Below are 72,089 nucleotides of genomic sequence, written 5' to 3'. Positions count from 1 at the left end.
GGGAGATTTTGGTGAGAAGTAAATTTGCATGGTCGTAACATGTGTCTCTGCAAACTCCTTAGGATAAATGAGAAGAAATAAAACACACATACACACTGATCATATAGTAATTAGGCAGCGTCTTGACTTGGTGATCAATATTAATATCACCAATGAAGGACAACTGGACATTGTGCCTGAAAATGGAATGCCCTGAAAAGGAAACAACATCAGCTATGTGGTACACTGACCAAGAACGCATTACCTGAGTTTAATCGGGAAGAAACAACCAAAACAAATTGAGAAATATCCAATTGCAAAAAAGATGATATTGTATTGTTTAAAAAGATCGGTGACATAAATGACAAAGAAAGGCTATGAAAATGTTACAGATAAAATTTTGGATGCTAAGCAAATTCATTAAACGCAACAATTGACTGGATCCAGTACTGTGTGTGGGAAATAATGCTATAGCAGACATGGTAAATTGGCGAAATTGGAGTATGAACAGTGGATTAGATAAAAATATCATGTCTGTCTTAAATTTATTGAAATTGATAACTTCACTGTGGTTATGTAAGAAAAAACATACACTGAAGTATTGAGGTGTAAATGTCTATGATACGTGTAACTTACAAACAATTCAGGAAAAAATATGTGTGTGTGTGTTTAGAGAGAGCGAGAAAACAAGTGATAAAACAAAGGATAAAATTTCAACAATAGATACATCTGGATAAATGGTACACAGGTGTTCTTTGTACTATTTTCACTTTTACAAATTTTCTCTATATGGTCATGTGCCGCATAATGACGTTTCAGTCCACCACGTAGAGACAGTGGTCCCGTAGATTATAAAGGAGCTGAAAAGTTTCTTTTGTTTATTGACCTTCTAGCCATTGTAATGTCTTTGCAACGATGCATTACTCACATGTTTGTAATGTTATTACCCCGAAGACCTTCCAGCTGGACAAGATATAGAGATGGAAGACAGTGATATTGATGATCGTGACTCTGTGTAGGCCTAAGTTAATGTGTGTTTGTGTCTTAGTTTTTAACAAAAAAAGTTTAAAAAGTAAAAAAAAAATAAAAAATTTTAAAAACAGAAAAAAGCTTATAGAACAGTGATATAAAGAAAGAAAATATTTTTGTACAGGTGTACACTGTGTATTTTAAGCTGTGTCATTACAAAAGAGTCAGAAAGTTTTAAAAAATTTAAAAGTTTATAAAGTAAAAAAATTACAGTAAGTTGTTTCATTTATTATTGCAGAAAATTTTTTTTTATAAATTTAGTGCAGTCTAAGTTTACAGTGTTTGTACAAAGTCTACAATAGTATACAGTGATGTCCTAGGCCTTCACATTCACTCACCACTCACTCATTGACTCATCCAGAGCAACTTCAAGTCCTTCAGGCTCCATTCATAGTAAGTGCCCTACACATGTGTACCATTTATTATCTTTTGTACTCTATTTTTACTGTACTTTTTTTATGTTTAGATGTGTTTAGATACACAAATACGTACCATTGTGTTACAATTGCCTACAGTATTGAGTACAGTTAGATGCTGTACAGATTTGTAGCCTATGAGCAATGGGCTATACCCTTTACCCTACATGTGTAGTAGGCTATATCATCTAGGTTTGTGTAAATATACTCTATGATGTTTGCACAACAATGAAACCGCCTAATGGCATATTTCTCAGAAGACATTCCCTTCATTAAGTAACACATGACTGTATTTGAAATTATTTTCACATAAGACGTAAAAAAATAAAAACAAAGTTAATAATCACACTTCTTCATACAATTGTTATATGTAAATTATTGCTGTAAAACTCATAAAGACTGTTGACCATTGACACAAACTCTGGGTCACTGAGTCAGAATAAAATCCTAGGTTCAGAACTGTCATCAGAGAGAGCCTGTACAAATCGTCAGCTTGTGTCTCCACTTGAACAGTCCTCCTTGCAATAAAACACCTCCACCTCACACGGGGAAGGCTGAATGGAAAAAAAACACTCACCAAGGGAGACAAATGAATTTGCTTGTTATTTAGATCTTTGCACTTTGCTCTGGGAATATTTTTTTAAATGTATCTTGAACAATGGTGACTATACATTAATATCAGAATAGTCCATGATACTGCAAGCAAAACTAAAATGTTTCAAAATTTTTTAAATAATCTTGATTCCAGGACCATAAACAAGCAGATCTCTAGATGATAATAAGAAGAAAAATATTTAAACTTAAATGTTTAGAAATAAAGGAATAAAATGTAGTCATTATACAACCATCTGGCCTTTGATACAATACTACTTATATGTCAGTTAACGAGAGAGAGAATTCATCAGCATTTTCATTCTCTTTTCTACACTTCTAAAAAATGTGAAGTAATGAAATCCAACATGTAGTAAAAGGAATGAATAAAAACATAGAGAACCTTTAACATTGCAGCAAAACATTGGTAGAAATATGGCATAATTATATCTCTTAATTTTATTTTATATCAGGCCACTGAAATATTTTTAATATTTTTATCGATATTGACTACATAAAATTTTAAATTATTTAATATGATATTAATAATTTTATTGCTATTAAAATGTTCATTGCATGAACCCCACACATCAAAAGCTTACCCAAAGACTGGGGTGTTCGCCAAGATGTCTTTGTCTGTTTGTGGTTGCTGTGGGTGGGAGGTTCAGAGCTGTATCCCCAGGAAGCCTTGTAGATATCAGTTCTATGACTATACCTGTATATATCAACATGATATGAAAATGTGAACCATTTTTCTTCTGATAACCTAACTCCTCTTCTGATTTTATAATTTCTCTTCAATTTTACTTTAGGAAAATTCTCCCAAAAAATGTCTTTTTCATGGGATTTACTGAGCACTTCTTGCTAAGGCAGTCAAAGGGCACAGCCAATGGATGGGGAAATGATGTTGGCTAAGCCAATAATGCCTTCAGTACTTTGGAACTTAACTGACTGAAGTAAAGACCAGGGGTCAGGGAATTCCTTCGTTATAGTGACGGCTGCAATGTGTGGACCAGTTTGTTTACCTGTGTGACCTCTGCTGTAGCTTCTGTTGCCTAATCCTCTGGAGTCCCTGTAGGAACTGCGGCTTCCCCAAGTCCAATCTTCCATCATCCTGATGATTCTAAGAGGCCCCAGTATTTTTCCACAAAATTGTTTTTGTTAAAATTACATAGAAGCATTCTGTTGTTTACAGCCAGTTACTCAAGGAGGTTTTCTGCTCTTTTTGTCTGGGGATTTCACGTAAGTAGATCCATTCTTAAAGCCCCCACAAATGAAACACAGGCTAAAAGATGGCATTATGTCGTATTTCTACTAATGGTTTGCTGCAATATGTTAATGATTCTCTGTTTTTGCCTTTTTTACTACCTGTTCGATTTAATTATTTTACACTTTGAGATTTTTTTTGGGTGATTTTATTTAGCTTCAGCTATCAATATACATATATATTATTTTGTTTTTGTTTTTTGCGAGGAAGATCAGCCCTGAGCTAACATCCACGCCAATCCTCCTTTTTTTGCTGAGGAATATTGGCCCTGGGCTAACATCTGTGGCCATCTTCCTAAACTTTATATGGGACGCCGCCACAGCATGGCTTGACAAGCAGTGCCTTGGTGCGTGCCCGGGATCTGAAACCCGGGCCGCCAGCAGCGTAGTGTGCGCACTTAACTGCAAAGCCACGAGGCCGGCCTCTCAGCTATCAATATTTTAAATGCAAGTTAATTTATTTATGTATTTGTTTTGAATGCTTTATGACTTTAATCTATAATCTCAAATATTCAGTCAGGAAAAAAAGACATAAGAAGAACAGATGCAATAGTACCTTAAGCTTTAAGCAACTTTAATTCTCTTCTACTCTTACATATTTGGGTTTGCAATTTTCCTTATACCTTCCTAAATTAGATTCTCTTATTCATTAGTGAACTCCCTTAAACTTTATATGTTATATTCATTATGTTACTTAAATATTAAATAACATAGTATCATTATAAATATTATATTATGTGTATTATTTGTATATATTAGTAAAAGCCATAGTGTATAATGCATAATTTATATTTTATATATATAATACCAAAAACCATACATTATATTTTATATATATATATAATAGTAAAAGCCATTGTTATGCTTATAAATATAACACAAAGGAGAAATTAGTCACTTTGTCTTAAATAAATTTAGTTAACACGGTAAAGTTGATTCTACCTTTACACATCAATTATGTACTACTGTTTGTGTTTGTTAAACTTAAATTTTATTTCGGTTTTGGGAGTATTATATCCTCATTCTACTTAAAATGGATTAATAGCCCAAAGATGACAGTGATACATTCTATAGTGATACTACAGAGTAACAATATATTAAAATGATATACAGGAGTTTTTGATCTGCACAAGGACAAATAAATCAGCAAGTGTGACTCTTTCACAAAGAGATCTGGGAAAATGTTTGAGTTGGATTTTATTGGCTCAGGAATCCATTTGTCCCTAATTTCCACTGTGGCCTCTATTATTAGATTTTGTCAAATTAATACAATTAGGCCATCAAAGCTCTCATCTCATTTTACATAAACAGAGTGACAAATTTCATAATATATACATAAGTTTTTAGAATATTTCCCCTGAATGTATTAAGATTTTTCAGTAAAAAAACGAAATAAGCTAAGGACAGTAAAATTACATAAAACCAAAGAGGCAGTCTTCAAAGGTGATGCTCTTATAAAGAAAAGATAAGTACATGTAATGTTACTGCCAAGACATTCATAATGTCGAACACAATATTAATGCCAAACTGTGCGCTCTGAAAGAACAATGTATTTTTGCCAACATTTCTTTCTCAAATGATACTGTTAGACATTTTATAGGTAAAATGACACAGTATGAAGAGCAACTGCCATCATTTGGACATAGTGGTAGGTATTTCACTTTAGAGTTTAATAAATCCACTGATGTGCAGAATATGAATCAGCTCTTGACGTGTGTGTATGTCATATATAAGGGAAACTACTATATAAAGCTTTTATTTATCATTGAAACCAATTCTAGAGGAAGAGACATTATTTACCATGTTAGGCATTTTTTTTTGAGCTGTAGGTCAGCTAGAAATGCCTCAGGTCCAGGGCTGACAGAGCATCAGTTGTGTGTGAAGCAAGGTGAGACATTCCTAGACAAATAGAAGTTAGAATGGAATACCAGTTCACACACTGATCATTCCAAGGCAACAACTGGTGATCAACTGCATGCCTCGTCTGGATTCAGAGTTGAAGGCAACACTTAACATATTTGATATGATCAAATCATGGCTACAGGTTATGTACACATAGCACACTGTGTCAGAAAAACAAACAAATAAAACAAAACCCAGGATTAAAGTTTCCGTCTTGAAGCACCATGTCAAGGGAAAAAGTGATCACATCGTTTTTACAATGAGGGAGGAGATTAGATATTATTTGTTAAGACCTGTTAATGCCATTTCTTTGAGTTCAAGTGGCTTCCTCCAAGCATCTGTCTCACTGATCATTATCCAAATAAGCTAAATATCTGTTAGAAAATTCAAACATGCAATTGTGTTCCTTTTGATTCCAATATGTCTGAGTTTTTATAAAAAGAAATATTGAAAGTAGTCTTCTTTGAGAAATCTCTCCATACTCTCCAGGTCCATTTTCTTCTGGAACATTTAAACTGTATGAAAAAAACTCTCAAACACTTGATCTCTTACTTGAAAATGTAAAATTGTAAATTAGGTAAATCTAATATAGTGGTAACAAGAAGTAAGAAAAGTAGAGGATAAGGCTGACTGTAGTTTAAGTTGTAATAAAGTTCATATAATTTGAAAATACTATTAAAATTTCAAGTATTGTGTGATAGAAATCAATTACCATAATAAATTCTAATATACTGTATTTTATAATTTAAACACTACTTAAAATATTTTTTATAAAATTGTTGCTCTCACATATGATGAACATCCGTTAAATGGTTGCTGAAAATTTTAGTAACTAAATGATTACACTAACATAAATTATCTGGCTAGTGTTCTATGGTGTGCAAAACTATTCCTTTCTAGAATAAGCAACCTGAAAATGAAATGACATTAATGAAGAAGCTAAAAATTACAGAACACTGGTGTCAATTCTGACTTGAGAAAGTATCAGTAGCAATGATGCTCATCTGTTCTAACCAACTATAGTGTTTGATTTTCTGATTTACTTGACTTATCCCCTTACCAGACCCTTGTCATCTCTAGAATCTTAAACATCAAATATGCCAGATCACACAATGGTTTATCACAGTGACTAAGTTGGTGACACCTACTCTAATAAGTTGTTTTCCAAATGTAAAGAAACTGACATGCTAGCTTCCTTATTGAGTAAGCAACTTAAAATAATATGAACTTCAGAAAGCGAAGTGTTTTTCTAAGTTTTTAATATATTTTAATATTCTGCATATAAAATGAAGATTAGTACAGCAGAGGAGTGAAGGGTACAGATTTCTTGAGAAAATTGTCTTGTTTTAAATTCTGAATATATCCTTTATTAGCACTGTACTTTATGAATATCGCTTAGCTAATCCATACCTTAATTGCATTTTTATAAAATTGGAATCGTATAGCAACAATGTGATTATATCAAGGAAGTTGAAAAATTTTGCAAAGATAAGAAGGTGGTGTAAACATATCTTAGTGGAGTAGGCACTCAACTGAAATTGAATATAATATTTGAAGAAATACAAGGATATTCTATACTTTTGGATGTAACATTGTCATATTGTAAAGACATTAATTATTCTCAAATTAATCCTCTAATCAATTTTTCAGCTGGATAAAAGAAAACCTCAATATTTTTCTTTCTATAATATGTGTTGAAGAATAATGGTCCTGAGGTCAACTGACAGCAAAAAGGGAAACTATCCTAACAAATATAGTTACACACACTACAAAGCCATAATGTACAAGAAAATCTTACAAAACAACAAGAAGAAAAATAGGAACTTCTACAGAAAAAAATGGGAAACAGTATATAAACAAGCATATGAAAAGATGCTCAAATTGTCTAGTAGTTAGGGAAATGCAAATTAAAGCAATAATAGGTTTAGTTTATTTCCAACGGAATGGCACAGTATCTAAAACTAGCCAATGCCTCATGGTGATGGGAAATATAGGAATATGAGCACTTACGCAGTGAGGGTAGAATTATGGACTACTTCAAGTCAGGTAAATATACTCTATTACCCAAAAATCTTATTTCTATTTATATCTTCCTGGGAAATTATCTTAAACTTAAGGACATATACCAGTATGCTCATCACAATATTAGTCTGTTAGCTGAGGACTGGAGGCAATCTTGGATTTTTATCACTGAAAGAATGGGTAATTAAAGCATTATAAGTGTATGCTATGATTACTATCATCTCAGAAATATGAATACATTGAAAAATTGTCAGAGTAAAAAGCTAAGAGTCAGAGAGAATGCTATGACTTTCCATTTCCATCTAAGCAAATACTACTAAGAAATTGGACATATGTGGCAATGTACATATATGGAGTTTATAATAACTAAAATTTGAATGGCATTTAATATCCAGAAATGAGAGACTGGTAATGAAAAGTATATATGATGTAAGATTATGATGGGAAATATTGAAATGGAAGAAGAGAAAACAAAAACAGCTTACATCTTTTTTTTTAATAAAGCCTGAAGTTTTCTGCATATGCATATGGATTTACATATATACATATACATAAACATACATATACAGGAGAAAATATCTGTAAGAGTACACATAAAATTATAATTTCAAGTATTTTTAATTTAATTCTTTTATTGGGTTTATATACATTTTCTATTTTTCCTTTGAGTTTCATTTATATCCTATATAGTAGTAAAACATAAACATTACTAATTATGATTTTCAAATTAGGAGCAGCTTGGTTTCACAATACTAAAATGTTATTAGGTAGCATGCATCCATGTCCATTGGGATTTCAAACAAATTATCAAGACACAATTTCTTGCTTTTTAAGTACATATATTTAATTTCTTTTTTTATCCCTTAAAACTCCAGAATTCAAAAAAAATTAAACATGCATTCAACAAACTTACTCAGAAACTCACGATACTCTATCGTCTTCCAGTTTTATCACAGAATTTACTTTCCATTGATCTTGAACGAAAAAGAAAAAATACCTTCAGCAATATGAACCAAAAGGGGATTTTCAAAAACAACTAGACTGTTGATTAAGTTAAAACCCTGCCTGTTCTTTGAGAGGCAAGTAGCAAACTAGTGCTTAATTTTCCAATATGAAGTTAAAGTCAAACGGAAAGATTATCTTCTTATCATTCGAATCCAACTAGGTATCTCCCCAGTAGAAAATTGGAGAAAGGACACTGTACTATTATTAAACACTTTGGATTGAAGCCAGCTTGCTAGGTGCTTTCTGGAAAATCTAACATCTTACCAATCTTGGCAATACTGTGCTACCCCCATCCCTGGATGTACTAACCTATACACTCGGCGAAGGGCCTTAGGAAAAAATAGGCAGCTGGACACACATTTGATTTGTGGCTCAAAGATCTTGGAAGTTTTGCGTGTAATATCAGCCCAAATGTGGCAATTAAATATTCCTTCAAGTTTGGCTATTTTCTCCTTATCCCCATCTTCTATGGGAGGTTTCTTCTCTTCTCACAGTGGCACCAAGGTTGAAAGCAGCCATGAGTCTCTTCTTTCTAACGAAGATTGTCATTTCCAGAATTTAATTCATTTAGGTTTCATTGAGTCCTCACATATTCCACGTTTCTTAAAAACAAACGACACATCCCCAAACACACACGAAAACAATAAATAATGACGATAAATAAATGACCAAGATGTAGACAAACTAATAAGCATTAAAATATTAGAATTGTAAGTCAACATTATACTTAAAGAAATTACTGAGCCAAAAAGTCCCTTTTTATATACAATCACACATCCTCACAAAATGCAGAAATAAAAGTCCTGAAATAAATACATAAAATGATAATGGTAGATATGGTTAGTGGAATGTGAATGATTCTGATTTTCTTTTTCATATGTTTCTGCATGTTATATTTAAAATAGTTGAAATAAGTATAAGATGTATGGATTGCTAGTTTGTTTTTGTCTCAAGTAAAATAGCACATTAATTTCTTAATGTCACAATAATTAGAAATTGGCATCTCTTCAAACTAAATATTTTTATTAATTGATATGGCAATGGCACTTTCTACATATTTGTATGGAAAAGTATTTTTTATTTCATTAATTATGAGGTAAGATAATGTAGGAAATATTTACCTTTGTTTCACTATGATATCAATATTATTTTGATTTCTATCCACTTCAATTTAATACACACTATTTCTTAAATTGTCCTAGCTTAAACCTAATTGAAATATTTATGCTCACATTGAGATTATATAAGTAAATATTGAAGTGAAAGCAATGATACCTAACATATTGAGCTTACTAGATTTCAGGTACTTTTCTATGGGTTTTATATATTAATTTATTTTATTTTCACAAGAAACTTTGAAGAAAGATGTGTTAGGCTAACTACTTTAGAGATTAAGGAAACTGAGATGCATATATATATTACGTCATGTAGCTGGAAGGTGGGAAATGATTCAAACTGTGAGTATCTGGCTCCCTTTTCACTGCTCTTCACACTTAGTTCTACTATCAAATGGAAGTGAGGTTTCTATAAACATTTTTTTCTAAATAATTTCTGTGAATTACCAAAATAATTCAGATAACTAAAATTTAACCTTCACATCAAGATATTTATCTTAGACTATCTGCTAGGCGCTATTGACATAGCAATCTCTTCAAGCAGCCCAGAGCCTAGAAAAATGTCTTGATGTACACGTCAAATGTAAGTACTTCTGATACCAAAATCACAAGCAACAGTAACAAAAAAATTGATAAATTAGACACTGTCAATATTAAAAATGTTTGTGTTTCAAAGGATACTGTCACAAAAATGAAAATAAAACAATCCACATAACAGGAATATAATTTTGCAAATCGTATATCTAACACAGAACTTTTATCTAGAATATATAACACAAATTCTACAGCTCAGTAATAAAAAGACAAATACTTCAATTATAAAATGGCAAAGGATCTGAATAAACATTACTCAAAAGAAGATATGCAAATAGCCAAAAACACTTGAAAATATGCTCAACATTACTAGCCATCTGGGGAATGAGAATCAAAACCAAAATGAAATACCACTTGGTACCCATTAGGGTAGCTGTAATCAAAAATACAGGTAGTTGCAAGTGTGAAGATGTGAAGAAATTTGAACCCTCATACACTGCAGGTGGGAATATAAAAGGATACCGCCACTTTGAAAAACAGTCTGGCAGTTCCTCAAAAGGTTAAACATAGAGTTACTGTATGACCCAGCAATTCCACTTCTAGATATATACTGTAGAAAAATGACAGCATATGTCTACACACAAACTTGTACACAAATGTTAATAGAAGCAGATTCATACAAGCCCTAAAGTGGAAAAGACCTGAATGTCCATCAACAGAGGACTGTATTAATAAATGTGGTATATACATATAATAGAATATTATCCAACCATAAGTTAGAAATGAAGTGCTGATACTACTACAACATGGGGAAACCTGGAAAAAATTATGTTAAGTGAAAAAAGCCAGTCACAAAGGACCATATATTGTGAGATTCAGTTTACATGAAACGTCAGAATAGGCAAATGCATAGAGACAGTAAGGAAATTGGTGCTTTCCTAGGACTGGCAGGAGGAAGTGGGGGGAAATGGGGATGACTGCTCTTGGGGATGGGGTTTCTTTTAGCGGCGATGAAAATGCTCTAAAATTGATTGTTGATGGTTGCACAACTCTGTGAATATTTTTTCTTAAATATTCCTAACAAATCTAAATGAAACATTATGCTCACATCTAGATTATACAAATAAGTATAGAAGTGATAATAATAATTGCTATCATATTGCACTTATTAGATTTCATGCACACTTTTGTGCCTGTAAATTGTATACTTTTAATCAATAATAACCATTTATTAGCTCACATTTCTGTAGGTCAAGATACAAGCAGGCTCAACTGGCTTATCTGCTTAGGGTCTCAAAAGACCAAAATCAAGTTGTCAGATGAATTGGGCTCCTATTCGGAAATGTTGGAGAAGAATCTGTTTCAGGTTCTTTCTTGGGAGAATTCAGTTTGGTGTGGCTGTAGGATTGAGGTTACTGTTTCTTCCTGGCTGTTGATCAAACATTGCTCTCAACTTCTAAAAAAGATAAAAAAGATGCTTCTGATCCCCGTAGGAGGCCCTCTCCATCTTTAAAGCCCATAATGGCCCATGGAATCCTTCGCATGCTTCAAATCTCTCAGCCTTCCCATTCTGGCACTGGTCAGAGAAATCTCTCCGCTTTTAAAGGGCTCATTTGATTAGATTAGGCAACATAATCCATGAGTGATATCTCATCATACTCACAGTTTCTACCCACGCTTAAAGTGTGGAGCAATTACACAATGACAAAGTTCATCGGGTGTCATTCTTAAAGTCTGCCTATTGTGTGCATTGAGAGGGTTGTGGAAAGAGAGGGAAGATGTGGAAATAATCTAGAAAATATTATATTCCTAGACAACCAGGGATCCAAAGATTCTTAAGGCATTAGGATATTTTCTTCCTAATTTGAATGTATTCATTTTTTATCGATTAAATTATTTTAAAAAAATTGAAATTGTCCGTTTATCCTCTAAAAATAGCCCTAATTATGTCAGATACTGATATCTGGAATTTTATAAATAAAAATTAAAATTAAATGAAATTTACAACCTAAAAGATGAAATTTTATAATCCTGTAATTAGATTTCCTTTTTTCTCAATCAAGGAAACAAAATGGTCTGTATTCTTTTTCTGTATTAATTTGAAGACTTTTTTACATTTGTCTTATTGAATACATTTTTTCAATTAGTGGCATAAATTTCATCTGATCTCATCTCATTTCATTTTTTAAAATTACTATCTGCAATAGTTAGCTTTTGTCACAACAATGTTTCATAATACACCATCTCAAAGCTCTGTTTCTTAAAACAATTATCCACCAGTCTTACATCTATCAGTCAGCACTGGTCTGTTGAAGGATTGAATCTGACTAGATTTTGTAGTCTAGGCTCCAGGCTCTGCACATTGGGTTTAGATCTGCTCTGCACGTATCGCCTGGACCAGTGACTACCCAACCCTGTGTCCTGCCTTTTGTGTGTGATTCTACAGTCTAGACTAATGAACAGTGGCTACTCAGGGCATATTCTTCCCACGACAGGGCATTGGAGCACAACAGGGTGAGCCTCTGCACTTGTTACATCTATTACCAACACGTTGGATAATTTAATTCACTTGGTCCAGCCCAAGTAGTTAATGAACTGTGTGGTGCACTTTGTCCATCACGGGTTCACAGCCGGGATGTGAGTGTACAAAGCTACTGCAAGTGAGGGAAGAACTGAGAACAGTAATTTAATCTATCAAACTACTGTTAACTCTTTCAACCAATTCCACTACAGTAGAAGTTTAGAATGAGTGTCTTCCCTGCCCTTGTCTCCTCAGCATGGACATCTTTTCCCTCTTGGTGGTATCATCTCCACTTTCATCAAGTTTCTATGTGTTGTTGGATTCTTAAGCTATTTTGCTACCAAACACTTTTAAACATACTGTATTTACCCCTGTGTTAATTTATAATACCAAAAGTAGTTTAATGTGTTTTCTTAGGACACTCACATTTTAGTAGCAGGTCAAATTTGATTCCAAAAGAACAACACTTCCTGGTCAGACATTTTAACTAATTTTAAGGAAGATCTATAAACTTGTCATAATATAGTGTTATTCTAACTCTTCAGTTTATTTTAGCTGCATATAGAGTTTTGAGCATTGGTTAATAAAGTATATTGATATTCTTACAACAGATTCTTATATTTTATTTTATGGAATGTAAAATTCTATTGAATTATTTGGAGACTAAAATTTATCATACTCTTTTGCTTTCAGACATCATTTCAACCAGGAAATTTAAAATATATATTATTGTCTTGATCTTAGTAAAACGTTTCTTTTTGAGGCTGTCTTATTGGCTTGACTCTGTCGCTTGCTTTCAATCCTATATGTGGCCATTTCATAATTGCTTCTTTCCCAAGGTTTCCTCAAATTAGATGCCATATCTGACATTCCCTAGTCTCCATAAATAGAGTTATATTGTGCCCTGTGTTTTACACAGATTTATCTCCAAAGGACTCTAAGATCTTTTCTCAATGCCAGTAGTCGGTTGCTGCATTTTCTATAATATACCTGTGTAAATCTTCCATAAGCACCAGATCTTTACTTAAAGGTTGTTGCTATTTTTTTTTTTTGGAATAATTAGCCATGTGATCATAATTTTTCATTGCCTTACGATTTTAAAAATTCAACTAACATTCACGAAATAAGTATTGTGCATGTCAGGGTAAAAGACTAAATAACAGGGTTACAGAGATGAAAAAAATCTCTCCTTGAGAAGTATAGCTAGAACATCTTCTAAGCCTCTCATTACTCTACAGTGCTATGTCTACAAGGTAATTCTGCCACAAGAGGATTAAGTCTTACTTGTTTTCATTTTAATGTACCTTTGTGTGACCTTAGGAAAATGATTTAACCAATTTGAATATTAGTTTCAATATCTGTAACTCAAAGTTATGCTGAGGATTATTCTGAAAATATATGAGAACTACTGAGCACATTATATGTATTCATGACAGCATTTTGGCATTGTCATTTAAATTGGATACTTTAAATTTTATTTTGCATCTTTATGTAGTGCATATAAAATTTTTTAAATGATGCATTATAGAAGCAATGCATAAAATTAAATACCTTTATCTAGTGAGGCCAGGACAATAATATTATGACACAAAAGTACTTTTAGTTTCTTAATTTATGATAGACAACAGATTAAATCAACTTTTATCATTCCTGATAAAACTAAAAAGGAATAAAGTTTAGGAAATGTGACAAGCAAACATCAGTAATTAACAACAGAAGTAATAGCAAATGTGTAATTCATGTCTACCAACTTCTTGTGTTATTTTGTACTGACTTTGTTTTTATTCTCTATGTGAATAAACATGTACCCTAATAAATATCCTCTTTAATGTTTGTATATAGTGACCTTCACCAGGGAAAAATAAACTTGAAGTGTTTTCAATAAATTAATTGGGTCATGCGAGTTAGCCATGGTGCAAACATTTTATTATAAAAGCAAGTCAGTCATATTTATTAGAGTGTGGCATTAAATTATTACACTATTTTATAATGGAAAAGGTAATATAAAAATATAATCACTCTTTCAAGCTATTAACAAATTTTCATTATTATTCTTTATTCAATTTCCTACTCTAATTTAGTTTTCCAACTACAGAAATGATTCTTGGACTTAAAAAGCTTTCATTCCAAATCCGAATACAAGGGAGAAAAGAATCACAATGGCAAACCAAAAGCAACTTCTTTTTTTCTTTCTTCTGCCATTCTTCAGGGTGAATAGGTGGGATAATGTGAAATGACTATTTTTATTAAGAAGACCAGATAATGTTTTAGAGGAAAAGAAACAGACTATTCTCTTAGTCATAAAAGCAGATCACAGATCTAATAGTTTTGTCCTTAGCTCTCATACACAGTTTGGGTATGCATTCATCTTACTATTTTTATTGTATGACAAAGGACAGTAAAATGAGATTTTTTTTCCATTGTCCATGGATTTTTTTTCTCCTTATGCTTTCTCATAAGATTATCGCTCATTAAACTAGAAGTTTCATGCTTTCTTTCTGTATCTATTTGAAAAAAAGTTGTTAAAATACATGTGAAAAAGAAAGCTAATATTATGTAATATTTTCATTTAAGCTTATTAGAATGACTGTAGACAGCAAATGCCATATTTTGAAAGATGATAAGTGAAAGTCTGAATTAAGTTATATAACTTGTTTAAAGTCACAGAGAAAACTATACCTGCAACTTAGGACATCAGTTCCTGATTCCAAAAAGCAGTGCTATTTCCACAGACCCTCGTGCCACAAAAATATAATAAAAAAATCAAATTAAAACTATATATTCTATTTATCATGAGAAATAGATTTCTAGATGAACAATATTTTGAGAGATTTATTCATTTATTAAACAACCTACTGTTTGACAGACTGTCATTGATGCTGAGATAAAGAAATAAATAATACGGGCAAGTCCTGCCTTTCATGAAACTTATACTTTAGGGAGAAAAACAACAGAGTATAGAATAAAAAAATAAACACAATATGTTTAGGTATTGATAACTCCAATGAGAGAAATGTAAATTAGTACAATAAATTACAAAGGAAGAAGGTGTTTTTAGGAGGATAGTCAGTAGAGAACCCACTAATTTAGTGACATTTGAAATTGATAATTAATGATAATATTAGGAGGAGTTAAGTATGGTTATCAGAAAAGGAGAGTCACAGACAAAACTGAATAGCTACTTCATGCATTTGGCTATATTGCCTAAAGAACCTGTTAATAATCTTGGTACTGTGGGTGAGGTAAAGTGAAGGATCAAGAATGACTACGTATTTTTGGGTTGAACAACCAGACTGGAGCTGTGGATGTGTAGAACACAAGGAAAGGCATAATTTGGAGGGGCAAAGTGTTGTGGAGATTCAGAAGCTTTGGTTTGAATTTATTAAGTTTAAGATGTCTATGCAAATGGATATATTAAGTAGGCAGTTGTGTGAGAGGTGTAGGTGCAGAGATATTTTTTAAAGACAAGAGGATCAATTGAGGCCACTTTGAGAGAAGGTTTAAACTGAGAGAAAATTAGAGTTCATGATTAAACCTGACTCTCTCTACCATTTAGTGGAGAAAATTCAGAAAAAGAGGTTGAAAAGGAGTGGCTAGTAAGAAAAGAGTATTATGTCTTGGAAGAGAAGACACTTCTCAACAAAACAAATTTGTCAACTGTGTCAAATTCTTCTTAAAACCATGCAAGATTGAATATTAGCCACTACACTGGAAATAAGAGGGTCTTTGATAACCTTGGTAAATCTGATAAAAGTACAACTGTCAGTGGAATTACGGGAATGAGAAGGTCAATTGGAGATTGAAATACAGCAGTCTTGTTGTGAATATTAATAAAAATAATTGTATGGTACTTGATTTCACCTGGGATAGAGGAAAAGTTTTTCTTTTCTTTTTGAAATGAAAAATTGTTAGACTGTGATATATACTGATAAAATTGGTGAAGAAGAAAGAGAAAAAGAGATGATGCAGAAAAGAGGATGGTTGCGGAGATGAAATGCTCTGGAAGGAGAGGAAAGTATCTGGATTATAAGAAAAACGAGCCTACCAAAGAACAGGGGTACAGTGTAAACTGTAAGACTCGACAAAGCAGAGAATGTGATCAAGTATGGGTAGTGAAATCTTAGTACCAGAAAGATGTGGAAGATCCTATGTAATTGATTCTATTTTTCCAGCTTGTTCATTTATTCAGTCATTCAGTAAATATATTTTGGATTGAGCTGTGGGAAGAAAGAAGTGAAAAAACAGACACAAGTCATGTGGCCTAGATTGTAACAGAAGGACATATAGGATAAAGAATCATATTTAATACTATATGAGCTTGTGATAAGTGTTGTGAAGAAAAGTAAAGCTCTGTGAAGAGGACAGTGTTGGAGCTGCTGTTTTATATGTGACGGTCAAAGAAAGTCTCTCAGTGGAGAGGCATTCAAACAGTAACGAAGGAAGTGAGAAAAACCTGCCATCTGGTTATCTGGGGGACAGCATTTAAGGAGAGAAAACAGCAAGTACAAAGGCAATGAGATGCCCTTAGCCAGTTTCAAAAAGAGCAAAGAGGTGCTGCAGCTGCAGTAGAAGCAGAGTGGAAAAGATTGGTGGGAAATGAGATCACAAAGGTGGCAAGGAGGCAGTTCATTCAGTTTTACAGGTAGCGCAAATAAATGTAGAATTTAGTGACATTGAAATGGAAAGACAAGGAAATTTTTGAGCAAAGTAGGAAAACAATCTGATGTACATTTTAAAAGAATTTATATGATCCATGAATGAGAATATTCTTTAAGAGGGGAACGTCAAGTCCAGGTGAATGGTTAATGAATCTTGAGCAGGTAATTAATCAGAGAAAATAGCTGTTGGTGGAGAAAGTTATGAAATCTAACTTCTCTGTAAAGCAATTTGTGCTTGACAGGAGGAGTGACACCTTATCAAGTCATCTAGTAACATAGGGGAGGAAGGGGGATTTAAGCATATAAGTTTGTAGGGCTTGAAGAGTGACTATATGTTCCAATTTCACCGTATTTTTCTAATGTAATTATTAATAGTGCCTCTTTTGACTTTCAAAAGTATCTAGGTTTGGAAAATTAATTGTATGGTTATCCAAAGCTAAAAGTAGAAGCAGAGGTCCACTCCCAATATCCACAAATGATTTTTATGAATTAGGAGGCCAAAAAATCCATAGTAATGTGTATTGTTCTGTGTGTGTGTGTGTGTGTGTATTGGATATATTTTGAAGGAAGAGATAGAGATCTATGGTAAAATTTTGGAATAACACAAGATCAATGGTACAGGGATATGTGTGTATGTGTGTTTGTGTTTGTGTGTAATTTTAAAATCCTTTAACTCAACATATGATCATAATGAAATATAATCAAGTATATAGCTCTTATATTTTAGAGTTACCCTTATTAGTGAAATGTTAGTTTCAAACTATGAGTAGTAAGTTTCTTCAAAGGTGATTATTTTTGTACAATTCTAAAACTATGTATAAATTTGATGACATGAAAAAGGAGTTCACTTTTTATCACAGATGTATACATATTTCTGAAATGGTATGTTTGTGTGTATTCTGAAATTTTATCTGAAGCCCTTGTACATGAATACATAAAGTATAAAAACTTACAGTTCTTCAGTTATTAATTTAGGAAGCTTCTTGATTGTTTGGCCTGTTTACCTGCTATAGTAATCACAGTTAATATTAACTCCAACATTAAAATAAGTCAACAAAGAGATTAAATGCTCCCTATCATTTAAATTAGTCAGTTTACATTTTAACATTTTGTGTTTGTGATTATGCTTATACCTGTTTTAGGAAGAAAGAGCAAATATGAGGTGATATTCAATACAGTTCTATTTGGTAGACAAGTTTATATGTATTACTATATTCTTCAGTTGCATATAATTGGCATCTGCTGGTACATATATAATTAATTTTGTGATCATAGTGAATTAGCTGGAGGGAAACAATCTGCACACTCCACTGTGCAGTGAAGTATACCTTATAAACATCAAAGAAGTTAAACTCCAGTGAAGAATAAATAACCCCTTTCCATAATTGACTACGTAATAAGGCTATATTTTTGAGGCAACATTTCTTAAAAATAGTTATATTTTTAATGAGTTTGCCTAAAGCTACAGTATATCAAAATGCTCAGAATCTCAGGAGAGATTCTTATTCAAATGGGGAAAGGCAAGTGATGTACAAAAGCAAAATGCTTCCGGAAGAAGATCTCCTTTTTTGAAAGCAAATTAAATTTTGTATGAAAATGATAAAGGGAAGGATAGGTCTGGAAAATATATTTTAGAAATTCATGATAATTTTTATACAGGGTTTTATATAAATGCACCTCTTATGTTAATATTAAATTAAATGTCATGTCTTGTTTGAATATTGGAGAATAATTTATTTTATTTTTTTAATTTATTTATTTTTTGTGTGTGTGAGGAAGATCAGCCCTGAGCTAACATCCATGTCAATTCTCCTCTTTTTGCTGAGGAAGACCAGCTCCGAGCTAACATCTATTGCCAATCCTCCTTCTTTTTATCCCCGAAGCCCTGGTAGATAATTGCACATCATAGTTTCACATCCTTCTAGTTGCTGTATGTGGGACGCAGCCTCAACATGGCCGGACAAGCGGTGTGTCGGTGCATGCCTGGGATCCGAACCCGGGCTGCCAGTAGTGGAGCACGCACACTTAACCGCTAAACCATGGGGCGGGTCCCTTGGAGAATAATTTAAAAAGTAGATAAAACCTCAGTAGTATATCCTTCTAAAATTTCTGTATAAGAAATTTATTATTTTCATAAATAATATGATCTCACCGAAATGGAAGATGTATGTTCGTAAGAGACAACTAACATGCTAGGATTTATGGCACTTTTTCCGTAATGGAGAGCACAAAAGATACTTTCTAAGGTATAGGACCATAAAAGGGCATAACTTGGCTCTAATACCTATAGTAACATTGATAATCAAATAAAAGGATTTCATTTTTGTAATGACTATATTCAAACGAAGCAGAAACGGAATTTCCAGGTCATCCAACCAGATTCAATTCCTGGCTTTGCAATTTCTTTCTATGAAATATATGAAAAGTTACTTAACCTCTGATCTTACCATTGCAATAAAAGAATGCCATCCACTTGAGAACATGATTTTGGGGATTTGTAGTTCAGCCTATTGTTTAGGAGGTATGTGGAGCTTGCTCAGGCTCATTTGACAGTAGGTGTCTATATCAAATGGAAAGAGAATTCACAAGTGAGAAAATTATTATGTAGGGGGCAAATATTTCTGGAATGGTGGAATAAAAACCTCCTAAAATCTACTCCTTTATACAAGCAATGAGACCTCAAGCAAATTGTCTAAATCAACTTTTTCATAACTCTGGAAATAAACCAAAACTTTGCAATAATTTGAGGAGCATTTATTCAAGAAAAAAACAGTTGAATTTTTTAATGAACAATGAGCTTTGTGGCTTTTTAACTTGTCTATTCCCATCCTCCTCTTTCCAGCTCCACAGTACCCTTGACAATCAACAAAACAATAGTAGCTGTGAAAACCAGCAGCCTAGAAGCTACTGGGGGAGGTGGTGTGTAAAGCAGGTCTGGAGCTCTCTCAAAAGCCACGTTACCAGAGCAATGTCAATATTTATTTGATGTGTATGATTGCTCTCTGAAAAAGTCCTTTTTGCAGGGCTTGTTATTTGACTTGAAACAGAGCTTGCTCAATGAGAAAACCCTATCCCCCAGTTGTTTGTCAAAGAAATTGGTGGCTATTGTTTACCATCACGGTTGCCTAAGGCTGTGATACCAGTTGGAACAAACAAGATGCTAGCCAAAAGTTTAAAAGGAAAATCTGGGAAATGATACTGCCATAGGCAGTGTTGAAAAGCTCTGATATGTTCCTTGGGATCTAGAAGGCCATGTGCATGTGCAAGAGCGTGAAAATGCTCAAGGAAGACCTAGAAGATTCTAATTTTATACCTTTGGCTGACCTTATGGCTCTATGTAAGCAGGAAGTGAAGACTAAAGCAGAGACATGTGGTGCCAGAGCGTTGAAATTATGATCCAAGACACACACAATGTTGCTTGGCAAATGGTGGAAGACTTCTTGGTTCAAGACCTTGAGAGAAATCTCTGTCCAACCATTAGATGACCACTATCCTAAGGGAGCGGAGACTTTAGAGGCTTCAGACAACAACCAATGCATTAAAGATCTAGTCCAGGAAAGTCTCCAAACAAACAGTGACAACAACAACCAATTTAATGCAACGAGGACAGGTTTCCAGACTTGTCATATTTTATTATTTAAAATATCTAGCTTCCAACTAAAATTTATGCAACATGCAAAGAAAGTATGGCTCATAGACAGAGGAGAAAAAACACTCAATAGCAACTCTCTCTGTGAGGAAGCCCAAAAGTTGGACTTGTGAAATAAAACTTTAAATGTTATAAATATTTTCAAAGAACTAAAGGAAACCACATTTAAGAAGTAAAGGAATGTATGTGAATGATATCTCGCTAAATAGAGAGTAACAATAAAGAGAGAGAATATGGTAAAATGATCCAGATAAAAATTCTGGAGTTGAAGAATACAATAGCTGAAATAAAAAATTCACTAGAGGGGTGTAACAGAAATTTGAGTAAGCAGAAGAAAGAATCAGCATACTTAAAGATATGTCTATTGAGATTAACCAGTCTAAGCACTACAAAGAAAACAAGAATGAAGAAAGTACCAACATATCAACTTATGCATAATGGATCCCAAGAAAGAGAGGAGAGTGAGAAATGGACAGAGTATTTGAAATAATATTGGCCAAAAAATCCCCAAATTCGATGAAAAGCATTAATCTACACATTCATAAGTCTCAGTTGACTCCCAGTAGGATAAATTTAAAGATATCCATATCTAAATCCATTCCCGTTCAAACTGTCAAAAGATAAAAACAAAGAAAAAGTCTTGAAAGCAACAAGAAAAAAATAATTTATCGGGGCCAGCCTGATGGTGTAGTGGTTAAGTTTGTGGGCTCTGCTTTGGCGGCGGCCCGGAGTTTGCAGGTTCAGATCTTGGGCACGGACCTATGCACCGCTTGTTAAGCCGTGCTGTGGCAGCATCCCACATACAGTAGAAGAAGATGGGCATGGATGTTAGCTCAGGGCCAATCTTCCTCAGCAAAAATGAGAAGGATTGACAACACGTGTTAGCTCAGGGCTAATCTTCCTCACACACACAAAACAATAATAATAATAATTTATTACTTACAATTAATGTTCAGGAAGATTAATAGGTTATTACTTACAATTAATGCTTGGTAAGATTAATAGATAACTTCTCATCAGAAACCATAGAGGCCAGATGGCAGTGAGATGACATATTCAAAGCACTGAAAGAAAAGAGACTGTCAAACAAACATTTTATATCCAGCAAAATTATTTCTCAACAATGAGAGAAAAATGAAGACATTATCAGATAAACAAAAGCTGAGAAAAATTGTTCCTAGCAGACTAACCTACAAGAAATATTCTCAGGAATATTTCAAGCCCCATAATTTTCTAGAACAACTTGCAGAACTTAGGAAACTGCTGTACTTAGTGTTATAGCTTTATTATAACAAAAAGATAAAAATAGAACCAGCCAAAGTGAAAGACGATAGGGTGATGTCTAGGAGGATCCCAGACATTAAGTTTCTGGTGTCCACTCCCTGTGAAGCCAGGACGTACTGCTCTTTCAGCACATTGATATATAACAATATGCACAGAGTATTGCCAATCAGGGAAGCTCTTCCAAGCATGCTGTCCGGAATTTTTATTGGGGTTTCATTACATAAGCATGAATGATAGAATTCATTGACCACATGATTGAACTCAATCTCCAGCCCCACACCCTCCCTGAAGTTTGGCCTGATATCACATGACTCTAAGCATCAATCTTCTAATCACCCGGTTGGTCTTTCTGGTGTGGCCTGCGTCCATACTGAATCATCTAATAAGAGTAAAATTATCAGGACTCGCCAAGGTTAACAAAGAAATTCCTATAATTTGGGAAACTCCAAGGATTTAAAAGCTTTCTCCCAGAATCCAGGAACAAAGACTGGCTAAATTCTTTATTATGGAGGAGGTAACATGACAATTCAATGAGAAAGGAGCTTTTAAAAAAATTTTTTTGACTAGTGGTATTGGGACAAATGGATATCTACGTGCAGAAGAATGAAGGTGGACACGTTCCTTCCACCATACACAAAAATTAACTCAAAATGGATCATAGAACTATATGTAAAAACTAATACTATAGAAACCTTAGAAGAAAACAGAGAAGTAAATCTTCATGACTTTGGATTAGACAAGAGTTTCTTAGATAGGACACCAAAATCACATGTGACAAGGGAAAAAAAATAAAGTAGATTTTATTAAATTTCACAATTTTGCCTCCAAGGATACCATCATGAAAGCAAAACATCAAACCACAGAAGGGGAGAAATATTTACAAATAATTTTAGCTAGAACTTTTAAAGAATTCACAATTCAATAGCAACAACAAAGACAAATAATCCAATTAAATAATAGGCAATGGATCTGAATAGAAATTTCTCCAAAGAAAATATGCAAATGGAAAATAAGCACATGTAAATATGTTTAACATTATTAATCAACAGAGAAATGCAAATCGTAACCACAGTGAGATACCAGTTCATTCCCACAAGGATGGCTATAATGAAAACAGAGAACGGCAAGTGTTAGTGAGAAGAAGAATGGGGAGTAAGTGCTCATGGGTGTAGGGGATTTTGGGGGGGATAATGAAATTATTCTAAAATTAGATCATGCTAATGGTTGGAAAACTCTGTTAGTATACTAAAACAATTGAATTGTATGCTTTAATAGGGTAATTTTAGTACATGAGTTGTTTCACAAAGCTGTTGTTAAAAAAAAAGCCTTTACAAAAATTATATGATATTATATATTTATAAATATATACACATAAATAAATACAAAAATATATATATACACATGTACATATAAATACTTGTATGTATATATATCCAGGTGAATTAAATCGGTGTTGACTCCGGTATGTTAGCCAGCATAAATTCCAATTCACATCAACAAGCTTGCAAATAAGATCCTTGCAGATAAGTCATTTAAATGCATAATCCTATCTTAAGGTTGCATATGGCCGTCCTTCACGACAAAGTATAAGAATTAAAGGGAGGTTTTGTTTACTTTTAAAATGTCCTGGAACCTGGCATATTGTTTTTGACTCATTTCTTTTGCCATCTTCTTGGATCTTATTCTCTGCCCTTTCTATTCTTATTGCATTCAATGTAGTCTTTTCTCATCGCTTCTTACTTAAAATTAAAATCTCTTCTTCAAAAAATACAAGCTTCTGTGTACTGAGTCGAGACTGTTTTTCTGTTCTGCTTTAACTTTCTGCCAGAACTGACCCAGAACTTCCCAAAGCTTTTAGAGGAGAAAACATAATTTGTTTTTTTTTGGGTTAACCTCATTGTTTTGTTAAATTTCCATGCAATAAAATAAGAGTCTGATGCTTTCACTCAGGGAAGAGTGTTCTGATTTATTGTTTTCTCACTCAAGTGTTTTTAGACCACAGGAGGATGCATGGTGTCAGCTGGGGACAAGTTGGTTCTTCAGGTCTTTATAATATTAATAGTCAAGTGTTCTATGGTTGAATTAGAAACACTAGTTACTTACATTCCACTCAGGAATTTGTGTAGTGAAACGGGTCCGTATAAAAATGACATGTCCTTGCAAAAAACAAAAGTGTAGTGAATGAGGAACATTGAATTCAGTGGCCACATTAAAAATAAAATAATAACATTGGAGTTCTCATTAGGACTTTACTATCTGACTACATTTAAACTTTTAAATCTAGGATGTTGAGGATCAGCAGAAAATTTAAAGCAAAGTCGCGTGAATGGAGAGAATTCTATGGTTTATGTACACTGAATGTATCTGATAAATTGAAGACAGTGATGGAATATACTAGAATGAGACCATTGGCATAAAGTAGCAAAAGACTGATTTACATATGACAATTAATTTTTTGGTATAAAGTTTTCTAAAGCAGGGCAGGTAATCTTGCAGATATAAGTACTGTACTTAAAAGTATATGCCAGTCAGCAAGTTGAGGGAGAGGATAATGTAGAACATTTACGTTCTGAAAGGCAGAGAGTGAGAAAAACTAGCCGATGCCCTTAGAGATTGGCCAAGTGGGGAAGAAGTTTCAACAATAAATAAACTATACGTGCTTTGTCCATGGCTACTGTGTTTATGCAAGCCTCCCCTTGTTAGTGATAGTAGTTTGAGAGGGAACAAACAAACAAACAGGTAATTAAATTAGAGGGCATAGCGGGGAGAGGCAGTACTGGGTTCAGCTGTCCCACTCCTTGAGAGTCAGAGCAAAATCTTACCAATTTATAATTCAATGAACAAAATACTTACGTTTATTTCCCCAAATATTGTTCAATGATAGATACACTTGACTTTTTTTGTGGTTCTTTAGACAGAAAATTATGTCATTTCTGGTTTTGTTTTTATGTATTTATGTACCGATGACAGTAAAGAACTTTTCACCGTAGGAAGTTATGCAATTTCATTTTGAGTATTAATACATTTGTCTCTTATCTCTATTGTGTTCCCTTATTGCTGCAGAAGATAATCTGTGTATACAAACTACAGCCTTATCTTGCAGTGTGACTTTTTTTTTTTTTAATGGACGTATGGAATTTAGTCTATTGATAATACTCAAATATTACAATTTCTTTAAGTTTTGATGTAAAAGATACTGTATCATACATGAAATGAGTGTGAAATGTATTTATTGTCTACTCTGAAATAATCACATAGCAAACACATGTTTAGCTCAAAATATGACTTCTAAATGTTTTTGATTAACCTACACTTAAGTTAGGGACAAAAGTAAGGTAACATGAATGTAAAAAAACATTGATAACCTACATATCAATTACTTGCTAGGAATTTATATGCACATGCGTAAATATAATATGCAATATGTTTCAACCTCAAAAACTGTTTTAACTGTAATTCTAAAGTTGAGGGAACAAATTACCTTTAAGATGAAATACAGTGTCAATTTATCTTGTCTAGTGGATCAAATATATGATAATATTATTAGCATATTTTGTATAAACAATCTATTAAATAAAGAAAATGTATGAAATAGAAGATATAAAACTGTTTTATTATCACCTCACAATCTTTATATGTACTTGATCTCTAACAATGAGTGATTTTCAAGAATTCAAGCTATTTATCAAAACATTTATTATTTTAAAAGCCCTCCAATATAGGACAGACAGATATGCATGAAAATAACAAATTATAATAATTTTATGTAAAAAAGGCAGACAATTGACTGTACAACCTCATTTTGTTAGTTTTGTTTTACATATATTACTGTTCTCAAATATAGAGCATAGTGGTTAGATGATATGTTCTGGAATATGAACTGCCCATGTTCAAATCAAGTCTCCAACATTTACTAGCCTTTGGCATGTACCTAATAATATCTTATATGGCATCAACTTTCTTATCTAAACTTTGTGTATAATGATAATTGATAACTCATAGGCTTCTAAAAGGAATAAGATATTGTTTTTAACATAGTGTCTGATGCATAGCACTTTATGAATATTAAGTATTATTGAGATGATGGTTATAAATTTCATTTCTATTATATCATACAATTCTTGAGAGTATATGATGCTCTATTACTTTCTATTTCCTTAAAATTTAATAGCGATTTTTTTTTTGTTAGTTGTTCAATAAATACTTACTAACTGACTGTTTTACTGGATATGGCAAAGCATCTGTTGGTATATTTTTTAAAAATCTGCTCCAACAACATAAATGCCCACTTCCTAGGCAGTAAAGAAAATCTGTTATAAATGCCTAGAGGACTTAGAGAAGAGGCTGGAGAGGCAGGAGCTAAAACTGCATTAAGAACTGCAAAGGTTCTGAGTTTTCTCCTCTCTTATCAACTGAGTTAGCATGCCACGGTTTCATGGCTGTCAACAGAAGATGTGTGACTCCTGGATCAGAGACCAAGGACAAATTATTAGAATGATAGCAATGGCCAGATTTTCAGCATTTGTGCCTGTTTCCTGAGCCTCAATTCCCACAGAATGATGCTAAGAAGTCCATGTGACACGTACACACACAACAGACTGTGTTACAAAAGAAGTGCCCTGAGTTTATGTAACGTGTATCATTTTTAATATATAGTACACATGGCTGATATTTGCTCTGAGGGAGATATTATCCTTATTATACTGCAAAGTAAACAAACCTGTCATTTGTTCCAGAATAAAGCACTACCTCTATCTTTCAGGGCTGCTAAGTATACAAATATTCTTGAAAAGACCGTTTAAGACAAAGGCAGTCACTAGTGCCCTTTCTCACAAGAGGTCTTCCTTGTTGTTTAAAAATCAGAAGCACATCTCCTGTAGATGGTAGACCTTGGAGGAAGGCTCATGAGTGGCAAGCAGATTTTACTGGTTACTTACCAGCAGACTCAGGGGTCTTCAGGTGGGTGGTCCTGGTCACTCTTCTACTCCAAGCTTTGCTTATTTCATTACCAAGGCTACCTCAGAGAATACAGTTAAAGATTTAGAACAGTGAATTCTCAATTGATTTTTCTTCTGAAAAAGGTAAACATTCCACTGCTACCAATATATAGAAATGAGAAAGAAAATATAAAATTACATGGATATACCATATTTCTTGTGAACACCAGAGCAGGAGTTTTATTGGGAATCAGAATTGGCAACTGAAATACATGTTACTTAAAATAAATGGGGAAATAAGATGTAGGTTTTCACTTAATTAGTTAAATGAAAGTGTCCTGAAATTGAATATGAGAGAAGTCAGAGACTCCACTGGACCAGGAGATGGGAATGAGAGTTTTCAGAAGACAGCAATACACAATTATATATTTTTCCTGGTTCACAGTAGTTTTATTTTGCAGGTTCCAGTGATTTAGCTTGCCTTTAAGTTTACTTATACCTAAGGAAGGTGATATTTGTCTAGAACTGTTAAAGCTCCTAGATTTCACTCTACTAACCAACTAACAGCTTAGCCAGTTATAGTTTTAAGGATGCTGGTAGAAGACACAAGAGTCATGGGTATAAGATGGAGTATAGTTTATTTCTCATAATACAAGCAGTAGCCAGAATATCAGCAGTGTCTTGGGCTCTTAGACAGCAGTTGTCTAAACTCTAATTCATACAGGGGACATAAGGAGAACTAGATAACAATTGCACACACAATGGGTTGAGTTATAGGAAATGAATCTCAAATTTAGGAAATACCAATCTTTTATAATGGAAGGCAAGCAAACCTTACTAACTTTTTCCCTGGAGGAGATAATTTCTGTATCATACAGAACAAACAAACCTGCCCATTGCTCCCTAGGAAGAAACTATCTCCAATTTTAAAGTCTATTTACTATAAAAACAACCTTAAGAATTTGGTCCAGAATAAGTGGCTGCTGATGCCTCTGCTCTCAAGAGATGCAGAAACATGAGACACTCAGAGAGAATTATCTCCAGACAATATCAAGGGCCAAGACATAATGCTACTATCACCGAATTTAACAGTGCATATTCCTAATGGTTCTTTGAGGTAGTACATAATTTCATGACATGTTAACTGAATTAGGACTAATTGTGAATGTGGCTCCATTACAAAGTGGCAGGGACCATCCCATGATTTTTTTTACCTGTCAAATCCTGTGAACACACATTATAGAGTTGGAAGTGCTGATTATGGGGAGAAAGGTGTGTGGGGGTCAAAACTAGTAATAAATGCAAACAAGACCATAGCAGAAAGACAGCAAAGGAGATTTTAAGTGAATTTGAGTTTCAAAGTGGGACATAATTATCTTCACAGAAGTGATTTAGAGCGAAAGAATGAAATTCTAAGCTCTCTCTCTCAGGTCTATGCCGACTAATGGCCAGTACTGAGAGACATCTTGACTTGTGTCTCTGAGGAAGAAGATTTTATCCCGACTGATCTGCAAGCTCAGATCAGAATCTTTCTATCTAAAGATTCCTTGTGGATAATCTGATGAAAAGAAGTGACAAAACATTCTCAGATGACTCAATTTATAGGTAGTCAACTACAGCTATCCTTTAGTATGAAGTTTATAAATTGTTTTCCTTTCTGCTTATTTTGTACATGCCCAGAAAGAATTATTACCAGTTAATAGGGTAAGGTATAAAAAGGCCAAATGACAAGCTTCTGCACTCTTTGTGGACATAAATTAAGATGACATATTGCTAAGGCAGCATCCTGTGTGTGATATAAAACAGATTCTGGCTATCTACTCAGTTACATCTCAACTTTGTACACTCCTTTGTGAAATGTGAATGTAAACGCAATTCATTTAAGGAAATGAGATATGGAACCCAGTCATCCTGGAGTGGATTTGAGTGCAACTTGGTGGCCTGAATATTGCAGATTACTCACTTGTGGAAGGACACAAAGGACACTAATGTAAAGTCTATGCTGCGAGAAGACAGAGGTGCATTGAAGGGTGGAATATATTCAACTGACAGTCTTATGGAACACATATTTCTGGGTAAGTACATATCCCCAGTGGCATGGTTTTCATTAACCTTTAATGGCAATGACATATACGGTGACTTAATCAGCACTAACCCCAAATTGCCAAATGTTTTTTGGGAGGTTAAAAACTGGTCTTGGAGTACTGAGTTAGGCAAAATAATCATCCTAGAGGATTGACATCATGATTAAAAAAAAAAAAGACTTGCTGACAACAACAAAAAGAAACACTCTTATAGGATATACACTATGCTTGGAAACAGACATGGAGAGAAAATATAGCTCTAATTGAACAAATAACCGAATATTGACTTTAAAAAACCACCATACCTTGAGCAATGTTGGGAGTAGACTTATATCCTCATCCAAGAATGACTATTGAATACTGAAATCGGTTTAGAATCTCATGTTATTAAAGATTAAAGGAACTGCATGTGGTAGAGAACAAAGCCACAGAAATGGCTTTGTAGAAAATTTAAGGTAAAAAATTAGGATTTTACTAAAAAATCTATATTTTATTGTTGTTCTTTAATGGCCTAGTTACTATAGATAAAAGTAAGAATTTATTTTCCTTGCTGTGCAACCAATTGAGATTGGGCAAATAAAGGAACATTAGTGTCATCCAATTGGGAGGGGGTAGATAGGCAGTGTTAAATAATGACAGCTAGAAGCCTGTGGAGGTAAAAACTTACACTATGTATCTGAAAGATGGTTATGTTCACAAACCAGATGGAATGTGGAAATGCTTAAGCAGTGGCCTTTAGTCATAGCCCTGGTCATTTGGAATTTGCAGTACAGGGGAAAAGTTTATTTCTGTTGGAAAAGAATGGAAAGTGAAACTGTAATTTTAACTGATTTATAATATGTCAGACATAAATTTAATCTCTCTGACACTGGCTATACGAGGTAACAAAGGGTTGCAAGTTGATTGATATAATTAAGCGAAAATGAATGTTATATAATGATGATTCCCCAGGATAAGAAAGTATTTTGGAAGCTCAGAGGAAGACAGATTTGAGGTAATACCTATAGAAACCAATTAGAGAGAAAAAGAAGAGTGTTTAGCCTCAGAAAAATTACACACTCAATTATATATCTTCATCAATATGAATAAAATAGTTAAAATAACAGTGGATGGTGGAGAAAAAGAGTAAAATGATCAAAGTATTTCAAAAGACCTATAAAGAGATATGGTTGTAATTAACGTGCTTTGTAGAGGGACTTCTGTCTCCCCACTGAATGGCTCAAATCCTGGTGACCAGTGGGGTATTGCTGGATTTTCTTTTTGTATAAAATATTGCAGAAAATATTGTGAGATAAAAAAGAAAAGATATCTGAGAAATACGTGTGGTCTGGAAAAGAAGATGTTAAACTTTTGACATGGAAAAATGACTAAAACATGCTAGGATTCAAACTTTCATATCAATGTCATTGTGTTGCTGGCTACCTATTCTGGGGGTAAACACGTCAAGCTGAAGTTGGTTGTAATTGATCAATTAAACATGTTTAAAACCTGGATTTGTCAATGTCTTACCATTGCTATGGAAGAATCTATATAGCCTTTTCCTAGGAATGTGGAAATGTTTTATTCTCAGAATCAGTCTCAGCCCCTGTCTCTAGTAGATACCCATCCTCACATTTACTCTTTACTAAAATTGGATATGGTTTTATTCTCCCACTTCAAATCTCCTTACCAGTACTGTGATCAGTCAAGGGTGTTCTCTACTAGACTTGGACCAGTGTTTCTAAATTAAAGTTCATTAGTTTAATCATATCCTTACTAGGGCACCAGTGTTTATCCAAGAATGGTGGTCTGGAAAGACATTGGGATATTTTCTGCAGGGCTATAACTTCCCTACAATATCCAATCCTAGTTCTTAAGCTTAAGGATGCAAGTATCATTTCAGTTTCAGAGCCATTCCCAAATTCTGTTGTGACTGAGTAACCAGCAAATCTTGCAGGGGAATAATAATACACAGTTACGTTATTAAAGTGGCAAGGCATCTGTGCTGCTGAGATTTGTAACTCTCAAAACTTAGGAAAATGTACTGGGATTCAATGATATAAAAGTATTCTGTAAGACTAGGACGGGTATATGCAGTGACTCTCTTGGATATGTACATAGACTTTGGATGGCAGGCTACCGGGGAGTCAGGAAATATATGCCGGTGTTAACCACAGGGTCTCCAAGTAGTTATAGATCAGGCAGGACAAGCATGATCTTCCATATATATTTATATAAATTAGCTGCCTAGAGAATCATGTATTATCCAGATCAGAAGAACAACTTATTATTCTAGCACCTTACCTCCTTATGCACTTTAAGTTTCTGAATGCAAAACAGAAGATTAAGTTAGGGATGAGAAACCTTAATGATTTGCTTTTGAGAGAATTTCTAAGAGCTGTTTTGCTGATATTTTATGTGCAGTGTATTTTAATAACTAAATGTCACCTGAGATTGATTGAGTAATTCTAAAGATTGGAGTTTTCAGATTATAAACTATTACTGGCAAATGGAGACAAAATGATTGTGCTACTATTTTGTGAAAATGTCTCTCTGAAACATAGTAGCAGAGCATGTACTGGTATGTGAGAAACACTGTATCAAATCGACTAATCTTGATACTGATAGCTAATATGATAAAACTTTAATGAAAATCACACGAAAGCACCTTATAACTAAGTTTAGAAATTCTTGGGGGTTAATTTCAAGTGAAACTTTAACAACATCACATGAGAACCATAAATAAGCTCTAGAGTTCACGTATAAATTATCTAAATCTTTAGAAACCAAGTACAGAAAGTCTTCAGCTTGAACTTGGACTAAAGGTTTAATTTCATTCACCTGAGAACCATAAATAAGTTTTCTAGTTAACTTGGAAGAGATCATATCTGAGTGAATAAACATAAGCCACATTATAAATATGCCAAACAGTTTTTATATTTGAATGTGTGAAGTATTCATGTCTATATTTTATTATATTCATGTATATACTAATTTTAAGAAAGCATTTTTGAAAAATGCAAAACAATACTTCAGAATCCTTTCAGAGGGAGAGAAAAATCATACAGTACACTCAGTAGAGTCAGATTTAGAGTTATGTTGTAGCCTGATTTGTCACTGCGTAAAAGCAGCTTCATAAACTATTTCATAGGATATTTGTTTTGAAAGACAATTGACTTAGAGCATATCAATCAAGGACACTGTCACAAATTAATATTTATTATTGTCTCTTGGAGAAAAAAATTTTGGTTGACAATATGTGTCAAATATTTAAAAACATGAAACCTAGAATATGGTTGACCAAAAGTTATTGAATAATATTAGAATAATTTCATTTATACTAGCCTTTCTAACATACTAGTAATGTGTGTAAAAATAAACGTTGAAGTAAGGAAATTTAAGCATAAAAAATGCAATTCATTTATGTAAAATGCATTCTTAAAGTTTTCAGAAACATCTCAATCTCTGAACTATGAAAATGCATTTTTTCAGGGACAGAACAACTCTCTCTCAGCTACTGCCACAAACCACACCACACAACCTCCCAAAGAGGCAAGAGAGAAAACCAGTAGTCATGCCATCAGAAATCTTCAATATGTTTTCTATGTCAGTAATAAGTAACAATAGTTCTTAGGAGATATTTAATTCCTTTCCATCTTTAGTCCCTTAGATTCAATATAACTTAGAAAATATACCATATTTATATTTATACATAATATTGGAAGCAATGAATGTGATTGACTTAAAAAGGTCAACGCATACAAGTAAAGGATAAAAGCATCTACCTACATAATTCATGACACATTAAAACAAAATATACCCATAAATGGAAGGAGAGTGTTTCAGATTCCCCAATCTCTTACTGCTTTAGATAGTCGCTGCTGACATGTAACGAGGTTTACCAGACCATGAGAAGCACACTTTTGCCAGCTCAGTGCTCACTTTGCTTGTCATATACAAACCTCCTGGCCATCTACCAAGTCTTTCTGGAAATCTGGTGATCTGTACAAAACAACCCTGAGAGAATGAGAGCTCAATTCCCAGGTTTTTGCTAGATTCCCAATTTTGGGGAATTCTCAATTTTTACTAGAATTATCCCAGGGGACTGAATTCCAGTTCCTCAAGTCTAGTTCATTCCATGATTGAGTTTGGTCCAGGGTTCACAAACATAAATCCTTCTCCTTTCAGTCTTAGAACAATGGATTGAAGATTTTATGATGATAGCACAAAATCATCCCTAAGTTATTTTCTCTTATAAAGCATGTATTCAAAATTTAAATGAGAAGAAAGTAAGATATTCTATGAACCTTTGCTATGATTTAAACACCTAGCTTTTAGATTCCATATCTGGAAAAACTTCAATAATACTGTATGGTATAAATTGAATATCTTCCTCTTTGGTATAAATTTAATATGTTCAACTGTGATGTCCTACTTAGCTCTTCAGACTCATTTATTCCCTCTTTTCTGACCTCTTAGCCATTGATATCTGCATCATATGATATGATAATTAGTGTTTCTAAAACACTGAATTATCATCTCTTTGAATGCATTTGCAAATCTTGCATATCTTTGTATTCAGAATGTCTACGACTTTGCCTGAATATTTTTTGAATGTATGAATGCATGAAAAAACCAACAAATGCAATTGAATTAAATTTTATTTTTCCATTTTTAAAGTACCAATTTGTTCACTAAATGTCCTCTCAGCTTTGTTATTACATGTTAAACTTACTTTTATAAAATAAATGTGCTCTGATATTGTTTATACTACTATAGTCTGCTTCAAATATGTAATGTTCCATAAGATATAACAAAGTTTAAAATTTTAATCCAAAGAACCCTCTTCATATTGACAACATCCTATATTTTGGAACTTCCTAATTTGTCATCACCTAAACACTTTACTCGTCACGTTTCTAATTCTTTATACTCATCATTTCCCAGGCAAGTGGCATCTACCTCCTACCTTCTTTGCTGTCTTAATTTCTTACTGCCCTGCAAGAATTCTTTGTTGTTTCTCAGGTAGTCTCCTAACTCATTTTTATATTGATCACATGATTTTACTCTTGCAACACTCTTGTGGTACTCATGTAGTCGTCTTAGTACTATGTGATGTTTAGGAGATATATGTAGGGAGTGAGACAAACATCTAAATCTTGCCAATTACTAGTCATGTGACCTTAAGAAAGCTATTACCTCTTTCTGCTTCTATTTTTACTTCTGGAAAATACACACAATAGCAATTATTTACATTATAATTCACAAGGATATAGCGATTTAAAACGTATAAAGAGAGGTTCCTAGAAGCCAGAAATCGTGTGGCCTATTTTCTCCACCTAGTGCCTAGAATAGAGCCTGACATCTAATAAGCACTCAATAGATAGTTGTTGCATAAATAATTGTGCTGAGAAAAATGTCTCGCATACACTCGATGAATGTTAAGAAATATTATCTCTATAGCTATAATATAAGTTACTTAAAAGAGATTAAATGTTTTTGTGAAGTATGTATTTAAGAGGGATGACAAACAAAGAGGTAGCAAGCTCTCTAGTTAAACACACACACACACACACTCACACACACAGGTAAATGGGTAAAGCTTTACACGCTGTGTGAGTGTGCTTCATGACAAGCCTCATAGCCAAACAACAACCTTGATTCTAACCAGGTTTCTCTCTAACCCTTTCTTATAAAGAATTTTGGGGTCATCTCTGTTATTAAACCAGTGTTCCTTGAATAACAGGTTAATATGATAAAATAAAACAAACAAAAAGAAAAGAGAATATAAAAGTATCTTGTACAGATTAGATAGATAAATTAAAAAAATAGTATTAAGGAGGGGAAAATTCAACTCAAGTCATACTGTTACTGCCCGAAAAAACTCCCTGGATCTGATTTAAGCACACTTACAACTTTACTTGATTCAAGCATGTGACTAAATGCCATGAAATATCACTTATCTAAAAAGATTTAATGATCAACAAAGGAAAATTTTCTAAAATACCGTACACTAAAATTAAAGGTGATGATAATTTTTAAAGAGCATTAAAAATCTCTTTGAGCTATTAGAGGAGTGTGGTTCCTTCCATATCTCAGAAAATCATTTCCCAGAGTTACCTACGGAATTTATTTATTCAGTCGAGTTTGAAGAATCTAACAGTAATATTATGGCATATATTATCTTGATTGCACCATATATCTTTTAATTTCCTTTACACAAAATTGAATTGAAAAAAATGTAATATAAAAATATTTTACAAGAGAAATTTGAATTTAAGAACGTTAATGGAATCCAAAACAATAATAATAGGGTATTTATTTTAATCAATTTTGGTATCTAATTTTTGGATGAAATTCCTATCTTCAAGATTTAATTTTGTGTTAATTAAATAATAAAAATTGATGTTTAATAATCCTCCAAATGCATAAGACATATATTTGTATCCTTCTAAATTGAATGCAATTTCTCTTATGACATATATATGATTATGACTCTCAATTTGGTTACTATTTAATATGTATATAATCCATTGTCATTATTTTATGGATTCATAATTTTCTATAATATGAAGAATCACCTATATTGTTAAAAACCTGGTTTCCAATACTACTATTATATGAAATTAGCCATATTTTAAGTGAAATTCTTGGTACATAGATCTACCTCTTGTTTTCATATATATTTTTTAGAATGCTTTCTAAATGCAATGTAATTGCAGGGGAGGGAGAAATTTTCTTGTACCCTTTTAGGTTCTTCTGGTTGATTGAAGAATTAAGTTGACATGAGACAGAATAGCAAGAGAAAATCAAAGAAGTTTAATAACGTGTCGACATGGGAGAAACCCCGGAAAACTGATTAACTTGCCAAAATGGCCAAAGCCACCACATTAAATACCATCTTCAGCTAAAGACAAAAGAGGATGTTGAGGCTAGTGGTTTGAGGTGGAAGGCAATTCACATGGAGATGGAAAAGGAAATGTTTGGCAAACAAATGTTTGCCATAACTTGCAAAGACAATGGGGTATGGGGAGGACTTGGACCAAATGGGCCTTGCTAGGTTCCTCCTTGTCGACCACACCTAGTTCATATTATACTATAGTTATCTACGGTGAGACCTCCTTCCTGAGCAAGCCCTCTATTTTAAACCCTTTTAGGCAGTTAAGGGGGAGGTCTTCCGGAGTTTTTTGTTCTTAAAATAATCAAACCAAAGAGACATTTTGGGGTAGTGAATTCTGTTCTCCTACATAATTTTCATTGAAAAATTAAAATAAATGTTTGATATAGGTATTGGAGAAGCTTTTTGTTTTATTTTTCAGAAACCATTCTAAGGATGTACGCTCTGAATTCTAGTGCACAGGTGACAATCTGCTGCTTTGTTGTTTTTTGTGGTGAATTGATGTCTTTATCTCCTAAAAATTTGCACATATTTTAACTAATTGATATGCCTTTCTCTTTTGTGAATTATGACTTTTTACATTTATTTTTGGTTTGGTACTTAGCCTTGGATGTGTATGAGATGATTTTGGTTGATATTATTTTATCTTTCATGCTAATTATAAAAATTTTCACAAATTATTTTGCATATTATTTTAAAAATTGTTCTCTAGCTATAAGGATGTTTTTAAAAGTTAAAACCAAATCTCCACACATAGCTGTATATTAACCTATATTTGTTTATAATACTTAAGTTCTTATTTTTGACATTTTACTCCTTGATTCACCTGGAATATAATGATTTGGTGTATGTTTTGTGGGATAAAAGTATAATTTCATTATCTTTCCCTTAAATACCTCACCATTTAGCAGAAATTAATTTACTTTATTTCTTCAAAAATTTGTGCCACTGAATTTATCATATAATAAATTATAATAAAATGTGTTAAAATAATTAATCTATCAATTTATCTGCACAAACTTATATCAGGCTACAGATTTTAACTACTTTCATTTCATGGTGTATTTTAATATGTGTGTGTACAAAATTTTGCAAGCTTATTTAAATACCTTGGCTAGTCTTGCTCATAGTCATTAGATTAATTGTGTCAAATTAAATATAATGTTATATTTTAATTTTATAGATTGCATTAAATGTGTATTAATTATAAAAATAATATTATTTATGATATTTGATGTTTCTCTTCATGTTTTTTCCAAATCATTATTTGTATATATGTAATTTACAATTTTAAATGTTTGCTTGTTTTATTCCTAGTATGAATAGAATAATGTTCTAAAAATATTAGATTATAACTATTATTAAATATTAGATTATAACTATTATTAACATTCAAGTATTTGGTTTTATCTTGTATTTAGCTACTCCACTGAGCATTTATTTACTTCACAATCATCATTTAATATTTCATGGATTAGATTCTTATAAAACTTATATACTACAAACTACTTATTCTAGGTAGCTATAATATTTTTTTTTTTTTATGTTTCATTGTCCCCAGAGAGTCCAGTACTTTTCCAGATAATCTTGGTTTCTGAGCATGAGACTTCTAATTCTTATTTTCTTTTATATCTCATAACTTTGGTCATCTAGCTTTTTGTTTCACTGACTTTCTTTCATTTTCAACAATTATTAAGCCTTTTCTTTTTGTTTGAGGAAGAGCCACCCTGAGCTAATATTTGTTGCCAATCTTCCTCTACTTTGTATGTAGGTCGCCGCCATAGCATGGCCGCAGACGAGTGGTGTAGGTCCGCACCCAGGAAACTTACCTGGGCCATGGAAGTGGACCACACTGAACTTAACCACTAGGCCACTGGACAGGCCCCTATTAAACCTTTTAATCATGATATTTTGCCTAGACCAGTGGAACAAGTCTCCTAAGTGGCTTTTTTTCATCCGTGCTCAGGAAACACTTTTCTCTAAGTAGTATAATTTTCTGAAATGCCAAATTTGAAGGATCTAGCTCCTCCTACTTCTACCTTCTCTCCCTCCACTCAGTTTCACTCATTCCACTTTGGTATTACTGAACTTCTTGTCTCCTCTACACACCAAGTTTTCTAGTATATCCACTACTTGGCTTGTTTCCTCTTTATAGGAAGACACATCACCTTTTCAATAGTAAACATATTCAATTCATCCTCATCCCTCAAGACAAAGATTAGTGAGCCATGATACTTTTCCTTGGAAAGTTTACAAATAATGTTAATATATATGGAAAATCCGGGATTAATTGTATGCCAAGCTTCATTGGGAAAGCATAGGCTTTCCAATTGGGACACATCATGTGAGGTTAGGATAGTTATCGAGAAGGGTTAAAAAAAAAGTTAGATAAAAGAAAATATCAATGAGATTGATATTACCTTACATACATCTACCTTTAGAGCACAATGTCAGTGAAGAAGCAGTCTCCAAAAACATGTGCTTTAATATCAACTTAAAAATGCATCTACTTAATATAAAATTCAAAGCACACCCAAACTGACACTTTTGTTTTCTATTTTCTCTTCTTCAACCACTTGATTTTTTACGTATAATTAAATTATGCACTATCTTTAGTGGCTGTTGTCTATCCCCCTCCCCCATCAAAGGATCTTTGTCTGTTCCCTGACCCTGCCCAGCAATGTTTCCAAATGCCTAGAAGAATGCCTGAAATATGCTAAGCTTCAATTACTTTCTGCTTTGATGAATAAAATTTTGGGGACTTGATAATCCGTCTAAGTAAGATGCATACAGATCCTGGTCCCCAGGAAGTAAGAAGCTGGTAGGAACTAGCAGAAAATATGGACTGGGCCATGAGAATCCCTGCAGGTGAATCAAGAACTTCCGGTAACCACATGATCTGGTTAGAAGTGGCAAGTAGACTGGTTACCTTATCTAGGAATTGAGGAAAGCTTCTCTTTTATATTCTGTTGAAGCATTCATGGACTTGATATCTGTTTAAAGAGGAACATATTTTCTTAAGAGCACTGCAGTCATGAGTCTCTTAACGACAGAGATACGTTCTGAGAAATGCATTGTTAGGTGATTGCATCATTGTATGAACACCATAAGTGTACTTACACAAACCTAGATGGGATAGCCTACTACACATCTAGGCTGTATGATACTAATCTTATGGCACCACCATTGCATATGCAGTCCGTCATTGACCGAAATGTCGCTATGTGGCACATGGCAGTACTAATACCCAGTGTGTGTCCTGTGGATGAAAATACTTCTTCCATAGTCCTGGGAGAAGGGTAGCTTGGAGACTGCTGAGCTCTCATGAAGATAAGATACGAGGGGCTGACCTGTAGGAAACCGCTTACTGGGAGAGATATCCACGTTGAGTCATGAAAAAAGGAGACGTGGGAGAAAAAACAATATTCCAAACATTAACAAGAAATAATGATTTTATAATAGGATTCTACCTTCAGTTACAGCCATTTTGCTATGAGTTCAGTAGCACTATCTCACAAATATCCACTGTGTTGGAGATTGAAAATGTTCTATTAAATAAATATATATCTAAAAAACTATGCCAGTCCCATTTTAATATAAGATTAGTATATATTTATGAATAGCATTTTATTAGATACCAAACAAGAATAAAATTAATAGCAATAAGGAAGAAAAATTGTGAGTTATGTTTTCCAGATAACATTCTCTGTTTTTCAGCATTGGTGTCCCGGAGAAATGGTACTTTGATGTGGCCATCGAGAAGATAGGTTAAAAGATAAATAGATGTTTAACAGATAGATATTTCAGGGGTTTTTGTTTGGTTTGGTTTGGTTGGTTATTTAAAGTGTATCAGCTATAATTTCTGCTTTCTTTTTTTTTTTTCCCGTGAGGAAGATCAGCCCTGAACTAACATCCGTTGCCAATCCTCCTCTTTTTGCTGAGGAAGACTGGCCCTGGGCTAATATCCGTGCCCATCTTCCTCTGCTTTATATGGGATGCCACCACAGCATGGCTTGACAAGCGGTGCATTGGTCCGTACCCAGGATCCGAACCTGCAAACTCTGCGCAGCCGCAGCAGAGGAGTGCAAGAACTTAGCCACTATGCCACTGAGCTGGCCCCCGTTTCTCTCTTTTTTTACTAGCTAGACTTTACTATGTGACATTTTTCCCTAGGATATCTCTTCTGTTATCATCTCTACCTAAAAATCCATTTATAAGACAAAAAATAAATACTCAAGCTCTATGCTGAATACTCACAGTTCTTTCCAACTGACACAATTTAAAGATTCAGTAGTGTTAAATATACTTTCTTTAATCTCCAATCCAAATTGACTGTGTTCTTTATAAAATTCTAATTGTTTATTATTATTTCCAGGGCCTTCGGTTCTATCTCTTTTTTTTAATGCTCAAAGACCCTGGTCAAATTCTACATTCACCTTCCAATTCAGATCACTTTGGCCACGAGTATATAAGGTCCAAGCACCCTGGTTATCCCCCATAGTTTTATAGAAAATTTCCTTTGTTGCTACAAAATACGAATGAGAATGTAAGCTCTGTCATTTTGGTAAGCTAAACACTAAAACATAAGATTACAGTGCTTGAGGAGATTTTTGTCTTATAATTAGTCACTGTCCAAATGAACTCTCACAGTGTGTTGCCTCAAGAAAATAAAAATTCTATCTTAGAAAATAGACACTTTGATATATGCGATGATGGGGAGGTCTGCCTTGAGAAAGGCGCCAACTACACAGACATTCAGGGTATACAAGTTAATGGAATATGCCTCATTCCCACCTTGGGTCCTGGAAGATTTCCAGGGACGGCTGAATTCAATTTCTGGACAAAGTTCTAAAGTTAGCTCATTTGTGTGGGGAATTGGCCTCGTCCTACTCCGGGGATCACAGCGGGCAGCACTGTGTCCAGGATCTATAGACACATCTGATTGTGAGGGTTATGTGTGCCTTGGAGCAGGTTATTGGCATACATTTTGTATCCTGCAAGTGCTAAACTTCTATCTGTATAAAAGGAACATTATTTTAAAATTTTCAAAATATAGCCTTTGGTGCTTTTGAATACCATGTGGAGGAAGAACAAGTGCCAAAGGTCTGTTAGTGAAATTAAGTGTGATATATGTTATACATATAAAAATATAATTGCACAAATGCAGAAGAGAAAGTAACTACCTAAGCACAACAAAATCTGCAAAGGCTTCATGAAAGCTTTGCAAAGCAAAAAGCATCTCTTCCACTAAGGCCACAAAGGGTTTGTGAAGAGACAGGAACATTTACCCCATTAAAAATAAGCTAAATTTGATATTCTTTAGGGTCTATAGTTAACATTTTACTGCTATGGAAAGAACAAACATTTCTCTCATCTCTTGTACAAATATTCTATTGCTGCCATAACCAATTCCCACAAACTTAGTTCCTTAAAACAACAGAAATTTATTCTCTTATAGTTCTATAGGTCAGAAGTTCAACATGGGTCTCACTGGGCCAAAATCAAAGTGTTGGCAAAGTGTTGGTTGTGTTCCCTTCTGGAAGTTCTAGGGGAATATCTGTTTCCTAGTCTTTTTTTTTTTTTTGGCTTCTAAAAGTCATCTGTACTCCTTGGCTTATGACCTCATCCTCCATCTTCAAAGCCAGCACCACTGCATGTTTATAACTTGTATTCCATAGTCATGTCTCGCTGTCACTGACCTTAGCAGGGAATGATCCTCTGCTTTCATGGACTCTTTTTATAGGGCCCATCCAGTAATTCCAAATAATATTTCCATCTCAAAATCCATAACATCAATCATATGCAAAGTTCTTCTTGCCACATAAGGCAAGATACTAACAGGTTCCAGGGATTAGGAAATGGATATCTTAGAGGAGGGAGGATTATTCTGCCTACCACACCTCTCAATAATGTTATCCACAGGAAACTTAGTTCTTACTTCAATATTAAAAATTGGTGATGTGTCTTAAGTTGTTTCACACACATCTAGAATTACATGAAACATTTCTATTAATGTCTTTCTCCATGTTCACTACTAACCATTTTAATTAAAATATGTAAAACCTGAAATATAACATAGAAAGATACTCTCGAGTTTCCTAAAAAAGACATATCTAAGTTATGATTCTATATAGGATATAGAATATCACCAGAAATCATTTCTCCCTCACTAATAATGCTGATAAATTGAATAAACTACAAATATCAGTGTTTTTAAATCCGTGAGAGACCTAAAGGTGCAAAGAAACTTACTAAATTCTAAAAAGGGATGAGCCTCAGGAATGAAGGGATCTTCCACTAATATCATCTCTAGTTCTACAGGGGGTGGAGGTGTGAATTTTCCATGGAAGGGGGTAAGTAGGAAGCAAAGTTTAATTGCCTTGGTAGGCTAGCTTGAGGGAATACAATTTCAAAGAGCTCCAGGCACAAAGCAAGTCCACCCTCACTGTAATGTAAGACCTGAAATTATGGTTCAGTGTTACCTGCTGCCTTGACATTTGATACAATCAGATGCGGCTTGAATGGCCTAACTGCAAATTCCGCTCCCCACTCTGCTCTCGCATATAAAGTCCCCTGGCCAAACAGTCTTCCTCATCGATAGACCAGGTGCGGTTCCTGCTTATCCCTGAGCAGGGGTCCTCAGTTCCCGGCCAGCCTGTGGAATTATTCAAACAAGTCAATCACATGTTCCCACGCAAACCAGGGAGCACCTCACCCTCTTGATACTACAAAGCCTGCTTCTCACAGCCCCTGGTTGTTCATCATGTTTCTGAGAGCAACTCCTGGGTGACCTTGAATGATGTGCAGTATTGTCCTCCCCTGAATGAGTCTATATGACTAACGAACTGCTGTCAATTTCATATCATATGTTTGACCTTCTTTATAATCCTAGGGTGGGAATCTCTTCAACACCAACAGGATGAAGAGGAGATCAAGACACTTACCCATCAATTTTGTCCCACAAGATATTCACCTCGTACACGCATTCTCAACAAGGCAATGTCACCCCTAAAAAGGGAAAAATTAGTTCTTGAGGAGTGAAAAATCTTACTCTTTTTATGTATAAAACACAGATATACACATAGTATATAAACAGATATGTAGTTTATCTGTAGCATTAACATTTTATGGAGGACTATTAGGAAAAAAGTCTAAAATATTTGAGAAACATTGATACAGTGTCTGGTGGTGACCTAGTGTATGCCAATAGCTTGAAGCAGGACAGAATGACTGAAAGAAATACCCTTATGGGACTCCACAACCTCTCTTAGAGGGAGGCAGCAACCAGTTAAAGTCTCGGGACACGGCAGGAGAGCTGTGACAGCTCTCCTAAGTTGAATGGGGTCATTTAGAAATGCATCACAGTGGCCCTTAAAAGACTAGAGGCAGAGCAGGAAAGCTGACAGGTGTCACGTGCAAAGCACACACAGCCGGCCTTGAGTGTACAGCCACTACAGCCCAACCAAAGCTGTGGTCAGGATAGAAGAGTTAGGAGAAAGGCCCCTGAGGTGTACAGGGCTCTCACTGATTACAAGGCAGTGGCAAAATTACTGTGAGAACTCCCCCAAAGGATGCAGGGTCTTAGACAAGGCAAAGCAATGAGAGGGTAGAAAGAATTTCCAGAGGGACAGAACCAAGGAGTGAAGTGACCTCTGCAGCAAACTAAAAGCCAGCGTTGGATTGCAAAGCAGAGACAAGTCTCTTACAGCTAAGAAATCTGGTGTTTGGGTTGAAAAAGTCCTGATCCCACTCTCAAAATATGTAAGCCATGATGAATGAAATCTAAAGTTGCCACAAATGCCATGTATTATTTTTCTATAACTACATAGCACATGATCACAATTTAGCAGCTTCAAGGGACTCAGCTTTATTATCTCTAAGTATTTGTGGGTCAGGAGTCTGAGTGAGGGTTGGTTAAGTCCTCTGTTCAGGGTCTTACAGGGCTGCAATGAAGCCGTTGGCCAGGGCTGCACTCTCATCAGAGGTTTGGGGTCCACTTTCAAGTTCACCTGGTTTTGGGCAGAATTCAGTTCCTTGTGGCTGCAGGACAGAGGTACCTGTTTTCCTGCTGGCTGTCATCCTGGGCTGCTGTCAGCAACGAGAGGCCTTCCGCAGTGCCACAGCATCGCAGGTTACTTCATCAAAGGGACGGGGAGAATCTTTCTCCCTTTGATTCTTTGACTGTTTTAAAGAGCTCCTGTCTGAATAAATCAGACTCATCCAGGATAATCTCCCCTTTGATTATTTGAAAGTCAACTGTTTTGTCATCTTAATTACATCTACAAAAATCCTTCCCTTTTGTCATATAACGTAAGCTAATCACAGGAGTGATTTTCACATCATATTTATAGTCCCATCGACACTCGGGAGGAGTGTGTGCAGGATGTGTGCACCAGGCAGAGGGAATCACCGTGATCATCTTACAATTCTGTCTACTAACTAGATCCCATAATAAGCTCTTGTCCATATGATTGATTATTTCCCTCTCTATCAGCAGCAGTCTTTTTTCTGGGGATAAAATTTATTTACATTAGGCTCTACTCTTGTTATATACAAAATGTCCAGAATGCAAAACAAAGCAAAGCAAAACAAACAAAAACAACAGTGCAACCCATAATCAATGGATGAAAAAAAAAAAAAAAACAACGTCAATAAAGGAGACAGATAACCTTGAAGTTGAGATTAGCAGATAGTGAATTAACAATAACACTGTTAATTAAATATATTAAAGGAGCTACTGAGAAAAAGTGAATGACGAACAAGAATAAATGTGGGGTTGCAGAAGAAAAATGGAAAGTATAGAAAAAACAAAAAAATACATCATCAGAATAAGATGTCTTCTGCTTGGCAGTGTGAATCTAACCCTTATCTAAACACGTAGACTTGGCCTAAGAAGATGCTTATCCTTCTCTACCTTTATGCTTCCCATCTTCACTTCTTTTCAGTTAGTTAACGTATTTAAAAATAAGACTTAAGTTACACATTTTCAGTACTGAGGAGTTGCTATAGATAAACTCTAGGTGTCTGAGGTCTTAAAACTGCTCCCCGTTGTCAAGAAGTCATTATTCTATTTCCCATCCCAAATTATGCTCCTTTTTTTTTCTTCATCCAAACTCACTAGGTAGGGTTAGAAAATGAATTCCATATAACAGCAAATATTCCATTAACAATAATTTAATATGTCACAACATAAGGATGAAATCCATTTCTCACATTCAGAAAGGTTTCCTGAATATTCTGCTACCAGAGAAAAATAAATCTCAATAAAATGAGCGCTCCCATTTTAATTTTGTAAATAAAATTTGTTATATTATCTCTCCTTTCACATGTCTTACCCAACCCAGACTTGTGTGTATCCAGGTTCCTTATAAAATTGACACAAGTCTGTCATATTCTACTACAAGATCTTCTACTATCTTCCTAAAAAGGGTTCAAAGTGGAAGTTTCCAACTCAAAGGCTCTCGAGTATCTTGCAAAGTTGCAACGAGTCACAGAATACATTAAACCATTACATCACGACCCCCACAGCTACAAAATTTACAAAGCACGAATAACATATAACCATTTCTGCAGTTTACACTCTAAATATAAATTCCTTGCACATTACTATTTCCAAGTGAAACTCACAGTTCAAGTACCCAGAACTAACCACATGGTCTGTCAATACTTCTGTTGCCAACTGATTTTTAATATTCTCTGGGGAAAGAAAGTAGAAGAAAAAAAACTAGAGAAAGAAGAAAAAGAAAAAACATCTTTGTTTTAGTTCACTGAGTTGTGAGTTAATACATACCAGTTTTCAAAGTCTAAAATCTGTGATATCAATTAGGAGAAAAATGCTCCTATTAAGAGATTATTTTTGCTGCAGTGTGATTGCCTCCAAATCAAAAAATAATCATAATGGTAAAAAAAATCCAGGACACCACAGTCTTATAGTGCTGTAGCTTCCCATGCTGTGCTCTCTGTGAGAAGCAATAAGATATCTGTCACGATAATAATAACCCACGGGTAAGGTGTTCACCTAAATAGTTTACTTACCCACATTATATCTTGATAACAAAGTTAAAGTGAGACATAAGATGTCAGATGAGGAAGATGTGGTATGGAGATGTTAAACAACTTTCCCAAGATAATACAATTAGTAAGCGGAGTTAAGATGCTGTGAGGCTTTAGAGGCTGCACGTCCAACCCCCCATTCCATTGCCTCCCACCGTAGACCTCCTCTCTCGCGGTTTAGTGACGTGAGTGTGCATGACTCTGTCCCATCTTTGGAGAAATGTGAAAGGAGACACCAAGTCTTTCTCCAGCTGAAAGGAAGTTTTATGTTTACAAAATGGTTTATTTTATTCGACAAATATTTATTAAGTGCCTACTATATGCCAGGCACAGTTCCAAGTGTTTAGAATACATCAGTGAACAAAAAAAACAAAAAAGGGCCAACCTGGGGGCGTAGCAGTTAAGTTCGCATGTCCCGCTTCAGTGTCCTGGAGTTCACCGATTTGGATCCTGGGTGCGGACCTACTCACCGCTCATCAAGTCACGCTGAGGCGGTGTCCCACGTGGAAGAGCTACAACTCTACAACTATGATATACAACTATCTACTGGGGCTTTGAGGAGAAAAAAGAAAAAGAGGAAGATTGGCAACAGACATTAGCACAGGGCCAATCTCCTTCAAAAAAACTAACATACAAAAAATCTGTCCCTCATTAGGTGATAATTTAGAAGACAGATTAACAAATAATATAATAAATTACCTAGTATGATAGCACATGAAAATTCCTATGGAATAAAACAGATGATGGAAAAGGGGATCCAGAGTTCTGAAGAAACGATTTGAATTGTAACGTGCATGTGTGTGGTGGTAGGGGTGAGGGGGTCAGGCCAGGACTCAACGATACTGTGACATGTGACCAAAAACTTCTACTGTGTCTCCATTTAATATCTTGACCCCTTACTGACTTAGTTCTTATTTTTATAAGCAACCACAACAAAACTTGCCACAGATGAAAAATACCTAAAGGGGAGGAAAAGAGAACAAAATTTTATTTCATTATCTTCTTCCCACCTATTCTGCTAGTGTTCTTACTGTGAAAAAAATAATATCTGAAATCAGCCAGAGAATTACTCTGTAGGCCATCTAAGAGTCAAAGGGTTAGTCTTCACAGCTTGAGCCTGGTAACAAGTTAAAAGAAGGTGAGAGTCCCCATCTTCTGTGTTAGAGGGTTCCCAGTACAGAGAACTAATAATTTATAGAAATAACATCAAGAAGCAAGAGGTGAACGCTTTCCATAACACTCTCCAACATAAATGCGTTTTCTCCTTATCATCACCTCAAGCTGAGTCATTGATGGTACCACCCTATGCATTATTTTTTTTCCTATATCATCCAGGCCATGTCATTACTTCTTAAATTGAGCACTATTATTAATGTAAAAGGAGAAAATATGTAATTATTTTTAACTTATACATTTTAAAATCTTTATTTACACCTATACCCAGAGGTCTAGTTACATAAATCTCTGTAAATAAAACTTACTGGACATAATATATATTCTTGTCTAGATAATAGGTACAGACATGGTTAGGTTAGATATTTAAAAATGAGTGGAAAAAGGATCCGATATACCTTTATTTGTCATACAATAACCTAAAGCTTAATATAATACTGAATGTTACAAAAGTAGTATCCACATAAATATTTCCCCCTTTTTAATATACAAGTGTGATTGTTCTGCCTAACAATAAACAACAGAGTCTACATTAGTTTTTCATCGAGGATTAAAGGATTGGGCAAATCTGTTGAACAATGGAGTGAATTCCCCTCAATTTAATTTGAATGAGGGAACAAGAAGCCTTTGCAACTACTCTAATACAAAACAAAGACAAATAAGATGATCTTGATCCTACAACAGCAAAATTTCAGCGTGCCAGTGGAGAAGCAATGCTGCAGGTAGTGTGGTGTTCCAGTTCATCTGAAGCAGCTGGAATTCAAAGCAGATCTTGGATGATATGACAGCAAAGGGACTTAGCAAACACCCACCAGCCCCCTTAAAGACTTTAATAGAACACATATATTTGAAAAGCAACTCGGTAAAAGCCTTTGTTTTTTTTGGACTATTGTAGATTCAAGAATATGTTACTTCTGTTCTAAAGAATATAAATTCTAATAGGGAAAGCATGACCAGACTTGTCTGTGAATACAATAATAAAGAGTAAAATAAAGTGATTCTTTGTCTCTCTCTCTACCTCGTGTGTGTGTGCATGTGTGCGTGTGTGTGTGTATGAGAGGTTGGGGAGAGAAATCATTACAAATCAATTTGTTCATATTTATTACAGAGACTCAGAATACCAGACTGTCTTAGAAACACAAGAAGAAATTATCAGTGTTTTTATTTAATAATGCGAATGGAAAATCATGTACCAGGACCCCAGTATGAATACAATCCATATATCACATCTCCTTACGGATTTAGAAGTCTATATAACTTCAGCCCTACGATTAATAACATCAGAATGTTGTACATTCCACTGACCTGAACACAGTGGATGCTCTGACATGAGACAGATTGCACTCCCTAGAAAAGGGAGAGCCATTCTAACTTTCAGGGATACATAGCATGTTGAATACATTAGACTATTTTCTTCAAGGAACTAAATTGAAGAAATTGCCATTGAAGTTCGGATTTATAGTATCTTTTTTGATTAAATGCAAAAGTGGAAATTAGTAACAGTTTAAGATTGATAACATTATAGTGTTATTCATTGCACTTTACTTCAAAAGCAGTTGTATAGTGTTCCGATGATTTTGTTGGAATAAGGTGTTTTTAAATACCGTAATTTTTTAGACTTTTCAATGTTAAATAAGTAGATAAAACATTTGTTAAATGCCTTATATTAATTTTAATCCACACATTTCAGAATTTAATTTCAAGCTTCCAAATCATTTAAAAATATGAGATGTTATTTCAACATTTTTAAAAGTTATGCTAAACTTTCTTGAATTCCTAAAAAATAAAATTATAAGAGAAATTGATATTTCTATATAACCATTAATGGGATTAGAAACTGGAATAACTTCTTGGTAGATTTGACAAGTGTCATAATACGTATGTGCCTAATTCAATGAGTAATTTGAGTTTTAGGAATTTATCCTGTAAATAAACTTTCACAAATATGTATGGATATGTTACAGGATGTTTACGGCATTTGTTTTTATGAAAAATATGGTAAAAACCTATGTATCCACAGGGTACTCATTATATTATTTTATATCCAAAAAAGAACGCTATGGTCACGTTACAAATACTGATTATGTACATATCATACATATTATGTACAAATACATACATACATATTATGTATGTATTTACATACGTAAATACATATTGAATTAGGAAAACATCCAAAACTTTTTCAAAATACTTGTTACAGTTCACTTTTTCACTCACTTCTCACACTCTTGGAAGCGGGCTTCTAACCCCATTTCTCTAATGAAATAGCTCTGTTACAAGTTACAAATGTTGAAGGAAGGACTTCACATTGTCTTTGGGTTTGAATGGGCTAGAGAAGATTTATTTTATTATATTTTATTTAACTGCATGGTAGGAATGGAAAAAAACTAATCCAGGAGTTCTATGGTTTTTGATTTAATAATATATTTTTAGAGTGTGTGTCTGATTAACAGTTGACTGACAGCTTTTGTGAGTAAACCTCACACACATTCTGTAAAGTTAATGAAAGTAGGCTATGATGGAATAATCTAGATCAGTTCTACTTTCCTCCCCTAAGCAACCAAAAAACTGTAAAAAATATTAAAACAATGTTTTTTAGACAATGCACAATAGGTAATACATGACTATGATCCCTGTTAAAATTTTTTTGATTCAACAAAATCACCTGCCTTCATTTAAGATATTAAAATTATTTTGCAATTAATTATGTTTTAAAAAATACTGTTGTTATTTGATAGCAAAGACTTTATTATTGAATAAATGTAAATATGTTTCATAATTTTTATTATTATAAACTCTAAGTAATCTGTCATGTTCAAAGGTAACACTTTTTCCTAAATTCAGCATAATATTGTACATTCTTAAACATTACCGAAAATAATTTATATAGTATATTAATAAATAGACAGATCTGACATCTTTCTGTAAAGGTAACCACTATCATACTCCTGGAAGAAATTAAATAAACCCTGTCTTGTTTTTGTCTCGACGCTGATGACATTTTGCTAACTTCTAACATTCTATTTTGGGAAATTTCTGCTGTATATTGCCTACAGTTTCTAAGAAGTTACATGGACATGGCTAAGCTAATAATGAACCTGGTGTAAGTCAAATTCAGTAGGAATTTCCATTTTCCCTTCAGTAACCTTAAAATGCCGCTATCTGTTGTTCAATATGTTATAGGAGTATCCAGAGGCAACTCTTAAAATTTGATGAATCTCAACATTGTAATGACTCTCAACTCTGGTTAATATATTGATGGATAGTGAGTTTTATTCATAGCTTAATAATAGCTTTGAAATAAAAAAACTGTTCTGATTTTGCCTATTGCTACGATTTTTTCAATTTAAATGGCATATATTTTTGTGCCCTAGTTGTTTGTCATATTTTCTCACTCCCAAGCTCAACATCAGTAATGTGCCTATGTAACATTGCATGTGCTGTAATATAAAATAGCTATCTAAGGCCATCTTGAATTATTGTGTTCTAGATTGTAGAATATAGCTATTTTTTCAATTTCCCCTTAGATGAGATAAATGACAAGTGTATGTCTCATGAATAAAAACTGTAATCATATTAATTTTCTATATAGACATTATTTTATATAGTAAAATTCAATGTCAGTGCTGCCCTTGCTGGCTACATGGAGAAATACAAGCACTATAATTAACAATGAGTTCATTTTCTAGCGTACTAGGCAGAAATGTAGCCCCCCATAGTAAGATAAAAAAGGAAAAGCAAATTAAAATGGATTTGAGCCAGCACACTGCTAGATCAATATCTGGCACTCATAGACCTGCTTAGCAAAGGTTCTATAGATATTCAGCAATCTTATTACTTCTACCAAATGACCAAATGCTACCAATGCATATTTACTGAGAAGGTAAGGAATAAAATCAGAAAGGACAAAGACTAACTCTCAAAAATTGTTAATATTAACATAACAAGAAATAACCTTGCTATCAATCAGACTTATAATTAAACATTTCCCTAAATTATACTTTTTAAATTAGACGGACTTTCCGGGATTTTTTTATATGTCTTCAATGGATATTTTTGCTTCCTGAAAATTCATTCCTCTGCTGCTCAATGACAATGATGACATCCTCAGCATTAAGGGTAGACTCTGATTGACCCATAAAAATTATGTTATCTCATACCATTTCCACAGTGGCTGGCTCAGCTCTGGACTACACATCCAACTAATATTTTCAGTGCGTAGAATTTTCTTATCCACAGCGAAAGATTCAGGATTATGTGTGTGAAGGGTAACCTATGTCTCTATTGAATGTTTAGGGAAAGTCTCTCTCCCCACCTTATGGAAATTGGTGATTATCACTAAATGGCTGTATAAAGTTTTGTTTGTAGCCTTCTCTACTTCTGAATTTTTCAATTATGTGAACAAATAACTTGCCTTTATTCTTTTAACCGGTTGGTTGGAGTGGTGTCTTCTAACAAATGCAGTTGAAAAATATATGTTCCATGTACTTACTGAATAACGCTCATTATAAGAAAATCATTTGGATATCTGATGAATATTTTGGGGCTCCATCATCTTTTTAAGAACTCATTAAATATTAAAAATGATTACAGAGAAATGTTATAAACTGCAATGTTTCAGACTGGATTATTTCACTTATAGCAGTAGTTTATTGTATCTCTTCCAACTTTTAAGCATATGGATGTTGCTTTTGGACCTCAGACCTACATACTTCTGAGGTGCTTCTACATGTGCCACAGATGCACATTCTCTTTTTTTATCATTTGACTTGGGGAGGCACATTTCTGCAATACTTCACCCAGTCAAATATAACTTGTTGCTCTCCTCTGATTGATGTTTGCATTTATTTGCATATTCCTCTGTTGCTCATGTGTTGTCACAGCTTTAAACTATTTTAAGATCTTAAATTCTTTAACATTTTAGCCAGACTTACCCTCTACTGCTCTGTATGTATGCTACTTACATAGGTGGGATTTGACACTGAACTCTAATAAAACAATGCCATGGCGTAGTTATCTCAAGAAGAATGAGAATGTGGCATATGATATGAGAAGTATTAATTGCAGTGTAGATTTTTCAGAACTTTACATAAATCTACTGATTTCCCTCATTTGAGCTCCAAGCCATGAGTCCTGACGTTCTCAATAGAGAAGTGTTATAGTGGAAGCCAAGAAAAATGATTGGTAATTATTAGATTTTAATTTTTATATTGTTGAGCTAGTTTTAAGAAATGGACATTGTGAGAAGAATTACAATTAAATTTCTGTCTGAATTTCAGAGACTAGATTGATGTTTCCAAACTTAGGGAAAGTGGGCTGGAGAAAAGGGAGTTGTAGAGCAGACAAGCTATTTAGGCATCAGGGAGACCTCCCATCCAGGACAACCTCTGGGTTGTGTGTGTGTGTGCGTGTGTGTGTGTGTGTGTGTGTGTATGAGACACTGAAAGAGAGACGGAGCCAGAGACAGAGAAAGAGTTTCAGAAACAGAGGCAGAAAGACAGAGAGAAACAAAGAGAGACAGAGAAAGAGAAAGAGAGGTAGAAGAAGAGACAGAGAATCTAGAATGATGCATTCCTTAAGCCCAAGGTTAAAGTAGGAATAACAGCGAACGTTTTCTAGATGTAATAAGTCTAATAATAAGGCAGAAGGAGCCCATATGGTTTTTTCTCTGATACCAAACACACAGAAGAGCATTTGAGAGTGGTACGGAAGATCTAGTTGATGGCCTACGAATGCAAAGAACATCTCTCAGCAGTGAAGACTATATGGCAATCACCAGATAAAACAACAGATTTCAGCAATTTTCTAGTTTCTGGGTCTTGCCACCCTTCCACGATAATATTCTTAGGTTGGCTACCTGTAGTATATTAAAAATCCAAACAGGAAAATGCTGCAAAATATCCAGCCCTTACATGAACCAGGCTATGCAAAGGAAGAAAATAAAAAGAAAACAAAAGACAAAAATCAGTGTCCAAATATTCAAAAATTCTGTCCAAAATATTAATGTGTAATATTACCACTGAAGAACACAGAGCTACCTACTCAACAAACCATTCTGAAATGAGGTAAGGGAGATACATTTGGCTCTCCTCAGTGCCAATAATTTCTGATCCCAAAGCAGTAACAAAATGATCACCTTGTTGTTACCAACAGTCTCTGTGCTCACGTCTTCCTCTAAAAAATATACAGGTGTGGGGGAGGCAGAATAAGGTGGAATAAACTAATTGTTTAATATTGGTTTTGTTATGGAATAAAAGAGCTGCAGAAAAAACGTTCAGATGGTGCAAATCTCCTAGTGTCTTATAATGTCTTACTTTAACAATGTTCCATCTAGGACTAGCCTAAAGAAAACAGGTCATCAGCTTCACCAAGCATGGATTCTGATGGAGCTTCCAGAAAATTGCAAGGTTCACTGAAGCCTTTTGGAAGACATTAGAGAAGTAAGCAACTGACATACACTAAGGGCCTGGAAAGGCAGTGGAAAGGCAATAGGCATAGTTCAGAAGAGACAGAACAGCATAGCAGTTAAGGTTTCCCAGGTTTCCTGAGTTCAAGTTTCTACTGGCTATGTGACCTTGATCCTGTTATTTTTAGCCTCTGTTTTCATCTTTAAATGGGTTAACAATCACTGCCTCTTATGTTGTTGTGTAACAAACAGTGAGATACACATGGGCAGTGCTTAAGACTGACTGTGCTTGGCACATGAAAGTGGGTAAAGATATTTCTTATTAACATCTAAGAATAGGAAGCAAAATCAGACAAACATTTATTCTTTGGCTTTGCAATTTACTAGTAGTCTATACCTGGACAACTAATGAAAACTTTCTAATCCTTATTTTCCTAGTTTGTAAAGTCGAGGTAATAATATAACAGATTCCTCAATGCCTCATGCTTAAATTACAAATTTAGTGTACAACTTGAAAATTGCATGTAAACAGAATACCGTAAAATACACAAAAATTTCTCTTGAAGTTCCCTATATGTGTATCAATACATCCAAAATGCATTTTTTTCCTTCTGTATTAAGCTGAGTGTTTTAAAAAATTTTCTTAAATATTAATCATTGGCTGAGTAGTTTGTTTCATGGTCATGCTATACAACAACAGAAACATTTTTTAAACACTACAATCACATACTGTCCCGAGAAACCATAGTTGAATTTCTGATAAATTAAGTGTCAAAGTGATAGGATCTTGTTTCCTAAGTATACTTATTGGAAATAATTTTGGGGAAGATTGAGCAAGAAAAATCTAAAAGGCTTTAGTTCATTGAATCTTCAAGGCAGTACCTGACTTGCAATAAGAACTCAAGGGTATGTTAGGGAAAAATAATAAAAGGAGAAAATATATAGATCTAGTAAAAAATTGTCTTTAGTCTGCATTTATTGCAAATATTCCAAAAATAGATGAGTCATAGGTAGATTATTTTTTGAGTAATAAAAATCTCATCAAAAACGAATTAATTAGCATAAAAATAAGAACAGTTTGCTTTCTATCAAGTTTGAACTACAACTTTTGGATTAAACATATTTCAGGCAAAGTAAGAAACTAGATGTAGAAATAAATTGTTTTATCATATTCTCAAAAATAGAATGTCAATGATGAATTTTCTTTTAACATATTAGTATCTAACTCTATAGACATATAACTGATAAAAAATATTGGCTATATTCATAGCAGACAATAATATTTAGAAAATTATTGAAGACTTGCTTTTGTAATTTTATGATGAATATTCTCTACTAAATTATATGGAATGTGAAAATTATAAACTATTATTTAAAAAGATACTATTAACTTGGCAGATTTGTTATTGTATACAGTATATGTTAAGATATCCAACATTAACTTAATAATTAAGTTTCAATGTATACTGAGCGTATAAATGAATGTGTGCTCACAAGTGTGAATATGTATTACACAATAGAAAATTACCAGTCATTGACTTATACTATTTCATTATACCATCCTTTTTCTTCATCTGGTTTCCATCATCTAGCAAAATGCAGTTTGCTCCAGCTCATTTGTTAACAAATTTGACACCTAGTAACAGTCTTCCTTTCCATTTCATGTCCTGTCATTATCTTGAATAATTTTAATGTGCAGGTACATGATCACCTCAATTTTCTACACTCTCAATTCCTTGTTCTCGTCTTTAATAAGTTGTTCTTCCATTATATGTCACCCTTTCCCATGATTTCTTGGGCCTTATTACAAATTGTATTTGCTCTCTGTCCAAAATAATTAATTCACACATCTTCTGCATTGAGATTGCATGAAAAAACCTATTTGCCTTTAATTTCATTGGAAACCAGTGCATTGGGTCTTTTACTCTTTCTCAGTACAATCAACAGTCCATTTCTCTCTCATATAATCCTCTTCACTCTGTCCACTGGATCATTTTAAACATGCTCAAAATATAGTGTCCTCTCTGCTTTTTTTAAAAAAGAAAAACTTCATAAAATCATGTTATGTACTTTTTCACATCCCATTTACAAACTGTATATTCTAATATAGTCTCTATTCCCAATACTCCAATAAAAAACTTCTAAGTTCACCAATACACTCTTTTATGCTATGTTCAACGAACATTTTAAAAAACTCATCAAATTCTTCAACAGAACTGAATACTCTCTCCTTGGTTTTTATAACACAATACCACCAAGGCTTACTTCTAGCTTTGGCAAATTTTTCTTACTCTCTCTTGCAGACTAAAATGATCATTAAATATTGGAGTTGGTCAATGCTCAAACTATATGATATCCTTAGATGTTTTGTCACATGACATTCACCTGGGCCAATCTGCATCATTCCTATGGGATTTAGAGGACAAGGAGAACCAACAGGAAGCACAGGCTGGGTGCTCGGCCGGCCACAAGTAACCCAGTTCCCTACCCCTGACCCTGGAGTCTCATGTCATCTGCCAGTATCTATGAAACTGGGAGTGTCTGTGAGATTGTGTTTTACAATAAGAAATACATATTTGGTTTTCATCCCCATTTCTGGCATAAATCATTCCTGGCATTTCATCCCCATTTCCCATCTCCATTCTCCTAAAACCCTTGGAATTTTCTAAGTGACAAGCGCATTAAAATTGTCTTTTATTACGTACAACAAGCCCCTTTCAATCACACCTGAGTTTATGTTAATAAGGTGACTTTTGAAAAGCCTCTAAGGATGGAGGCTGACTGCCAGTGGAGACAACCATGTGATTAGAGGCTTGGAACTTCTAGTCCCACGCCTTCACCTTCAGGCAGGAGTGAGGGGCTGAAGGTTCAACCAATCATCAATGGTCAATAATTTAATCAAACATGCCTATGCAATGAAGACTCTATAATAACCCAAAAGGACAGATTTGGCGACTTTCTAGGTTGGTTAACATGTGCAGATTTGGGGAGAGTGGCATGCCCAGTTAGAGCATGGAAGCTCCGTGCCCCTTCTCACATACCTTGCCCTATGTATCTCTTTCCTCTGGCTGTTTCTGAGTTCTATCTTTTTATAATAATTGGTAATCTAGTAAACAAACTGTTTTCCTGAAATCTGTGAGCCACTTTAGCAAATTAATCAAATCCAAGGAGAGGATCATGGGAACTTCTGATTTATAGCAAATTGGCCAGAAGCACAGTGACAACCTGAACCAGTGATTGACATCTGAAGCAGGGAAGTCTTGTGAGACGGAGCCCTTAACCTGTGGGATTTGATGCTGCCTCCTGGTAGATAGTGTCAGAATTGACTTGAACTGTAGGACATCAGCTGGTGTCCCAGAATTGCTTGGTGTGGGGAAACCCCCAGACATTTGGTGACCAGAGGTAAATGAAGTAGTGTGGTAGAGTATTGCAAGTTGCAAAGACACACAATGAGTGTTTTTCCTTTACAGAGTCTAACATATTAATTTGCAAGTAGGGTAAAATCTCAGATATCTCAGAGTTGTTGACAAGAATATGTCGGGGAGGAAGAAATTTTCCTCTTCTAGGTTCTTCTGGTCTAAGAAATAAATTGACATGAGACAGATTAACAGGAGAAAATCAAATTTAATTTTGTGTGTATGGGAACCCCACATACATGAGAGAGACAGAGATTCCAAGATAAAAAGGTGAAATGAGGTATATATGCCATCTTGAACTAAGGAATGAGATCGAGGCCTGAAGCTTCAGAGGGGAAGACAGTAATTCACAGTATGATAAGAAGAGCAGATTTCAGTAATTAGAGTTTTGCCCTGCCATACAGACAGGTCATAAAAATTTATTTCTGATAATAACTCTTATTATGGGCAAGGCCCCCAATTTAAATTCTTTAAGGGAGAGGTAGAAGTTTCTCTTGAGCCACAGGGTCTTGATTGCCTTCAGCTCAAAATACTTCACATGACAAAGTGGCACATCCTGGGGAGGCCTCTTCTGAATCCCTTCAAATACAACAAACTAATAAGAGACACAACCTCCTGGCACATAGGGCTGGAAATTTCGACCTGTCTGTAATTGTTTTAACTATTCTTCATATCTATATGAAGAAACAAAACATATATATATATATATATACACACACACATATACACAAATACACACACACTAGAATAACAAAATATTACTTGATTTTGAAGGTAGGTAGAAGTAGCTATAGTAAAGGACACTTTTTTTTTTCATTAGAAATACTACTGGGGCCTTAACAACTTAATCATAAATAGGAAATAATTTATACTTCATATATATTCATATATATATTTAATTTGCAAAGAATGTTTGCTTTAAATGTTATCTTGGAACTAAGAGTAATTGATTAAGAAGCACAGTAGAAAAATAATGTTACTTCCAAAAAATGCACATAACTTTATACAATAATCAGAGGAAATCTTTCCTTTTTCCAACTTATCAATGTTCACTGAGCTGAGGATATATGTCATAAATAGTGAAATTGATAATTTTGTACGATGAACGGCCTGTTGTATTACATTTGTAGAATAGCAAACATTTTAATTATTATTTCCTAACATGAATATAGGTTTAGAAAAGTCTTTCTTGGCCAAGCATGTTTAAATCACCTGACTGGTGGTTAGGCTGACCTGTGTTTATGTGAATACCTCTTTGTCTATTTGTAGGACACTGTGGAGTAGCACACACAGCCATTGGGGAGGTTTCTTTTTCTCTTGCATTCTCTACCCTGTCCTACTATTAAGCATGTTATACTGATAAAACATAACATGTTTGTTTAAACTTACATTGATTTTTAAGTCAACACTGATTTTGAACAGAGCTACCCACTCAAGCTTCAACTTAATTTATATTGATTTTTTTGACTTTGTGATGTACAGCATCTTGCATCCTTCCTATTATAGACCAAAAACATAAAATGTATTCAATATAATAATATAATTTGCAACTTAATTATAAACAATTTTTGATTTCCCAAATTAATTCTTACCATTTATGTAAAATTATATTTTAGACAATATCAAAATATTTATAAGTATTTTTATTCTATTATGGGCACTGAACATCTTCAGGAAGGGAGCCTGGCAGTCTGGCATTTAAAAGGAACATTGGACTAAACAGAAACCCTAGGAAATTATATGTTTAAATGAAACCTTACTCAAGGATTATGTTTTTGGAAAGTTTTTTTCTTACAGGTTCAATTCATGACTGATAAAAAAAAAATTCCATTGAAAATGCATCCCATCACCCTACACACATTTGAAAAACCCAAATCCAATGATATACAGGATTTCTACTTTATTGCTTAGCACACCTGAGATTACAAATATAAATAGCTGGAACTAAGGATCTATTGCTAGTAAAAATACTTATTTAATTATTTGTATAAAATTTTATTTGATCTATTTAATAGTATATTATTTAAAATACTTTCTATATGTGAGAAAATTTGTTATATATAGAACAGTTAAATTAAAATGGTGTCTTTCTTCCTAGAGTTTGCAGTTCAGTGCTAGAGATTAATGTAAAACTATTTTATTTTATTAAGTGAAACAAAAATATAAAATTGTGTGATAAGTTCTGAGAGAAAAAAATTGAAATAAATATCACATAACTAATTTGGTTTAGATCGTAGATTTAAGTCAGATAGTCAAACTCCAGAACAACCTTGTAGCACCTTGTAACTGTATGGTCTCCTCTTTTAAGTAGGTATTAAGGAGGAAGGGGCAGATATTGATTCCAGATAGAGGAAGTAGCATGGGATATCATCGTAGTGTGTGGGGTGTTTTTGCATGCACATTATCACTGTATCTTTAAAGATGAGGAATCACTTGCAAGCGATCAAAAGTGCATGATGGGAGATCAATTTAAGAGTTATTTTTGTAAATCAGTTAGGCAATAATAGTAGGTTGAACGTGGGAAGCGGTGGTGAGGACGGAGTGAAACTGATAGAAATAGATGGTGTACGCGCATGCGCGCACATAAACACGCACCCCGTGTCTGTGTGTATATGTATTAAAATGACACCGGATAACTGATCAATTAAACATGAAAGGTGACAGAAAAAAGATTTTAAATTTAACTTCTAGATATATGGTTTGCTTTACTGAATGTTTGGTAGTCCTGGTAACTGAGATGGAGAAAGAAGATAAACTGGGAAAGTGATGATTATGAGTTTGTCTTTGGAAATTCTTGTATTTTTTTTTTTTTAAATATCCATGGAGAGTTTTGGACCCACAATCCCTTATTCCACTATTTGAAATTTAACGTTCCTTGAAAATCAAAAGATTTGTTCTCATAAATTCGTAACAACTCATTTGGCATTAAAGTGATCTAAACTAATAGGAGGCTTTATAATTTTTTAAAATTAAGCTCACTTAATGTAAACATTTACAAATTTGGGGTTGCTCCATGGACTGGTTGTAATTTCCATAATACGCAGTGTATAGGCCTTCCAAACTCTAAAAGCTACTTAACTTTTATGCTCACAGAGCCTCAATGGTTTCATGTAGGGGTTGAAATCTATGTTGTGTAACAGCTGTGTTTACAGGTCTGGAGCATAGAGAGGAAAACGGCTGCAGAAACAAACTTGGGATTTATTTGCCGTGGTTAGGGGAGAGTACGTGGAGTAGGAAGGAAACAAGGTCTAGTGCCAAATAGCAGACTTAAATATCTGAAGCCTTATTACAGAAGAATAAGACTATAAATAGGAGATTGAGGGATGTAGCCAGAATGGTAAGAGGAAAATCAGGAAGTGTAGTGTCACAGAAGACCAGGAAGAGAATATTGCAAGGAGAAAGGAATAGCGCATTTTAAAATTGAGATATTAGGTTTCTTTGTTGTTGAGTTGTAGCAGTTTCTTATATATTTTGGAATTTAACACTTTATCAGATATATGGTTTGCAGATATTTTCTCCCATTTGTTGGATGTCTTTTTACTCTGTTAATTGTTTCCTTTGCTGTGTGGAATGTTTTTAGTTTGATATAGTACTACTGTCTATTTTTGTTTTTGTGGACTGTGCTTAAGTGTCACATCTAAGAAATCACTGCCAAGATCAATATCATGAAGCTTTTCCCCTATGTGTTCCAAAAGGTGTATGAAAAGATGCTCAATGTCACTTATCACCAGGAAAATGCAAAACAAAACCACAGTGAAGTATCGTTGCACACCTTTTAGGATGGCTATTATCAAAAAATAGCAAAAGACAAGTGTTGGCATGGATGTGGAGAAATTGGAACTATTATATGCTGTTGGGGAATTCAAAATGGTGAAGCTGCTATGTAAAACAGTATGGAGGTTCCTCAAAAAATTAAAAATAGAACTACCATATCATCCACCCAAATCACTTCTGGGAATATATCCAAAAGAATGGAAATCAGGATCTTGAGGAGATATCAGCACTTCCATTGTTATTGCAGCACTATTTACAATAGCCAAAATGTGGATACCATCTAAATGCCCATAAGCAGATGAACAGATAAAGAAAATGTGGCATAGAGATACAATAGAATATTGTTCAGCCTTAAAAAAAGAAGGAAATCTTGCAATATGAGACATTACAGATGAACTTTGAGAACATTATGCAAAGCGAAATAATGCAGTCATGGAAAGACAAATTCTGCATTATTCCACGTATATGAGGTATCTAAAATAGTCATAGAAGCAGAAAATAGAATGGTGGTTGCCAGGGGCTAAGGAGAAGAAGAAATTATGAGTGGTTACTCAATGGGTCTAAAATTTCAGTTATGCAAGATGAATAAGTTCTAGAGAGGTCTGCTGTACAACATTCTGCCTATGGTTAACAGTAGTGTGTCTTACACTCAAAAACCTGTTGAAGGTAAATCTAATGTTAATTGTCTTGCCACAATCAAATAAAAGAATAAAGAAACAATTGGCACTGTTTAATACTGCTGAGAAGTCAAGGAGTTGAGAATTTTGAAATGTCCTTTTAAAGTATGTGCTGAGGAAATCATTGTTATCTTGATGAGAGACAGTTCAGGGCAGAGATGAGAAATAAGCCAGATTGCAAGGGTGAATGGCAAGATCATAATTTGGTATTTTAACTTGAACTATATGCGAAGACCTCTCAATATATTTCTTGCAATTACATAAATGCTACTGTGGAAATTATTTACGCCATGATGAATATAACTAAACCAAGATGGGAAGCAAGCTAGAGACGAGTAACAGAATTTGTCATGTTATAAAATTTAGTTGTATAAATAAAGGGATTAAAATGACTCATTTTATTATCATTAGCATTGTGATGGTAGCAAATATTTTTAATGAGAATCTGTATTAACTGAAAGATCTTTAACTATAATATTTCATTGAATATATGCTACAACTTTTGTGATAAAGTTTTCCCTATTTAAGGATAAGAAAACTAAATCTTGAAAATAATCATCAGCTTTTCCCACAGTTGTAGGGCATGCATTTTTTAATTGAAATCTGTCTAAATCTAAAATAGCCATTGTTCCACTAAATACACTTCCTTTTAGACCTCAAATATTTGCAGATATATATTAAGTAATTCCAAGTTATTGTGTTACCATTTTGCAATGCATGTCCTCTCTGTAATTTGCAAACTAATACCATGATGTAGATAATGTGATACACCACATTAATAAAATGAAGAACAAAAATCACATGATCATCTCAATAGACGCAGAGAAAGCATTTGACAAGATACAGCATCCATTTATGATAAAAACTCTGAATAAAATGGGTATAGAAGGAAAGTACCTCAACATAATAAAGACCATATATGAGAAACCCACAGCTAATATCATCCTCAATGGTGAAAAACTGAAAGCCATCCCTCTAAGAACAGGAACCAGACAAGGATGCCCACTGTCACCACTCCTATTTAACATAGTACTGGAAGTCCTAGCCAGAGCAATCAGGCAAGAGAAAGAAATAAACGGGATCCAAATTGGAAAGGAAGAAGTGAAACTGTCACTATTTGCAGATGACATGATTTTATATATAGAAAACCCTAAAGAATCCACCAGAAAACTTTTAGAAGTAATAAACGAATATGGTAAAGTTGCAGGATACAAAATCAACATACAAAAATCAGTTGCATTTCTGTACACTAACAACGAAGTAGCAGAAAGAGAAATTAAGAATGCCATCCCATTTACAATTGCAACAAAAAGAATAAAATACCTAGGAATAAACTTAACCAAAGAGGTGAAAGATCTGTACAACGAAAACTATAAAACATTGCTGAAAGAAATTGAAGAAGACACAAAGAATTGGAAAGATACTCCGTGCTCTTCGATTGGAAGAATTAACATAGTTAAGATGTCCATACTTCCTAAAGCCATCTATAGATTCAGTGCAATCTCTATCAAAGTTCCAACAACATTTTTCACAGAAATAGAACAAAGAATCCTAAAATTTATATGGAACAACAAAAGACCCCGAATAGCTAAAGAAATCCTGAGAAAAAAGAACAAAGCTGGAGGTATCACACTCCCTGATTTCAAAATATACTACAAAGCTGTAGTAACCAAAACAGCATGGTACTGGCACAAAAACAGACACACAGATCAATGGAATAGAATCGAAAGCCCAGAAATAAACCCACACATCTATGGACAGTTAATCTTTGACAAAGGAGCCAAGAACATACAATGGAGAAAAGAAAGTCTCTTCAACATATGGTGTTGGGAAAACTGGATAGCCATATGCAAAAAAATGAAAGTAGACCCTTACTTTACACCATACACAAAAATTAACTCCAAATGGATTAAAGACTTGAATGTAAGACCTGAAACTGTGAAACTTCTAGAAGAAAACATAGGCAGTACGCTCTTCGACATCGGTCTTAGCAACATCTTCTCAAACACCACGTCTGACCGGGCAAGAGAAACAATAGAAAAAATAAACAAATGGGACTACATCAAAGTAAAAAGCTTCTGCACAGCAAAGGAAACCATCAACAAAACGAAAAGACAACCTAACAATTGGGAGAAGATATTTGCAACCCATACTTCTGATAAGGGCTTAATCTCCAGAACATATAAAGAACTCATGCATCTTACCAACAAAAAAACTACCAACCCAATTAAAAAATGGGCTAAAGACCTGAACAGATATTTCTCCAAAGAAGATATACAGATGGCCAACAGACACATGAAAAGATGTTCAAAATCATTAACTATCAGGGAAATGCAAATCAAAACTATAATGAGATATCACCTGATGCCCGTCAGAATGGCTATAATTAACAAGACAGGAAACAACATGTGTTGGAGAGGATGTGGAGAGAAGGGAACTCTCATACACTGCTGGTGGGAGTGCAAACTGGTGCAGCCACTATGGAAAACAGTATGGAGATTCCTCAAAAAATCAAGGATAGAACTACCATATGATCCAGCCATCCCACTGCTGGGTATTTATCCAAAGAACTTGAAAACACCAATTTGTAAAAGTATATGCACCCCTGTGTTCATTGCAGCGTTATTCACAATAGCCAAGACTTGGAAGCAACCTAAGTGCCCATCAAGGGACGAATGGATAAAGAAGCTGTGGTATACATACACAATGGAATACTACTCAGCCATAAGAAACAATGAAATCCAGCCATTTGTGACAACGTGGATGGACATTGAGGATATAATGCAAAGTGAAATAAGTCAGAGAGAGAAGGTCAAATACCGCATGATTTCCTTCATTAAGTAGTAGATAATAACAACAATAAACAAACACATAGGGACAGAGATTGGATTGGTGGTTACCAGAGGGGAAGTGGGGAGGGAGGAGGGTGAAAGGGATAATTCGGTACATGTGTGTGGTGATGGGTTGTAATTAGTATTTTGGTGGTGAACATGATGTAATCTATGCAGAAATAGAAATACAATGATGTACACCTGAAATTTTTACAATGTTATAAACCAATGTTACTGCAATAAACAAAAAATTTAAAAAATAAATAATTAAATAATAAAATAGCCATTGTTCCACTAAATACACTTCCTTTTAGACCTCAAATATTTGCAGATACATATTAAGTAATTCCAAGTTATTGTGTTACCATTTTGCAATGCATGTCCTCTTTGTAATTTGCAAACTAATACCATGATGTAGATAATGCTCCAGGGATTTATAACACCACTGAGATGCAGGAGGTAGCATCTGGGTAACTTAGGAAATTGGAGGGACATAGGAGACAATCTTAGTATATCTGAGTTTTTAATATCTGTCATCATAAAGAATAAGCCAGTGACTTTTTAATAACAGTTGTAAACATACCATTTAGGTAAAGGATACAAAGCCAAGTAACTAAGGAATTACACGTGTAAAAAGATTATTTTTGACTACCAATAAAGGTAGCTTTTATTTTTAATAGTTAGGGAAAAGTAATTGAGAGAAAGATAATATCACTTTGTTTTCATTTTTATATGTTTTACAGTTGTAAGTATTAAAATTTAGAGTCAAGTTTTATTTGTGGAACTATGTTTTTATGATTTTAAAGTATGGTCTATATCCCTTGCTGTCATTAGTGGTTGCTGGAAGTCGTTTTCAACTCAAATCTTTTGTAGGCTTAACCAAGCTAAGGCATTGTCTTCAATCTTCTTGTAAAAGGTTTGTTTGAGGCAAATGGAAATTCTGCTCCATGAAGGCAGGTGTCATGAATCATTCAGATATCAGAGAGTTTCTCCTCTGCTTTAGTCTTTGGAACCCCTGATCTCAGCATTACAATTCTGTGCACATTCACATGGTAGTGATCAAAATGCCTCAAAATAATGTACCAGACAATGAGGATTTTACTGCTGTTATATATTTATCTAAAAAAGTTAGGTAAAGTGAAGATGACTAAGCAGTTCAGTAGGTTTATCAGGACAAGAGCTGCAAAATGATAGATCATACACAATTAGTTTAGTATCCTTGAGAAACAGGGTGCATGAGGCATAATACAGAATGGTGAAACCTGAACTTAGATAGCAAAAGTCAGAAATGGTATTTTTGGTATGTGAATTAGAATATTAACGTGTTCAGATTATAAAGTACTACTGAAGCATTTTATGCGTAGGAGTTATTTTCTGTTTTGCATAGGTCCTCAATGCAAATCCTGAATGATAGCTTTTTCATGACCGTGGATACATGTTTTCCATGGTATTGCCTTACATTCTTCATTGACTATAAATAATAGTAGTCCATAAAAATATTTAATGATAATTGTGATAAGCAATATTTTTCATAATATGCATGGCTGAAATAAATATAAAATCTTCAGTGTAAAACAATATTTATTTGAGATTTGTCACACTATAAAATGAAGTATTTTTGTGTTAAATAATTATGTGTAGTACCATCTATAAATTATTATTAAATAGTTAATGAAAATGGTTTCAAAAAAGAATCCTTAAAACATTGTAACATTCTCTGAGAGGGCTATTTGTTTGGGAAAATATATAATATATATAATTACAGGTAATATATAGTTTGTAATATTTGTATTATAAAGTTTCTGAAATCTGAACGTTTAAAAAGTATATATATCAACATCCCAGTGGTTTCCATGGAATTCGAGGACAAGCCTCATCCATACATTTACAAAAATTATCATAGTTTATTATTTTGATTTCATAAAATATTCAAATTTTCAAAATTATAGCAAATGGATAATATGACATATATCACCATTATTAATACAAATTCATAAATAATATTTATAATTCATATTAAATGTGTATATAGGGCAAGAAATATTTGTGGTATTTGGAGCAGAAAATTAAATAGAATGCTTCTCTCAGAAATCTATTGCTTCTAACTTTTCTCTGTACTTCACTCTATCCATCTTTTCTGTCTTTTTTTGTATCTTAATTCTCCCTCCCTCTCCACAGATTCTTAGCATTCAAACTTTTACTATGTTTAAATGCCTCTCAGAAAGAATAAACTTCTCTTAAATACATATTCCTCTTCTGCTCTCTTTCTATCTTTCCTCTTTCTGTCTTGAAAATATTGTCCCAAATATTACTCTCAACTTACCTTTTCTCTTCTATCAGTTGAAACACAGCTTACTCTATCATCATTCCACCGAAGATTGTTACACTGAGTGGTTAACTTTAATTTCTCATTTTCCTTGCTATCTCTCTACAATTTAAATTTTTGATCCCTTTCTCCTTGAAATTTTTCTTTGCATTCCATCATGCCACTCTCTGGTTTTTTTCAGTCTTATGTTCTCATTTTACACATCTTCTTTTTTTCTCCCTATTTTTAGTTAACTTTTCCATTGATTTTCCTTAACATATGGTGTGTCTGAGAATTTTATTCTATGCCTCTCTGTTTCAAAAAATCATTCACCCTCTTGAGGTACTTTCATCATTTCCCATGGCTTTATTAACTTATTTATAAAAAGTTTCCCATATCCATATTTGCTTTCAAATCTCTTTCAGAGATCTAAAATCATATATCCCACTTCCTGCTAATACATACACGTGGATTCCTGAAACGCACCTGAACCTCCACAGGAATAGAATAAATTTACCCTGGTTCCCTTTACAGCTGCTCTGCCTCTTGCACTGTTCTGTGCAAGCCGCCATCGTTCTGTCAGAACGCAAAATGCTTCCTTAATCTCCACTCACACTCACTCCACGCCCGCTGAGAAAAATCCCTTTTCAGATTTTTCAATTAAATTCACTTCCTCTCCATCCCCACCGCTTGTAGTTTAGGACAACCTCGTCGTCTCAGTGGAGACAATGTGGCGTGGAGACGTTATTGCAACATTTCCTATATGTTTCATAAGTGGCTACTGATCTTATGATTGAACTCTTCTGATCCAAATTGTTATCACCACTTGATGAATACTTCTGATATTATGAATAAACCTGAAGCACAAATCTGACCAAATCCATCCTCGGTTAACATAGTTTAACATTTCCTTGTCTTCCAGTATAAAAAGTAAACTTTTTTATTCATTGAGTTATTGCCCACCGTAGTCCAGCTATGGTGATGACGTACCTATTCTTTCCAGTCCTCCTAGTCACTTGAGTAACCACAGACTTCTCTTGATCTTAACTTGATATTTACTTGGGATAACCTGTATTTGCACTGAGGAAGACCAGGTTTGTTGGGCATCTTACTGTTCTTATTGGACTTAGAATTCTAAATTTTTGTTTCCTGTATCCTAGTTGGAATCCCTTAAGATTAGACCCTCTGTCTCACTATCTTTTTATTCCTAGAGCCCAGGTATTTGCTTGCCACATAATGAGTCTTCCACACATTCTTACAAGATGAATGGTACTAATCTTATTCATTGTATATAGTTATTTATATAAATTAGTTATAGACAAAAGATATTACATTGACAATAAGACAAAACAATAACATAAGACTAACATAAGACAAAAGATATTACATTAACAAATAGATGGTTTAGTATATAAATATAGTATATAAATCAAAAGGTAATTAAAGAAAATATTAAACTAGTATTTTATTTGATACTGTATAATCAAAAAGCACAAAACATATTAATATGTGTAACTATTTTACCATATGCATTATAGGCAAGTTTTATTTCAGAGCCATCATATTTTAAGTGGAGGTACCCAGCTCAGAATTTTAGGAATAATCCTCCATTTTCTAGCATATTTCAACAGTAGGCCTGAGAAAATGTATGGCACTGATTATAAAGTATTTTGGCACTTTCACTCTTTGTTCAAGGATATATTTAATTGTGTGTGTATGTGTTGCATGAAGAAACATTAAAATCTTATTAAAGACAGCAAATATTTACAATTATTTGCACATTACATATTTTCAAAAAAAGTACAGGAGATCTCTTTATTTGGATTAGTATACCTTAAAAGTCTGCCAAAATAATTTATGTCTGATTAGATCAAAGACATGAAGGTTTACACCTTATTTGGATATTCAGAAAAGCATGTGTGTGTGAGTTTGTTATAGAAAAACGTATTATGGAAAGATGGGACTTAATATAGGCTAAGAGGTTTACTAACTCATTGGAAGAGCAGGGTGAGCAAAGGTAAAAATAAAATTCTTCTGGAGCAAATTTGCACATTCTGTAATACCTCACAGTGTGATTTGTAGTGGGAAATTCTAGAAACTATTAGAAAAAACACTTTCGTCACCTGCCAAATCCCATATGCCTGTTTGCCATGATAGAAACTTTTCTTCTCTGTTTTTTTTTACAACATGTGTGAGTACTTGTTATGGGTGACTAATCCAGAAACCTGATAGCAGTGATCCTAATAATATTAGTCCCGACGGTTTTTTTGTGTAGACTCTGTATATTAAAGAGCACATAAGGGAGGGATCAGTGCTACATACTAAAGACATTCTGATACAGTTAACCCCCTTGGGTACTCAGTATCTTTACATATTAAATTTCCTGCAACAGTAATTGCAACAGCAGTTTCTCTGGCTAAAAGGATCCACCAATCCATTAAACAAAGAAGATACACTCTCTCCTTTCCCATGAAAAAGATCTGATTCCCATTCATCTCTTCATCTAACTGGTGGTAATGTTTATTTCTCCTTCAGTGTGTACAAAATCCCTATTTGATATTTTGTAACTTAATGATTAGTACTTTATATAGCTTGTCAGTTGATATTCTGTAATTTAGTGAAAAGTACCTCACATGAAATAGTAGGAAAAGGTAACAGAAAAACATAAGTAAGCTTATATATACAAATATACACATAACAAAACAACAAAGAAATATGAATTGTGTAATAATTCTTCTTTCTCTATTCTTCTGTCTCCCCTTCTCCTCCTTCTTTCTGTGTAATGTGCCCTTTGCCCTCAGCCAGCACCATTGATTCACGTGCATCTTACTTGGTGAAGAGATCCAAGCCTTCATCTTGAGAAGCATGAATCATTAATACTCCTGTCAGTATTTATTGTGCTTTATATTAGACATGGAGGTACTAAAAGATAATCACCTGGATTCCAGACATATTACACCTTATGTCATTGTACAACAGCACCTCTCTTTGTCCTGGATAATCAGAATCTGATGCCCCAACTGTAGAGAAATCTCCTTTGCCTCTCAGTTAAGTGACATGGGCAGCTGGAATGGGTCAGAGAGCAGTTTTAACATCCAGTCCAATGGAATCATTGTTATTAGTAAAATATTATTAATTTAGTTTATATATATAATCATAAAATATAATTAATTTACTAAAATATATTCTTCAAAATTAATACCTCTAAATCAGTAGAGTCCAAAATTTCAGGGTAGGGAAACAAAAAAATTGATGTGTCCTATTAAATTTAATAGGAAAATATCCCTATTCCCCTAACTCCAATGCTACCCCTTGTTTCCTAGTCCAAGAAATAATCGCTATATTATTCTCTGGTTCAAAGGATGAATTGCATCTTGTAATAAATCTTATGGGATGTATTCTCCAGCTGGTGGCATCACTATATTTTCAGTAGGCCATTTCATAGTTCTACGTGTACAGTTGGATTAAATATATATGGTTAAGACTACAAATCCCATAGATGTGAGACCATTTCCTCATCATTCTTTTCTTGTAAAAGGGCCCCATGGGCAGAAGCATGTCTTGAGATAACTAGTGATAAACATGCTGTTCAGTTATTCCATGAACAGTGATGCTGGCTAAAGCACTAGGGGCATGGAAAGGAAATCCATTTTAAGTGTTTATCCAAGACAGAGAAAGCACTGCCTTTGTCATGAGATAAGAAATCTAAGGTAATCCCCCCACCCATAGGTGACTGGCTTTTATTGGTGGCAGATAGTACACACAGCAATGGTGGTAGCCAGATCAGCCTTTGAAAGGTTATTGAACTCATTATAACTCTCATCTCAGCTACTACGGTCATATTTTTCACGGGCCCATTTATCATGCTCTAGAGTGGAATCCTGATGTAGACTGCCATTATAACAAAAGTGAAAAACACACAAGCAAACAAACAAAACCCTTGAAATATTTGTCTTTGGTTTAATTATCAGTATGGTGTAACAAATGGAATGATAACAAGAAGCTTCAGAGTCCTGTTATGTAGTGACATTTCATTTGTTATATTATTGCCAACAACCAGTTTGAATACAGTCTAAATACCTACTGAGCCTGCAGCTCTAAGGTTGGAAAAACAAGCATGTCTTGACTACTAATGGCTGCTCTTATCAAGATATTAAAAAGAAGAGGCAAGCATTAGCTGGTTTCAATCAGAAGTCATAAGAAAAGAGATAAGTTAAAAAATCGAACAGCTTACAGTGTTGGAAAACTCTTTTAGATCATAAAGGGAAAAAAATAAGATCAAAATAAAAAAAAAACATTCTGAGTGACAAAAGCCTATTAAAACTCAACGTTGTAGAAAAGATAAGATTAGGAGTTAGGATATTTCCATTTAAATTTCCCGTATAAGGCATTAAGGTAGAACATACCTTATCCATAGAGGAGAATCAACTTGATGAAAGTCAAATCTGGATGTTCTGGAAGCTTGTTCCCTCCCCTTTTTGGTGGCTTAACAGAGACCAAGCCGGTTTGCAGAGAGGCAAAGACATTTGGCTGATGTCAGTATTCCTGGAAGGCAAAGCTGTACCCAGGGCCCTCGCTGTGCAGACCTCATTACTTGGAGAAACTACGTGTACCCTAGGTGTGCTCTCCCCGCTTTTAGACTAATGCATGTGTATGGAATGTGATATGGGAGTGAGGTTCACTATCTTTCTTGGAATGTTCCTGGTAGCAAGTCCATCCTGCCAGCTGAGGCAGCTCGCCTTTCCCGGACCTTGAATGTGGTACACATGGGTGATCCAGGCACACCCCTGTCCTGTGGAATAATGATGAGTTGGTCTCTTCAACACTGTTGCTTATAATTATTTTTCCAACATCTACATTACAAAGTGCTAGTGGTGTCTCATTGCACAATGAGACAAACAACTCCTCAGTTCTGTGCAAATAAAATAATCATTCCATACTTCCCTCTTCAAGATATAGTCTCTTTTCATTCTGTTAACTTCTCTGGAGCTTCTCCTGGTTAGCCCACTGCATACTACAAACTCAGCAGCTGTAACAAAAAATAAGGGATTGGTGATTTCTCTCAATATGAGTTGATGAATTCCCTAACAATTAACTAGACTACATGTACAAATATACACATACATTGAAATATACATTCTTATTCTTACAGGAGACATGATTTAATGACGGATGGTTAGTTTGTAATCTAGATCAGCACTTACTCTGTGTAGACTGTGTATGACTAGCTTATCTTTTCTTCATTTGCATGTTAGCTTCTGGCATTCCCTTTATGGATCATTAATTTTAGCAAGTATGTGCTCAAAATTATAGCCATTATAGTTAATATTAGAATTTATAGGCTAAAAGACAATACAAAGCACTATATGTATCTTTTTGTTTTAATTTAGAGCCTATAATAATGTCTACAATAGAGTAAACACAAGGTAAAATTAATAATCAAATGTATAAAATCATGTTTATAAGTATTACTTTTGAAGTATGTTTCCTATTGACACTAGAAAACAAATAGAAGTATAAGTTAACAGAGGACTAAATTAATTCAAAGTATCATATTAACTATTTTAAGCTTACTGCATTTT

This window comes from Diceros bicornis, chromosome 9 (assembly GCF_020826845.1).
Source record: "Diceros bicornis minor isolate mBicDic1 chromosome 9, mDicBic1.mat.cur, whole genome shotgun sequence".
Lineage (NCBI taxonomy): Eukaryota > Metazoa > Chordata > Mammalia > Perissodactyla > Rhinocerotidae > Diceros > Diceros bicornis.
Note: the sequence above shows the minus strand (reverse complement) of the source record.